Source organism: Ambystoma mexicanum, chromosome 8 (assembly GCF_040938575.1).
Source record: "Ambystoma mexicanum isolate Mex_15411 chromosome 8, UKY_AmexF1_1, whole genome shotgun sequence".
NCBI classification, from domain to species: domain Eukaryota; kingdom Metazoa; phylum Chordata; class Amphibia; order Caudata; family Ambystomatidae; genus Ambystoma; species Ambystoma mexicanum.
The window spans coordinates 264,902,931-264,975,019 of NC_090929.1; positions in this window are offsets into that span (position 1 = coordinate 264,902,931).

Consider the following 72,089-nt stretch of genomic DNA (forward strand, 5'->3'; position numbering starts at 1 on the left):
AGGGTCCCCTCATACTGCAAGGGCACTCACCCCTTACACATGGAATTCAGAGAACTTCACTTCCAATTGGCAGAAGCTCAGTTGAATGGACCTCATCTGCTCACATGAATCAACCTTCTGCTGCTGGTGAATCTTTCAGTTGGCATCTGTGAGGTCTGCTCATCTGCAATCTGATCATTTGAGGTTCTTGTGACTCTTAGGAACTGTTTAAACATCTCGAGGTTTTTCTGGAAGGACTTGCTAATCCCTTTAATCTCTTTCCAGGCATTGTCATTCTAAGGGAAACATTTGATTTGTGAGGTGCAAGTCCAAGACCTCTTCCTCCAGTGTTGTCACCATCTAAATTAGCTGCAGACGGGTGACTGAGCATGCACCCATGTCTTCTGAAGCTCTGCTAGTCGGGCCTGGAGCAAGCGGACTTGTTTCCCTTTCATCATTATTGTCTTCCATGCCTTCTTGAGCAGTATCTACAAACCCTTGTCTTTCTTCTGGTGATCAGTCAGCTCGAGCAGTAGATGCTGGATAAGTGACAGTCACCAAATCATTTGTCATTTTGGATTCAGCAGCATTTATGTATAGACATCAAACGTGTGTTTTCTTTCTTCACGCTCTACAAGAGTTGCTTCTTACATGCTTCTTATAGTCAATCTATTCCACATACAGTGCTTGAGGAGTTTTTGGATTTTCCCAGGTTTGCGGTCAAAGCAATTCCTCTTTTCATTCACCTTGTGCCCCAATCTCTCTTTCTCTGGGATGATAGGTGGAGTGCTATTGATAACAAATGCCTCTTTTATAGCCACCTAATGGATGCTGCCTAGCAGGGTGGAAGGGCAAATACCTTGCTGTTAGCACTTAAAAATGTTGCCATGTAAATAACTCTGTTAGGTAGTCGGGTTGCATCCCTGCGGAAGTGCCATCACCAGATACAGGTGATTGTAAAGCATTTTGCATCTGAGGAAATTATTACCTTTGTTCACCAGCATGGAGTTGGATCTACTCCCAGTTCAATAGATATATTGCACACACGAGTTCGGACGACAAAGTGCTGAACTTCTTAGAATTGCCTGTGCCTTTAGAGTTATGCTAGCACTAAAATAGCTGTGATGCCTGAAACCTGTACTCAGAAGACTGGTAAACCTGATAGGACATGTGTGGCCCCCTCACATGGCTTAGTGGGGCAGCCAAATTGAGAAGAAAAATATCATATTCCCATATTGTTTGCCATTAAAAACCCAAGCCACATTATGGAAACATGTCCAAACTGGCTGTGCCAACATGTCAGTCTAGCAATGTATTAATACATTATGCTTGCGTTATCAAGATGCCCAGCCAAAATTGCCATGTCTCAGAAAACAAATAGACTGGCTGCAGCAAAATACCAATCTAGCCACGTAATACAACTTACCATACTTGCTTTATCATAGATGTCCAGTAAAAAGAATGTCATGCCAAAGAAATAGCTAGACTGGTTGCTCCAGAATGCAGACCCAGCAATATATTAAAACTTACCCTGCTTGTTTTATTATAGATACCAATAAAAAACAATGCCAAAGAAATTGCTAGAAATAACAAGTGACTGTGACACAATGGAATGTGACTACAGGAGTCCCACAAGCATCAACCCACAGGATAGGCAGTGTGACAGTATTGGGAGGGAATCATTTTACGAGTACAGTAATAAATTAATATTCCCTATAGAAAGGCCGACAGAGCGACTTTGTGTGTCCAGTACTATCTGTGACACCAGACCCACAAGAGGAAGCAAGGGTCAGGGTAATAATAGGAGCAAAACATGTTTGTTCCTCGTGGATACAGGAGCAACTCGTTCAAGTTGTTTGGGAGGGGAAATACCCAATGTCTGGGATCACCATGAATGCCCAGGGATTCTCTGGGGCCACAGGTTTGGTTCCTTTTATTGATGAATTACCACTTTCTATAGGTGAACATGACATGTAAATGCCTCTATTTTACTATCGGCGGACAACAGTTAACATATTAGGTTGTGGCTTGATGACCAAAATTAAACATGACAATACCTTTTACTGGCAAAGTGGTAGTGTGCTCAATTCCAGGGATACATTATATACATGTGAGAGAATGTATACTGGCTTTTACAGGCCAAAAGGCATTACAAGGGATCCCTTTAGATCCAAAAATATTTTTGGGGGCATAAATATTTTGTTGACATGGCTTCCTGGACTGACTGGGAAAATATTGAGAATACCTGATGAATTTTTGTTAAGACCAGAAATACTGATGGATGATGTAGAAGGACAGTTCATTCCTATAGAGCTTAAGGCAGCAGTGGTAAATCGAGAAAGGGTGGTTGTTCATGGGGCAGATCATGAGAGAAGAGCCTGGAGAACAGTGCCAGCCCTTAAGGAAGGATATAGACTGACAGATTTGACAGATGGGAACTTGTTCAGAGATGAATAATCAGACGATTAATTAAAATTTTTCATAAGTCTCACATATTGGATGAAAATTGAGACCAAAGAAATACCACAGAGAATGGCATTGATAAAAAAAAACCTTCATTTTTTCAGGAGGATTTAGAAAAGGTGCTAAGCATTTTATAGACCACAGTCCATATGCTATGGGTCTATTGAGTGGAGCATGAGCGGTTAACATCAAGGTTAAACCAGGAGCAATTTTACCATTTGCCAAACAGTACCCCATGTGCAGAGAAGCAGATGAAGGCATATTTGAGACTATTCCTGCGTTGATAAAGCAGGGAATGTTGATGCCATGTAACAAAGCTGTGTACCCAGCTGTGACAAAATCAACTGGGGTTATGGAGATTTATTCTGTGCCTTATAATATTGTTGAAGCAGAGTTTCCTCTGGTTCCAAACCCTGCCATAATATTCTGTAATATTGTGACTAAAGCCAAATATTTTACAGTAATAGGCTTTATACAATGCCTTCTTTTCAATTCCCCTTCAAAAGGACTCACACAATTTGACTTTATTTTGTATATAAACCAGCACCAGAAACATACAAGACTGCCTCAGGGGTGCTGTGAGTCCTCATCAATCTTTAATAGAGTCCTTCAGATGGACCTAGGTAACATTCAACTCAAGAGCACAATAATACAGTATGTAGATGATATATCAGTGTGCAGTGAGATGGCGGAAAGATGCAGGGGAGGCTCAGTTCGACTAATGACAATACTAGCAGAACAAGGATACAAAGTAGACAAAGAAAAGCTACATTTATGTCAGGAAGATGTCCTGTACATAGGACAGCGTATCGCTCAAGAGGGGCAAAAAGTGGCACCTTAGAGAGCAGAAGCAATCTTGAAAATTACAAAACCTGAGACAGTAAAGGAAATGCAACAGTTCTTAGGCGTAAGTAGTTGTTGCAGGGCCTGGGTTTTCGATTACAGTCCGTATATTCAACCACTTTTAAAAGGATTCAAGAAGGCACAGATAGGTAAACGTAAGATAACATGGACAGATGACATGACTGAAGGAATTGAAGAATTGAAAATGGAGATTTGGCCAGCACGTGCTAGGAATACCAGACTATAATGAAGAGTTTTATTTATTCTCACATTTAAATAGAGAAGTGATGACACTAGTAATCACACAGAACATGATACTAGGACATGCACACAAACCATTTGCCTATTATAGTGGGGTTCTAGACCCATTAATAAAAGAGGATTATCCTTGCAAATAGCATTAGCTGCTGCTGCTTTCACGATTGAGAAAGCTACCATTATTAAAATGGGATGCTCAATAACGCTATTTGTCGAGCATTCCCTATTTGCCATTTTGGAGAAACCTAAAAGTACATTGACTACACAAAGAGTGTCTGGATATGAAGTGATTATTTTGAATCCAGCAATCCAAATGTTTAGATGTAGAATAGTGAATCCATCGACATTTATTGCAGAACCAGCAGAAAAGGAGGACTATCGACATGATTGCTCCACGTATACTGAATTCTCTGATGATATTCCCCATGTTAGAGTAGAGAAAATGCTCTAGGAGGAGTGCATGTTCTCTTTATTGATGGTTGTTCAAAAATTGATGACATGACTGGAGAAATGCATACTGGGACAGCAGTAGTGAAGTTAAAAAAGAATGGTGAATTTGAAGTAGTGACAAGTACGAGATTGCTTTCACATTGTTCAGCCCAGGCTGCAGAATATGTGGTGCTCATCGCACCACTTCAGAGATGTGAAGATGAGGAAGTGGCAGGGTATTCTTTCTCCACCTACATGATGACTACCATACTTTTAGCATTGTCACGTTGGAAAAGGAGGGGTTTCCTCTGCGCAGACGGCACTCCAGTGCAACATGCTTCCCTACTGGGCAAGCTCATGAAGTTTCTAAACCTCCCATTGGCTATCACCGTGCTGAGCATACATGATTTCTCATGGTAATGAATCCGCAGACGTAAAAGCCTAAAGAGCACCATATTTTCTCAAATATTTCTGATTTTGAATTAGAGGAGGTTAAGGAAGGGTCAGAATGAATGATGCATGATAATGCAGTACAGTTTTACTATGTTGTCCATTGTACAGTTAATAGAGATACATAGTTGAGATCCACAGGAAGAGCAGGATTTATGGAAAGGATCAGGGTATTCTTCATGCCCCAGTGAGGCTATATGAAGACAGGACAGCACTGAAAAGACCATTATGCCTCCAGCATTATTGAAGGTTGAACTGGAGCAGCTTCAGTACCATGTACACACCATCAGATAGACTCTTGCTGCAATGATTGCCGGAGACTTGTTCACACCAAATTTGTTAGAACATGTTGCACAGTTTTTTCTCTTTCTCCAGTATGCTGCAGATGCGATGAGTTGTGCTGCACTGCCGCCTTAACATTGACAATCTTACTATCCTGCATTGTGTGTTTTAGTAATTTTAACCCTTTAATATCATTGCAAGGATTACGGGGTGGCTGCATTGATAAGTGCACATTTGCTTTTGCTTGGTAGATGCATCACAGCGTGTAGCACTGGCTGACTATGGGCCTCATTACAGGTCGGGCGGTGTGGAATTAATAGTGGCGGTAAACCCGCCGCCACTGTTAATTCTGGACAGCCCGATCCCAAATCCTGCAGGCGGGTGGTGATGCTCCCACCAGGTCTGACCTGGCAGGTTTAACACCGCCCGCCTGCATGCGGACGTGGAAACACCAGCATCATCACGAGATGGTGCCGGTGTTTCCACTTCCCATTCCCATTGAGTCCTACTGGACTCAATGGGAATGGGGATTTACCGAATTCCACCTCCGGAATTCCCGGGACACCAGGGTCGTAATGCCCTGATATTTCCGGGAGTCACGGAGGCGGAATGGTAATATGAGTCTGGCGGTAACCAGGCGGGTTTACCGCCTCGGTTACCGCCGGATTTGTAATGAAGCCCTATATCTTGGTTTCCTAATAAGGGGCAGCCTTCTATTGTTAAAAGCATAATTGCTTTACTTTGAATTGCTGTTGTATCTGCAGCATGATGTGTTTGTGACAGTTTTGTTCCTCCCTTCCTCTTCCTTATTCTGTTTCCCCTCCCACATCCCTCCTTGCCTCTGCTGCCTGATTGGCCTATATCTTGGATGGCAGCCCTCTTCCCATTGCAGCTCCTGCAGTGAAGGGCCCCAAGTCTAAGGGCAGCCCTTCAGAAGAAGCTCCACATGATATTTGCTGGTGTCAGCCGGGGAGGTAAGTAGCCTGAAGCTGTCAACCTGCTGCAACTGACCAGGTAGGTGCAATGCTGTCAGGGGGGCCTCAATCACTGCACCCCACTATACTGACCCACCACTCTAATTAATATATTGTTCATATTGTAGTATAGTGTACTGTATTACCTGGCCATCTCCCTAGGAAATTTCAATTTGCCTTTTGTACATTGCTGTTGTGTTGTAACTAGGCCCCTGCCCCTCTTTTTAGGAAAGTCAAATCTGGGTGTTTTTACAGTGTGCCCCCCTGCCTTCTGTCCACACTGCTCGTTCATTCCACTGTGGTTGCCTGCTTGTTGCCTCATGCATGCCTCCTTATGTGTGAACCTTCCCATCTGTTGCCTCCTGTGGTGCTCGGCTTTGGGCTGTGCTTCTTTCCTCCCTCACGCTCCCTTATTGCTGCCTCACACCCTCTATGGGATCTCAATCCCTCCCATCTTCTCAAACTGCTACTCTATCTCCTATCTTATCCCTCTCACTAAGTCTGGTAGGAAAAAGTTCAAGAGGGATACCATGGTCTCCAACCTTGGCCTCCCTATCACTGACAACCACATCAGTGCTTCCTCCAGATAGACCCTAACCAACATCCTTTTTGTTGTTCCCACTCCAGACCTATGGACCCCTCATATGGTCTCAGCTCTCTCTCCCATCTCTTCCTCACCCATTAATGGTGGCACTCGGTGGGAGATCCTCTTGGCCTCCTTCCACTCCTCCAAGACCATCATTAATGTCTATCTGAATAGCACCATCTTGTTCTAGTGCCCTCAGCCCAAGCTCTGCCTTTTTTATAGGTGTCTCCTGCATATTATCAGCTTCCTTCTCCTGCTACTCCTACTAGCACCTCCATGGCTCCTCCGCCACGTTGTCCTTCCTTCTCCTCTCTGGCTACTGGTCCACCTCCTGCTACCACCTCTGCCCACTCCAAGGCCCCTCTAAAACCTCTGCTGGATGTATCCCACCCTGGAAGTCTTTCAAATGTGGCAACCGGCTACACGTTGCTACTCTTAAATCTCACTCTGCTGTCAAACACTCCTCTTACATCTGCCACCTCCTTCGAAGAACTTGACCTGGATGTTCTTGCTCTGACTGAGACATGATTCACAGCCAGCTCTGTCATGAGTGTTGACACTCTTCTCCCTCATGGCTACAAGATCATCTCAGAACTCTGAACAAACTGACCCAGATGTGGAGTAGCTCTGATCTTTCAGGAGTGGGTCCCTATTTCTGTCATTACTATGCAGGCTTTCTCCTCCTTTGAATGCCTGCTTTTCAGGGCTCTTTATCTCTCCTGACCTCTCTCTGACTGTGCCCACCATCTACAGGCCACCTGCCCAGGGCGCCCTCTTCCTCTCAGAATGGGCTGACCTCTGCTCCTCTCTCCTTGCCTCTACCTCTCCACTTCTCCTCCTCGGAAACCACAACATGCACCTGGATGCTTCTAATCCCTCCTCTGGCCTCTTATGCAACCTCTATGACAATCTCTCTCTCTCCATTCTACGCTCAGTTCCAACACACTGTGCTGGACATACCTTAGATATTATCATCCCCTCAAACATCCCCCCAATAACCCTCTCACCACTCTGCTCTCTTGGACCTCCCCTGAAACTCCCCGTCCCTCAGGCAAATCCCACCAAGCACTGCCACCTACCTTCTTGGTAATTCGGCCCATGAAGTGTGTGCCAGTGGAGGCCTTTGCCTCTACTTTCTCTGTTCCTCCTACTCCTCTGGCTGACTCACACTCTGACACAGCCCTCTCTAACCTGCATCTTTCTATCTCCAACACTCTGGACATCCTTTCCCCTATGATGTGAATCCGTCTGAAGCCTACCTCCAAGTGCAACTCTCTGTATGACTCCGACCATGCTGACCTAAAACACAAGTGTAAGGGGACTGAGAGGAAGTGGAGGGTTTGGGTGCATCCACTGACAAACTGGCCTGCCGGCTGCTCCAAAGGCAATACAGACTCTCTGTCCTGTCCAAAAAGAGAGTCCACATCCAAGCCTGCATCTCTGCACCCTCTAACAAACTGGCTGAACTCTTTAAAATCTGCCTTCCTCTACTTTTCCGCCCTCTATAACTAATCCAGAACAGGACTGCAAGACTTATCCTTGGCCTCAAGACCAGGGACCTTATGTCTCCAGCCCAGAAATCTCTCCTCTGGCTCCTGGTGGCTGCAAGGATCAAGTTCAAGACTCTCTGCATTGCCCACAAGGCTTTCTGGGGCTGGGGCCCGCACAACATCCAACTCTCTCTTCCAAAATACCTTCCTTCTCTAGCCCTTCACTCAGCTACCTCCAACTCCCTGAAGGCCCGAAGCTTCTCCAGGCAGAAAGTGGTGGGTAGATCCCTCTGGAATGGCCTCCCTCCCCCTCTCAAACCTGAGCCGGAACACTTGAAGTTCCAGAAACTGATCAGTACCTTCATTTTCTCTTCTGCTTTCTCTCTGTATCTCCCCTGCTGACTTACTGGTTGCTCGGCTACCCCCTGAGTCTCATGGGGTACCAGTTTCCTCAAGATCAGTCTTCCCTGCACTGCCTTCTGGCCTTCTGTGCACTTAAAGGTTGTAACTGTAACCTCTACAGCCTCCTGCCACCTCGCACTTACACAAAGATGTGCTGTCCTGGCTGCACTCACCTAGAGCAGTGCTGCCCTCATTGCACTTATGCTTTCTCTCTGCCAGGCACTTCCCCCTCTCCCTCCCCCCTTTATTTTTATGCTGTCACTCTTGCAGAATCTGAATGACACAAGGCCTAGTAGAATCATTTGTATTGTCCGCCCTCTGACCCTCCTTGTCTTGTCACACCTAGAAACACTTGTGTACAGGTGTGTTATATAGCCGGTAAGATAGCTCAGCAGGTTGAGCGCTCGCTGCTGTGATCTGAGCGTGATCTGCAGGTCGCAAGGCCAACTCAGCCTTTCATCCTTCCGAGGTTGATAAATGAGTACCAATTTCGGTTGGGTGATATTGTATGTAAATATGTGCTCTGTAAAGCGCTTTGGATTAAGGCACTATATAAATAACACATCATTATCATTATAAATGACATATAGTATAAAATCATATCATTGCATTGAGTGCCAGAAATTCACAGCAGTGCACACCTTGCAAACAGTGTGAGGAGCAATTCCTAGACCCATGGTCCATTTCGGCATCAACATGTAAATTACGTGGATATGCTACAAGTATGTAACCGTTATAGGTACATGCTGATAGTAGTATGTCCTATTTCCAGATGGATTTAGCCAGGTCCATGCACACACCACAATGCCATATGCACTGCCAAGTTCCTCATGCGTAAGGTGTTTCCTAGATGGGGTGTGTGTGAAGTCCTGCAGTTTGATAATGGGCCACAGTGTGTAAACAAATTGTTTGAACAGATAGTTCTTCTATTAGGCATAAAATACAAGTTTACACTCTGCCTATCTCCCACAGGCAAATGGTGTCTGTGAGAGGCTAAACTGACTTGTCAAAGAGGGCATAGCAACAATCAAAATTACTCTGAAGTAGGGATGGCTGCATTGCCTACCATTTGCTTTATTTGCACTGAGAAACCAGCCTGGTTCAGATGACCAACTAACTCCTCATGAGTTGGTAACTGGAAGCTACATGAGACTACCTCTTGCTCCTCCCACTCGAATAGAAACGTATGCCCAAAGTGTAGCAAACACATTAGGGGATGAAATGCAGGAATATGTAACACATATGACCACTAGTGTTTCTTTTGTTTTCCCAACAGATCAAAATTCGGAGGGACAGGTTGAAGAAGTGTGATATAGACAGCCAACCAACTGATTGTACTGATTTACTTAAACAGCTTAGTTTGTACCCAGACGACCAAGTACTAGTGAAGAGCTGTGTATACACTTGGAACAAGCCCCATTTTTAGGGACCGTATCTAGTAGAGAAGGTCACTCCCACTGATGTGAAACTTCCAGGGAGTAGAGCCTGGCTACATTTGAATGACATGAAGCTATACAAATGAGGGACCTGACCGCTCCAGCAACCGCTGACAGTGAAGCAAGAGAAGGAGTAACACACATGCTTACCAGATTGGCTACTAAGGGCTAAAACAAAGAACCAATGTACCAAAAGAAAAGGAAATAAATGGACCTGATACATTTCCAGAACTTTTTCAGTTGAGCGGAAAACAGACTATGCATTGAAAATAAGACACAAAGGGCCTCATTACGACCCAGGCGGTAGAGTGATAATGGCGCCGGTAGAGCTGCCGGCGCTGTTATCACTCTACCGCCGCATTACGAGGTCTGCTCACGGGTGCTTGAATGCACTTTTGGTCTGGACAGATGTGCATACCAGCACCCGCAAGCAGACCAGGATGCTAACAACGGACCCGTCTTTAACGGGTCCGTTGTTAGCATCCTCCCCATTCCCATTGAGCCCTATGGGGGCTTGAATGGGAATGGGGATGTACCGGGTCCGGGTCCCGAGAAAAGGGAATTACCGGGCCCGCAATAGTCGGAATGGCCCAGTAATTCGCTTTTTTCGCGACCTGGTACCCGGTTTTGGGGTAGCCATGCCGGTAAGAACGGCATGGCTACCTCCAAACTCCTAATGAGGCCCAAAGATTGCACTGCACACTTAATGTTGCCTGAAACGTTTGTTTGCATTTCTGCAAGCTGTTTTAGTAAACATACTCTGAACATAATCAGCTCTACTGCGACGAAACATGGATGTTGTTACATTTTTGGGAAATCCTAAAAACAGTCCTGTTATTGGCAGATTTATTATTGCAATCATAATTCAATTACTATGATAAAGTGCAAATTCTAAAAAGTAATTGTAGGTGAACAATTGCATTAAACAATGGTAATTTTCAATTATATAAGACACGCATTGCTAACAAAAAGACTAGCTACTTCAACGGGGATAATGTGGCACCTGAATTATATGGGAATATTTCTTGTAACTACATTTTGCTTCATGTGCTTTATGTATTTTCTTATGCTTATAACATTTTGTGACATATTGTTTAATAATACATCTGACGTTTTTGACAATGAGACATCTCTTTCTATTCCTGATAAAGGCACAAGTCATATTTTCACTGAACTTTTTAAACAAATTGGTTGAGCTAGAACAGATGTTGGTAAGAAAGCCAAGATATCAATACATAAGTGAGGTGGGAAGAAGTATGTCAGGCGAAAGCATCTATTTTCTTTCATCCTTATGTATATAACAGGAAGAGAAAAAGAACAACAAAAACTGTTCTGAAACACTAAATTCTGGTGACTCTACCCCTCTCCATTATTTGTTCATACACACAAGAACTTTCATAGCTATGCATACATTTTTATTGTAAAATGCATGTATTAAAACAAGTGTTGTACAACATGTAACACCATGTAAAACCCATTTCAAACATAAAAACATATGTTATACAATTACACATAGACACGATCCATTAACATTAATAATCCAACCCAAATATGGGCATTAGTATACATCTACAATGGTCCAATTGTGTGGTTATCTGAACAGCCCAACATGTTTCTGTCCTCGAAAGAGGGTAACGCCATGGGGGCCACTATGTCGCCCAATTTAGCCACCCTCTATGTGTAATTTGTTGAGAAACAGGTTGTGTATGAAGATAATAATCCTTTCAAAAGTCATCTTAAACAATGGCTGAGATATATTTAAGACATGTTGGTGATATGGGAGGGTCCCTTTACCGATGCCAACAGATTTGTTACCTGGCTGAATACCCAAAACAGATTCCTGAAATTTACTAATGAGATAAGCAGAGATGAGATCAATTTCATGGATATTACCATCTTCCATCAGGAAGGCAAGCTTTTGGTAAATCCTTTTAGCAAAGCCACTGATCATAATGCTCCCTTGCATTTCTCCATCATCATGCTAAACACATTAAAACAAGCTTACCTTTTGGACAGTTCCTTAGGTTAAAACGTAACATTCATCTGAAAGATAACTATGAGGATAGTGTGAATGTTCTATTTGAGAAGCTGGTAAGTAGAGGTTATCCTAGCTGTCTTGTCAAAGATTCAGCTAAGGGAGCACATAACAACCGTAAGGCCCTACTGGAGGATTTAGCCCCTAAAGTAAAAAGGGAAGTAGGACCAGTCTTTGTCAATATGTTTTCTGATCTCTCTTACAAAATAAAATCAGTTGTTAGGAGAATTTGGAAGAAAGGTGTTTACTGAAAGGCCATCAAGGCCAGTAAAACAATCCATTGTGGCCATTTTGTGATGTGCCAGTGTACCATGAAAACAGAAAAAGTTGACATTGGATTGCAAAATAAATGGGTTATCAAGGATCAGACCAACTGTAATAGTGAGCATATTGTTTATATGATTTCTTGCCCATATGGGTTGCGATACTTTGGGAATACCAACAGAACATGCAAAACCAGACTCATTGAGCGTTGTCATTGTATAAAGAATAATATTATTCAGGCCTCATTGGCCAAACATTTCAAGGAAAAGGGGCATACCCATTATAATATCAGGTGGGGGATCCTTAAGAAGATCAAGGGCCCGAATAGGGAAGTCATTAATCAGAGGCGGCTGGCTTTTGTACAGAAAATGATTTTTAAGACCAACAGTCACATCTGTGGACTGAACAAGGGATTAGAATGGCATCTGTTTTCCCTGACACAATGGGGGTCATTACGAGGTTGGAGGTAAGGGATTACCAGCACCGGTAAGGGTGCCGATGCCGGTAATCCCTTACCTCCATATTCCGAGTTCCCTTTGCGGGTCCTTCCTTACCTCCTGCTTTTACCACGAGTTAAGTACGGGACCCGCAAAGGTACCTCAGAGGTAATTACGGTACCGTAATTTACAGTGCCGTAACTACCTCCTTCCCCATTCAAATTGAGCCCTATGGGGCAGAAATGGGAATGGGGAAGGGCAAAAGGTGAATGGGGAATTACCGGTCCCTCCAACCCTGGAATGGACCGGTAATTACTCCATTAACCATGCCGGATTTGGGACGGTTTCGGAGGCAACCATGGAGCTAATTACTCCATGGTTAGCTCCAAACCCGGAATGAGGCCCAATGTCCCAATAAAAAAGGAAGGATCTTTCCAGAGCCCCAAGGGATAGGCATATGTCTCAATTACACCATTAGGAGTTTAACTTGATTGCCACATGAGATGGACAGCTAGTGAGCATCACTCTGGATGAATAAATGGTTCCAAGTGTTTTAGGAGTATGGAGCGATAAGCAGGTCCATAACAATGGAATGCTACATTAGTGTTTGCCTGGGTGTCATTCATGTTAGAATATCAACAATGCCATTTAATGTTTGCAAAGACGTTCATTGTGATGGGCCACTTAGTGTAATATTATTTGTACTAACTTCTGTAACCCATGACATGCTGATCTTCTGTTGATGATGTATTGAAATCTTATTATTTGATTTTACATGTGTACAGCAATGGTCTTCTTTTAAAAATATTGTGTTATTCCATGCCACACATCTTACCTGTTATTTTGAACTGGGGGTGTTATCAGGACACTCCTGGCATTACGCACAAACAAGGGGGTCCTGGGAGCGTCTCTCTACCATTCTATATCCCAGGTTAGAGTCTCAACCAGAGTCTTTAGCTCACCATCCTTTCACAGAAGAGAAATGTCCACTACATATCAGTCTTTGTCCTGCCCAAGGGCAGTCCAGCACCGAAATGCCAAGCAATTCTCTTCTGAACAAGAGTACCAACAGCAACCCCAAAGATTTGTTTCGGCCTGATTGTGCCTTGTCAGTGAAGTGGAGCTGTGCCTCTCTAAGAACAGTGAGCACAGCTTCCACGTCTGGATTACCCCAGTGATTTAGGGTGAGAACCCAAAGCGACTTAATATGCACAAACAAGGGGGGTCCTGGAAGTGTCTCTCTACCAGCCTATACCCCGGGTTAGAGTCTCAACCGGAGTCTTTAGCTCAGCATCCTTTCACAGAAGAGACATTTCCAATACATAACAGTCTTTGTCCTGCCCAAGGGCAGTCCAGCACCGAAATGTCAGGCATTTCTCTTCGGAACAAGAATACCAACAGCAGCCCAAGACATATGTTTTGGCCTGGTTGGACCTCGCCAGTGAGGTGGAGATGTGCCTCTCAAAGAACAGTGAGCAAGGGTTCCACATCTGGATTACACTAGTAACTTAGGGTGAGAACCCAAAGCACCTTAATATGCACAAACAAAGGGGGGTCCTGGTAGTATCCCTCTAACAGTCTATATCCCAGGTTAGAGTCTCACCCATACATTTTAGCTCACCATCCTCTCACAGAAGAGAAATGTCGAATACATATCAGTCTTTGTCCTTCCAAGGGGCAGTCAAGCACCAAAATGCCTGGCAATTCTCTTTGGAACATGAGTATCAACAGCAACCCCAGAGACGTGTTTGGGCCTCGTCAATGAGGTGGGGCTGTGCTTCTCTAAGAACAGTGAGCAAGGGTTCCACATCTGGATTACCCTACTAACATAGGGTGAGAACCCAAAGCTACTTAATATGCACAAACAAGGGGGGTCCTGGGAGTGTCTCTCTACTGGCCTGTTTCCCGGGTTAGAGTCACAACCAGAGTCTTTAGCTCACCATCCTTTCACAGAAGAGAATTTCCACCATATATCAGTCTGCTAAAATGGTGTGAGGACCACAAAAACACAGGGAAATGTAGTTCTCTGACGCAAACAGTCGTGAGGGGGTACCTGGATGATTATTAAGGGTGCAAGAGGCGTCTAGTACAAGGAGCAACTCTGTCAGTAAGTTCCCATGGTTTAAAACACTTTCAAATGATGCAAAAATAATTAATGGCATTAAAAAGCAAATAGTGCAAGAATACTAAAAGTTGAATCTAGGTATTAAAACGAAGAAATTATTGTGTAAAATGTACTGGCCTAAGCACACTTAATACAATAAAAGCTATAACAAGGCAACAACAAGGCAATGTGTGGCGTGAGCGTAAAGGACAGGGTTAATATCGTCGCCGACTAGCAAGACCCTGATGCGCCAGCGCTGATGCACCTGATAATTTTCTAAAAGGGCGCGAGGATTACAAAAACACAGGGAACTGCAGTTCTCTGACATGAAACCATTGTGAGGGGGCACCTGGATGATTATTAAGGGTGCAAGAGGTATCTGGGTACAAGGAGCAACTCTATGTCAGTACAGTTAAGTTCTCGTGGTTTAAAAAACTTTCAAATGATGCTAAAATAATTAATGGTATTAAAAAGCAAATAGTGCAAGAATACTAAAAGTCAAATCTAGGTATTAAAAAGAAAAATGTTTGTGTAAAATGTACTGGCCTAAGCACAATTAATACAATAAGAGCTAAATCAAGGCAACAACAAGTCAATGGGCCTCATTACACGGTAGGTGGTAAGGGTTTAACGGTACCGGTATTTTACCGGTACCGGTAAATCCTTACCGCCTTACTACGAGGTCCCTTTGCGGGTTGGGGAATTTAACGCCTGCTTTTTGCAGGCGTTAAAAACCAACCCGCAAAGGGACCAGTGGAGCTAATTACGGTACCGCAATTTGCAGTACCGTAATTAGCGCCTTCCCCATTTCCATAGAGCCCTATGGGGCAAAAATGGGAATGGGGAAGGGCAATGGTGGAAGGGGGAATTACCGCCCCGCCAACCTTGGAATGGGGTGGTAATTCCCCTTTCCACCAAGGCGGTGCCGGTATTTTACCGGCATGAACCATGGCGCTAATAGCACCATGGTTCTCCGCCTACCGTGTAATGAGGCCCAATATGTGGCATGAGCGTGAAGGACAGGGTTTATATGCTCGCCGACTAGCAAGACCCTGACTCGCCAGCGCTGATGCGCCTGATAATTTTCCAGAAGGGCACGAGGACTACAAAAACACAGGGAACTGTAGTTCTCTGACATGAAACCGTTGTGAGGGGGTACCCGTATGATTATTAAGGGTGCAAGAGGTATCTAGGTACAAGGAGCAACTCTATGTCAGTACAGTTAAATTCCCAAGATTTAAAACACTTTCAAATGATGCTAAAACAATTAATGGTATTAAAAAGCAAATAGTGCAAGAATACTAAAAGTTAAATCTAGGTATTAAAACTAGTGATTCTTGTGGAAAATATACTGCCCTGAGTACAAATAATACAATAAAAGCTAAATCAAGGCAACAGCAAGTCAATATGTGGTGTGAGCGTGAAGGACAGGGTTTATATGCTAGCAGACTAGCGAATCCCCGATGCGCTGGTGCTGATGCGTCTGATAATTTTCTAAAAGGGCACAAGGACTACAAAAACACAGGGAATTGGGATTCCTACCTAATGGCGCAAGAGTCTCACTAGATAAATTTGTATCTGGGTGTACGTGCATGTGCTCTACCGTGCCTTGGAATTGAAATGTAATAATCAAACAAGAGAAGGGGTCTCGTTGATCTGTGTTTCCAAAATGGCCTCCAAGGATTCAGACCTACTCTTAAATGCAGTGGTCTTTCATGTTATGTATATCATGCGCATGCAATGCATTGTACATAACACTGCTGCAAAGCAAATGGTTAGTTTGCCTTATGTAAATTTCCACAACACGTGTGTCTCCCAACAGTCACCTCCACCCATGAGGCTCCACCTTGCACCACCCTTTACACTTTCCCCATATATTAGTATATTTTCTGCAATCTAAATAATCAGGGGAGGGGCTGTGATTTGAACGTGCACCTCAACATTCTCCCACTCAGTAAATCTTCCATTGACTAAATGTTTCCTTTGCCTCTTCATCCTTGGGGACCCATGCCCTACATCCATATTGCCCTCCTCTTGAGCATACTTCTCTGGGGTACAGGTAAGAATATATACAATCCCCATGACCCGCTAAGTCAAGCAAATGTTCAGTGTAGTTTACCTGTTCTGGTGATGGAGAGTTCAATGTCCGTGGGGGGGTGGGTATATGAGCCTTTCAATTCTAACCAGGCATGGCTTATTTGGGTCTTCGGTTTGAGCGTGTCCATCCTTTGTAACTTGGAGAGCCATTCCTGCACCAATGGTGATCATCATAAGTGCGCTGTTTGGGGTGGTCTTTGCACAGCATCAAAGCAGCATCTGGCACATACAAAACAACAACAGCAGGAGCACCGTGATCGGAACTGATACCTTCACCTCCACCCTGAGCAAGAGTGGCATCCATGAGAACAATGTGTCAAACCAATCTTCAGCCTGCACTCCTGCTTCACGGTCCATGCCAGTCTTTAACACTTGCAAGCCCCTTTAATATTCATCAGGGACCCATTCTCCGCGTCATTTCGGAGAATTTACGTGCAACAGGACAATCCTATTTTTTTCAGTCACCCCCCTCCTTTGCAGTCAGAAGATCTAGAACATACCAGTGTCATAAACCGGATCTCCCTCAGCTCACTCTTGTTGGCATTTAGGCCTTGTCCGGTATCATTTGCCAACTGGATAACCTCTCACCGAACATTCTGTAGCCATTTTGCATTTGCTGCAGCCTGGTCCCCCTGGAATTAAGAGAGATGCAAAGAACACCTCCGTCTTGGTATACTGACAATATTTGTCTGGAATTGCTTTGAGCAGTTTAGATGAATCTTCGACAAATAATTCAATCTCTTCCTCCGCAAATTCAACAATTGTTTCTTCTTTCTCATTCAAGGGGTTGGATTTAATCTGGGATGTATTGTGATGCACTATGCGTAGATGCTGCGGTCAAATGAGCTTCAGGCACCACAAGGATGGCTGAGTGCAATGTTTTTAAGGCACATATTCCTCGCCAGTAAAGAGGGAGATGCAGGTATCATGGGGGACATTAACCTATGGTTGGATCACAAGGATGATCCCATTGCACGTGAGCTACGCGTAGCACTAAATGAACTTGGCTTTGAACAACTTGTTCACAATCTGACTCACAACTTAGGTCATACCCTTGACTGGGTCGCCAGTCCTAAAGTAGAAACCAGTGACCTATTAGTTTCCCCATACCCCTGTTCTGACCACTTCTTTGTGGAATTTACCATTACTTCTAGCTTTACTGTTAAAAAGATAACTTATACGAATAAAAGTTTTTTCTGGCCCCAACCTAAACAATATTAAAGCAACCAAGCTGGATCCTTTAATTACATAGCTAAACAAACTTTCTAAAAGGGATACGGCTTAGGCACTTGCCAAAGCCATATCAGACACTTTCAGGCTGATTCTCCAGGACCGTATCTCTCCAGGACTGAAATCTCTTCACTGGCTCCCAGTGGCTGCGAGGATTAAGTTCAAAACCCTCTGCATTGTCCACAAGGCCTTCTGGGGCCTGGGGCCTAAATACCTTCAACTCTCTCTTCCTAAATATCTGCCTTCACGAGCCCTTCGCTCATCCGTCTCCAACTCCCTCATGGTCAGCCGCTTCTCGAAGCAACGAGCTGGGGGTAGATCTCTCTCCGCAGCAGGGGCCTCCCTCTGGAACAGCCTTCCTGCCTCCCTGAAACTTGAGGAGAACCATCTCCGGTTCCGGAAGCACCTCAAAACCTTCCTCTTCGCTTCTGCCTTCTCTCTCCCTCTCCCTTGCTAAACCTGCTAAACTCCCCACTGAAGTCTGCACTAAACCTGCATCTGGGCCACTCTGTGACCTCGGTCCAGGGCCCAGCCACTCTCCACTTGCACTGCCTCCCTGGCTCCTCCTGCACTGTGGGACTGTCACTGCATCCCTACAGCCCCCTTCCCAGCACTTGCTCTGCACTTACCTCGCACTTGCCACCAGCTGGCCCTTTTATTTATTATTTATTATTTATTATTTTATTACGCTACTTACCTTGTACTGCACTTTCCCCCCCCACCTCCTCCCCCTGCACTTTCTCCTTTTCCCCTTACCTCTGCACTTGCACGATCTGAATGACACCTGGCCTAGTAGGATCGTTTGTCTGTCTTCCCCTTGTTTCCCTCCCTCCCTGCCTCGTCGCGCCTTGAAACACTTGTGTATAGGCGCGTTACAAATACCATATCATATCATATCATATCATATTCATGGAATAATTAGCGCGGCACAAGTGGCCAAAAACATGCGATTCGCAGTGGAATAGCGAAAATCGCAGTGCAAGTGCGAAATTCGCACGAAAAGCAGCGCACATCAATTCATGGAAAGCCGTGCGCGAGAAAACCATTGGATGTGCGCTAAAAAAGTGCGCGGCGCACGTTGGTGCACAGGCCATCTAACGGCGTGCGCCAGGTCACAGCGAAAAATCGCACAGGCCACAGCGAAAATCGCACATAGCGCGGCGCACACAACAAAAGTAGGCGGAACACGGGGCGTAACACTCAGAATGGGCAACAACTTGCTAAAATGTGGGCGTCACGGGGGAAGTACAGGGTGCAAGTGCGCGGAACGCCCACACGCTCGCCTACAACACGTATTCATGGAATCGAATAGGGCAAAACAGCGCACGGTCAAACCAGTGCACAGGCACAAACACGACTGCCACAAGAAAGCAGGCGGTAGCGTCTCTGCGCCTGTAATAAATGTGCGCCAAAAGGTGCGCCAACAAATAGCACCTATATACAGCTATGATGAATGTCCTATACTGTGGCCCTCCAGGACAAATGACGTGCAAAGGGGTACCCACAAACACGGACACCCGCTGACTGAAAAATAACGTGTGCGTGTATTTCGGGGGTGCGCAGGAAGTTTCACACGCGATTTGGCAGGGTTCGTGGATTTCAGGGGTGCGCGGGAAGTTCCACACACGATTTTGCTGGGTACGTGCACAGGAATTTCCACACGCGATTTGGCTGGGTACGTGGATTTCAGGGGTGCGCGGGAAGTTTCACACGCGATTTGGCTGGGTACGTGGATTACAGGGGTGCGTGGGAAGTTTCACACGCGATTTGGCAGGGTACGTGGATTTCAGGGGTGCGCGGGAAGTTCCACACGCGATTTGGCCGGGTACGTGCGCGGGAATTTCCACACGCGATTTGGCTGGGTACGTGTATTTCAGGGGTACGCGGGAAATTCTACACGCGATTTGGCTGGGTGCTCCCAGGTATTCCCTGTACACCCTCCAGGGGCCCCTTCAGGCAGCCGACACCACAGGGGACTACCATGCACACCTGCTCATGTCACCCAGCACCCCAACCCCCCAGCACTGTGGGGCACCCTCCACCAGGCCCCCACTCATGTCTCCCTGCACCCCCACCCCCCAGCAGTGCAGGGGCAGCCTCCACCAGGCCCCCACTCATGTCTCCCATCACCCCCACCCCCCAGCAGTGCAGGGGCAGCCTCCACCAGGCCCCCACTCATGTCTCCCACCACCCCCATCCCCCAGCAGTGCAGGGGCAGCCTCCACCAGGCCCCCACTCCTGTCTCCCATCACCCCCACCCCCCAGCCACCAGGAGCAGCCTCCACCAGGCCCCCACTCATGTCTCCCACCACCCCCACCCACCAGCCACCAGGGGCAGCCTCCACCAGGCCCCCAATCATGTCTCCCACCACCCCCACCCCCCAGCCACCATGGGCAGCCCCCACCAGGCTCCCACCCATGTCTACCAGCCCCCCACCGCCTAGCAGTGCAGGGGCAGCCTCCACCAGGCCCCCACTCATGTCTCCCATCACCCCCACCCCCCAGCAGTGCAGGGGCAGCCTCCACCAGGCCCCCACTCATGTCTCCCACCACCCCCACCCCCCAGCCACCAGGGGCAGCCTCCACCAGGCCCCCACTCATGTCCAACTCATGTCTCCCTGCACCCCCACCCCCCAGCAGTGCAGGGGCAGCCTCCACCAGGCCCCCACTCATGTCACCCACCCACCCCACCCCCCAGCACTGTGGGGCACCCTCCACCAGGCTCCCACTCATGTCTCCCACCCACCCCCACCCCCAGCAGTGCAGGGGCAGCCTCCACCAGGCCCCCACTCATGTCCCCTATCACCCCCACCCCCCAGCAGTGCAGGGGCAGCCTCCACCAGGCCCCCACTCATGTCTCCCACCACCCCCACCCCCAGCCACCATGGGCAGCCCCCACCAGGCTCCTACCCATGTCTGCCACCACCCCCACGCCCCAGCAGTGCAGGGGCAGCCTCCACCAGGCCCCCACTCATGTCTCCCACCCCCCCCAGCACTGAGGGGCACCCTCCACCAGGCCCCCATTCATGTCTCCCACCCACCCCACCCCCCAGCACTGTGGGGCACCCTCCACCAGGCCCCCACTCATGTCTCCCACCCACCCCACCCCCCAGCACTGTGGGGCACCCTCCACCAGGCCCCCACTCATGTCTCCCACCCACCCCACCCCCCAGCACTGTGGGGCACCCTCCACCAGGCCCCCACTCATGTCTCCCACCCCCCACCCCCCCTCAGCACTGAGGGGCACCCTCCACCAGGCCCCCACTCATGTCCCCTATCACCCCCACCCCCCAGCAGTGCAGGTACAGCCTCCACCAGGCCCCCACTCATGTCTCCCACCCACCCCACCCCCCAGCACTGTGGGGCACCCTCCACCAGGCCCCCACTCATGTCTCCCACCCACCCCACCCCCCAGCACTGTGGGGCAGCCTCCACCAGGCCCCCACTCATGTCTCCCACCCACCCCACCCCCCAGCACTGTGGGGCACCCTCCACCAGGCCCCCACTCATGTCTCCCACCACCCCCACCCCCCAGCCACCATGGGCAGCCCCCACCAGGCTCCCACCCATGTCTCCCACCACCCCCATCCCCCAGCAGTGCAGGGGCAGCCTCCACCAGGCCCCCACTCATGTCTCCCACCACCACCACCCCCCAGCCACCATGGGCAGCCCCCACCAGGCTCCCACCCATGTCAACCCAGCACTGAGGGGCACCCTCCACCAGGCCCCCACTCGTGTCTCCCACCCCCCACCCCCCAGCACTGAGGGGCACCCTCCACCAGGCCCCCACTCATGTCCCCTATCACCCCCACCCCCCAGCAGTGCAGGGGCAGCCTCAACCAGGCCCCCACGCATGTCTCCCACCCACCCCACCCCCCAGCACTGTGGGGCACCCTCCACCAGGCCCCCACTCATGTCCCCTATCAACCCCACACCCAGCAGTGCAGGGGCAGCCTCCACCAGGCCCCCACTCATGTCTCCCACCACCCCCACCCCCCAGCCACCAGGGGCAGCCTCCACCAGGCACCCACTCATGTCTCCCACCCACCCCTGCACTGAGGGGCACCCTCCACCAGGCCCCCACTCATGTCCCCTATCACCCCCACCCCCCAGCAGTGCAGGGGCAGCCTCCACCAGGCCCCCACTCATGTCTCCCACCCACCCCACCCCCCAGCACTGTGGGGCATCCTCCACCAGGCCCAAACTCATGTCTCCCACCCACCCCACCCCCCAGCACTGTGGGGCAGCCTCCACCAGGCCCCCACTCATGTCTCCCACCCCCACGCCCCCCCAGCACTGATGGGCACCCTCCACCAGGCCCCACTCATGTCCCATATCACCCCCACCCCCCAGCAGTGCAGGGGCACCCTCCACCAGGCCCCCACTCATGTCTCCCACCACCCCCACCCCCAGCCACCAGGGGCAGCCTCCACCAGGCCCCCACTCATGTCCAAACCATGTCTCCCTGCACCCCCACCCCCCAGCAGTGCAGGGGCAGCCTCCACCAGGCCCCCACTCATGTCTCCCACCCACCCCACCCCCCCAGCACTGTGGGGCACCCTCCACCAGGCCCCCACTCATGTCTCCCACCACCCCCACCCCCCAGCCACCACGGGCAGCCTCCACCAGGCCCCCACTCATGTCCAACTCATGTCTCCCTGCACCCCCACCCCCCAGCAGTGCAGGGGCAGCCTCCACCAGGCACCCACTCATGTCCCCCTGCACCCAGGTCCTCACAATCCCCAATCATGTGCGTTATGGTCAGCCTCCACAGCCAAAAGGCCCTACCAAGTAACCCATTCACCCACATGGAAATGGAAATTACATGTCACACCCCCAATGTTCATAAAGCAAATGAACCCATGTCCGTCACACACAATGGTTGCAATTGAATGGGAAAACACCCAACATGACATTCATGAAACCAATGAGATGATACCACACAGTGAAGTATGAAAACAAAATTGTATTAAAAAAAATTGAATGCAAATGAAATGAAACAAACTACAATGGCAAAAAAAAAGATAAGCTGCATGTCCGTCAAAAAAAATTAAAACTACAAATCCAAATTCAAAAAAATGTTGTCCAAAGTCCCATTAAAAATAAAATCAATCCAAGAGAGAAAAATAAATACAAAGACCATTGCTCCATGGTGAATAAATAAAAACAAAAAAAATAAAACAATCCAATGAAGAACTATGTACAAAACATCCAAGGGTCCATGAGCCCAACTGAACAAAGGAAACCTAAAAAAAACCCTAACTAAAATGCAACTATATACAAAAAGTGGAGCAGTGTCCGTTCACTCCAAATCATAAGAAGAAACAAAGGAAACCTAAAACTAAAGAACTATATACAAAGGCGGCGGGCAAGTCCAGCGGCTCACTTCGTGGTGTTCCGGGCCAGGGCATCATCAAACTCCTCTTCGATGTCCTGGAGGCGGTCCTGTTCCATGGCCCCGAGGGTCCGCAGGGACGACGCCATCTGCTCCTCCAACCCCCTGCGGATAGCCTCGAGGCACTCGGCCCGCCTCAGGGCCCTCCGCATGGAGTTCTCCGCCCTGACCATCGTGAGCCGCGCCTCTTCTGCCCGCCGCCGCTCCGCACCTATCTGCTGGCCCAACCGCAGCCACACGGAAGTCACTTCCCGTCCTGGGTCCTCCTGCCCTCCGGCCGATGCCTGCCCCTCCGATGTTGATGGCCCCGAGCCATGATGCCTCCCACGTTGACTCTGCTGCTGCCTCCGACGCAACTGCCTTTGCCAGCACGACGGCATCCAGGCTTATGGAATCCACCGACGCCGTCGTGCACGTGCCCTGCCTGATGATGCCGGCACATCCTCCATCTGCTGGGGTACAGTTGCTGTGGTGTCCACCCCTGCTGGACCTCCGACTCCCGACTGTGGCAGGGATGGGATCCCCACCGAGCTGGCTGCATTGGTCAGGGCAGGTCCACAGGGGGCCCTGGTGGCATCTGGGCCAGAAGACGGCAAGGAGAACGACCGGCGTTTAGCCTCCACAGAGGAGGAGAGGGCCGCCAGATTGGCCGACACATGCAGGAAACCCCCGAACATGGAAGATCCCAATTGGGCCACGTCGGCACGGTGCTCTTCGTGATGACGTGCGTGCTCCTCCCGGGAAGCACGCACGTCATCACGAATTGCTCCCGCACGCATCGCGACCCCAATCAGGACCTTCTCCATACGGCCACGGGTCCCCTCGTCCACAGGTGGAGGGGAGTCAGGTGACATGGACATCCCCTCTACCTGCGGACAGGCCTGGGACGGGCATCCCTGCTGGTGCATGGTGGTGCACTCACAGGGTCAGGGACAGCGACATGCACAGGCCCCTCCACGGTGACCTGTGCTGCCTCCTGCCACTGCCCCTGGACTGCACCACTTGCACCAGCAGGGATGCCCCCACCAGGCCCCATGTGCGCCTCAGTGGCGGCCTCCTCCTCCTCTGTGGAAACCACCAACCTGGATGGCTCCTCACCGTCTTCCGCCGTAGCAGGCCCCTGTGGGGGCTCACCCACCCCTTCCGTTGCAGCCGTGGGGGCATCCCCGCCGGCTTGCTCCACAGCGCCGTCTCCGCCCTCTTCTTCACTAGCCGCTGCGTAGAGGGAGACATAGAACACAAGCATCAGGGTACTGTACAATGGTCCCCTAGACAGGAAGCAATAGCAGATGAATACCACTGTCAAAGTACACTTCCATCATGTCCCTCCACAACACATGGGTCAGTTCAGGCAAAACACACACAGTAACAGGCATGGTGCATGCCATGGACATTTCCATACATGTCCAATGGACTCCTGAAACATACAATGATATGGAACTCACATGCATCATGGGTCATGCCTATCACATGTACACACTTCACCTCAGTCACATCCATCTGGCCTCATACACCCCAAACACAGCGGATACAAGGATAACTAGGCTGCATCAGTGAATCTGTGCATTGTCACAGACATGTGTCATGCATCCATGGCATTCACAAGTCACAGACACAGACAAGTCGCAGGAGAGGCACACAGACATGGCTACCATATATGTACCTGGCATCAGCACCCATCCCTCACCCCCACCCATGTCCAGGAACAGAGATTGGCATGCTCTCATTTGTAAAATCTGCATAGGGCTCCCCATGTCGCATTTAAACACATGCAACGACCATGTGGTTCACACAACACTGGTCGCACATGCATTACCATGATGTCCCTGCACACATACATGCGTACATGGCCTATGTCACACATACAGGCAAGTATCAGACAACCAGCACACCGCAACATGCCCTGTCTCACACAGCAATGCTTGGCCACTTACCGCTCAACTCCAGACGGGTCTCCCTCTCAAGGATCTGGGCGTGGAGCGCTGGGCGTACGCGTTCCAGGACCCTCATCTGGATGGAACTCATGCGGCCCCGGCCCCCCTCCACGAGGCGCCGGGCCTTCACAAGGGTCCTGGACCTCAAGTCCTCCCAGCGCTTCTTGATCTTCTGGACGTTGCGGGTTGCCACCCCCTCCGCGTTGATGGCAACCACACAGTCGGCCCAGATCCTCTCCCGTCCTTCCTTGCTGGCGCGGGACGATCCAAAGAGGGCATCATACTGCCCCAGGACATGCTCCACCAGGACACCAACTTCGGTGGCAGTGAAGCTGGTGCCCCTCTGGCCTGGGGTTGCCACTGGTGCCAGATGTCGAAGTGCCCGACATGGCAACCCCAGAGGCAGGAGTGGGTGGGCAACTGGGTCCTGGGGCTGGGCTGTGGAGCGATGTTATCCCAGTCGGGAGTCTTCTGTTCCAGCAGGGGTGGACACAGCAACTGGACCCCTGCAGATGGCTGATGTGAAGGAACCAAATGGCAGGGCACGGTGGCAGCAGGAAGGCAGGCAGCAGCAGATGGCACGTGGGAGGCTGCTCGGGGGACTGGGGGGCAGTAATTCGATTTGGCACGTGAAAATCCTGCACGTCAGCGTGAAATTCGAGGAAAGGCCCTTAGCGCGGAAGCGCGTCAGCACGCATACGCGATTCTATTGGACCAAAGGCCCTCAGGGCGTAAGCGCGTCTGTGACGTGACCCGCACGGGTGTTTCCCTCATAGCACGTGATGACGGAGCACACGTGGAAAGACTGCACGTCAGAGTGTCATCACGTGTAATTGGACAAAAGTGTGCGTACACGCGATTGGCCTATGTACGTGTATTTTCAGGGGTGCGCGGGCACTTACACACGCGAGTACATCAGCGCACGTGTATTCCGGGGTGCGCGGGAATTTCCACACGCTATTGGCCTGGGTACGTGGATTTCAGGGGTGCGCGGGAAGTTTCACACGCTTGCCTACAACACGCGCAAAGAAACACGTACGCCAGTAGGAAGCAGGCATACGTCGACCCGCGACGCATAAATTTGCGCGCAAAAAACTAACAAGCTCAGACGCCAGGATGAATATACCGTTCCTAGCAGCAGTGGCCGTGGGCTACCAAAGGAGGAGGAGGAGGATAGTCAGGGCCAGAATTTTCACACCCAGAACCAGCCTTTTTCCACCACAAATAATACTGGACCTGGTGAGTGAGTGGGAGGATGACCTCACATCACCCACCCTGTGCTCCCAAGCACTCAGCCCCCTGGAGAAGGTCCTCAATGTACTGCACTTCTTAGCCACTGGATCATTTCAGCGGACAAGTGCCATAGTGGGTGGGGTGTCACAGGCCACGCAGTCACGCTGCCTACACCAGATCTTGAACATCATCACTGCACGCCCATCAGTCCGCAGGCACATATACCTGCCCAGAACACCTGCAGAAAGGCATGCTGCTGCCCTGGATTTTTACAGTGTGGCACGATTCCCCAAAGTGCTAGGTGCCATCGATTGCACCCATGTGGCTCTACGTCCCCCCAGGGCATCTGAGCACATCTATAGGAACCGCAAGCACTGGCATTCCATCAACGTGCAGGTAGTATGTAATGCCAAGGGAATCATCACCTCAGTATATGCCAACTATCCCGGGTCCACCCACGACAGCTTCATTTACCGAATGTCCACCCTAAGCCGGGACCTAGAAGCTGGGCGGCATGGCGATACATGGCTGCTTGGTGAGTATGAATGCCACTGCACATGCATGCATGTCAGATACTGAGCAAGGTCACAACCCCACCAATGATACCCATCACCACCTCCACAGTGGACAGTGCCTACCCTCTCAGCCCCCACATGATGATGCCAATTTGGAACCCCACCACGCCACCCGAGGTAAGATATAACACAGCCCACATTGCAACCCGGGGCATAGTGGAACGCACATTCGGAGTGCTTAAGTCACGCTTTCGCTCCCTTGACCGTTCTGGCGGGCAGCTGTTATACGCTCCCCCAGTAGTGTGCAGGATCATAGTGGCAGCATGTGTCCTGTACAACGTTGCAACACGCCGGGGCCTGGCCGTGGACATGGTGGTGCCCCCACATCCCCAACCACATGCACGCCCGCTGCGCATGGGAGGGGAAAGGGCACGGGGGAGGCAGCCCGTACACAGCTAGTGGCTAATTACTTCACATAGAAATCACACCCCTGTGGAGTGCACACTGCCCTGGCACATACCATCTGACATTCAATGATGACTCAACCTGACAATGATCGTGAATGTCTGGAGAATCAACCGTCAAAACCATATCAGCCTGAGATTGTTCACCTAGAAGTGTTACAATGTGTGCATCCCTACCTACACAGACACCACCAATGCAGTTTCGTGAAAAAACACATTAATGCAGCTAAAATGAATACCCACTTTCAAAATGCAACATGAGGACAGTGCCATGTCACCCAACCCATCCCCAGCACAGCCACACGACACACCATGCCATGTCATGCTATGTGCGGGTAAACAAAGTAATCCCCACAACATGACACAAGTGTCACAAAGTACAATGTCCATAATTGAAACTCGCGACACCTGAAATGCTCACAGTAATGCAGGACCAACAACACACTTGAGCAGGTATTTAGCAATAACACTTATATATAGAGGGCCTTGTGTAGACATGAGGAAAGGACCTGCAAATTAGGAGGTAGACATGGATGATGAGTTACACATCAATGCAACATGCAGTGTACAACACAACAGCAATATGCACTAGGAATGTATACACAGTATTGACTAGACTACCCACACATGTAGTGGGAGTCCAATGTCACCATGTACGTCAATGTCACTTGGGCACACCCTTTGCAAGCCCATGGAAACGGGAAGCAGGAGGGGTGTGTGTGACAAAAACCCAAGCATCTAAACCAAATACATGACAAGCCTGCATGTGCCCAGCCACAATGCAGCGTATGCCCACGGGAGCCACACAAGGCAACACACTGTCCCAAAAAAAATAAAAATAAAATAAAATGGCCATTAATGGGCCCGGGGGGTTGGGGAGGCCACCCAGGAGGTCCGAGGACAGGGTGCACACCAAAACCCACCTGTGTGGATCTTGCAAAAAAAAACACCTCCATGGGCTCATGGCCCACACGGCTACCCTATTGTGGGAGTATCACTGCTGTCGCTATTATCACCCTGTGCAGCTGCATCCGGAGGTGGTGGCACTATGGGAGGCAGCCCACGCAAGGCCCTAGTCTGTTCCTCCATGGCTGCAAGCATGCGGGTGTGGTAGGTCTCGTTCTGGAGGATGAGTGTGCGGAGGTCCCCATGCAACAACTCACGGGATGCCCGGACCTCCGCCCTAGTTGCCTGCATCTCAGCTGAGAGCGTACGGGTGAGACGCTCCAGCTGCTGTTCTGTCCTTCGGTTTGTTGAAGCCTCAAGCTCAACAAGAGTCGTCCTGAGGTGAAGGAGTTCCAGCCTCAGGGCTTCTCTGTGGCCCTGGGACTCTATGGAGATGGCTTCCTGCAGAGTCGCCAGTGCCGCCCGCCTGTCCCTGTTGGACGCCAACATGTCCTCCCTGTGTGACTGGCAGATGGAGTCGGTTGCCTGCTGTAGTCGCTCCATCAGCCTTTCGGGGGGGACAATGGAAGTGGCCACCCTATCCATGGCCTGAGCCATCATCTCTGATGATGCTGCCTGTTGGGTTGCCATACCGTAAATGGATTGCTCCCATGCGTTATTGCCAGGTGGCGTACGGCCACCACGTCGGCGGGCCCACACCTGTCTGGGGCAAGGCGAACTGCGCCTTGCTGTGCCGGCACTGCCTGAGGCTGCAGGACTGCATTCCCCCTCTGATCTGCTGGCCCAGGAACAGGATCAGATGTCGCGGAGTGTGACCATGCATCCGTAACCACCAAAGGCGTACCTGCCAACACTGACATCCCCATTGAGGGTTCTAACCCTGGTGCAGGTGGGTCGGACAGAACAGAATCCCTCCCAGGAACACTCACCTGCGACGGCACGTAGGTCTCATCATCCGAATCAACACCTGAGTACAGCTCGGGGGAGGTGCAGCCAGAGACACCCATTGAGAGCACGACCGGCAGCAGTTGTGGGTTCTCACCCACCACCACACCACGTCCCTCACTGGTGGTCGGTCGGCCCTCAGACCCCTCCTGGGTCTGCACCATCTCCACAACCCCAGCAGCATCAGGTGCGTCTTCCCCTGCAAAGACATAAAAGAAAACAAATGGAAACAGGCATTAGCACCATGGCACACAATGAGGGCTGAGAAGCAACAGAACCAGAACTTGATTGACACATGTCCCACATGACTAAAACCCTCCCATGCATGCACCCTCACTGCGTATGAAGGGGAGGCAAATGGCACACATTGATGACACCAAGATGGAAGATCAACACATTTGCTGCATGCTGCCTAGCAGTGGCATCACACATTGGCCTGTGATTGCCAGGTGAAATACACATGCCATCACACAGATGGCATGTACCATTGCTATTGAGTGAAGATGGAAAGGAGGGCAGCACTTATTCATTCAGTCCAGTTCCCTCATGTAATAGCTTTTCTAATTCAAACAGGTCTGATTTTTCACCTGGAGCTGCCAGTCCAAAATGGTCCGATTGCACAGGGACATGTCTAAACAAATGATATCCAGGTAACAAAGTCACTCCACTTTACCATAGCCATGTCAGACATGTGACTAGAGGACTGAGAAATGCCTAGTAAAAGTGGTGGAATGCAAACAATCTGCCTGAATGAACAGAAAAAATAAGCAACAATGTTGTGGCAAGGTGACACTTCAAGGGCAACTGGCGTGCTGTTGGGCTAGATGTCTACTGTTGGCAGAAGGGGTACTGCTATGGCCAAATGCTGCTGCGCAGAATGTATTGGATGAAGCACATGGGTGACCCAAACAACTCAGGCGCACACACCCTCACCTGGCACACAAACAGAAGCCCTCACACACACACCATGCACATGGATGACACACACATGCATGTGCACTCACCGGACAATGCCTCATAATCTGGCAGATCTCCCACGCCTTGGATCTGTTCCTCCGTGACGTAGGTCCCAGCGACTGACTCATGTGGAGTGAGTTCCATGTCTTCTACTGGAGACCCACCTCCAGTCACTAGAGTTGCGGCATGGCTTGAGGCCAGCTTAATCTTTGCCCTGCGCTTTAGGTCATTCCAGCGCTTATAGCAATCATTGGCTGTGCGCCTCACGATTCCAAGGGCACTTACGATGTCCGCAACGGTCTGCCAGTGTGCCTGGCGTTGTGCAAGTGTGGTCTTGGATCCTGCAACAATGACCATTTCGTTATCATGTGCGGACACATACTCGACAAGTGAATTCAGTTCGGCATCCGTGAAGCTGGGCTTCCTCGACGGGCCGGACTGTGTATCCGTGTCTGGGGCATCAGCCTGTGCCGGACGAGCACTCTTCCTCTTCCGCTTGGAAGGTGGTGGGGATCCTGAGTGTCCTATGCCCCTCTGGACACTAGGGGCAGGAGCCCTGGTGGACTCTGTATCAGGAGTGTGGGATTGCACACTCAGCATGGGAGTTGGTGCAGGCATTGGCTCAAGTGTAATGGTGTCAGGGGGAATGTCAGCAGGATGGACTAGGACCGACACTGTCCTGGCTGGGTGTGTGAGAGCTGGGGTGGATGGAGCCGCAGCTGCCCCTGCAGCCTCTCCACCCTGCCTACTTGGAGCAGCAGATGACCTTGCTGCCCCTGATCCACGTGGCCTGATGACATCAACGTGCACCAGCGCACGTGTCATAGGCCTGCTGACCTGGAAGTCAGCCATGGAGTCAGCCAGGTCTGGTGCCACAATAGGCTGGTCCAACAAGGGCTGAGCATGGATGGTGTCAGCCACATCACCCTCAACCAGGGGGGGCGGGGGGGATTATGGGTGCCCTTGACTGGTCCTCCACACATGGGGGGACAGGGTCACCCTGCAAGTAACGACCACGTCCCCTACCGGATCCACCACGGCCACCACTTGTGGCTCGTCCACCTTTGCCACCCTTACGGATTCCTCGCCTCCCAACCATGGCACTGATGTTAATGTGCGTATGGGAGTGGCTGTAAACTATTGTCCTGGGCAATTGGGGGTCAAAGGGGTTGGGTACCAGATGGTAATCGTACCCTAATGCTCTTGCAAGGCTGAATGTGACCCCTGGGGAAAGATGACTGGTCACGCAACGCACAGGAAGCCCAAAAAAGGGAGATAATGTGCACGCAACCCCTCCTAGACCACGTGTGCGGAAAAATAAACCTGCACTACGCTGTGGCACCCAGTAACACAAGAATGAACGTATGCATGTCACACGCAGCCTAGAATGACCTCTGAAGGGGTAGGCTACACACGGGGCAAGCACAGATGTTAGATACGTGCATGACTCACCGTCTGCCAGGAAAAAGAGCGTGAAAAAGAAGCGCGTGTGCGCGTTGGCAACACCCCCGCCAAAAGAAGAATTGTACGCTGTCTGAGGAGACAGGACAACAGTAGAATGGAACGCTGTTTGAGGGAACAGGCCCAGGAAAACCAGAAAAAGAGAAAAAAGAGAAAAAGCTGTCAGAGGTAACAGGGAGTACGAACTTGAAACGCTGTGAAGTAAATCGCGTGTGAAACGACAAGAAGTACAGATTTCACCCACTCGCTCTCCACGAAAAGCACGTACAAGGAAATGGTGTTCTACACGTACCTTTTATGCAGGCCCACACGTCCAGCGTCACTTCCGCGTGTACGCGCTAGGGCCATTTCCACCAATTACACGCTTTGTCACTTCCGCGTGTACGCGCTAAGGCCATTTCCACCAATTACACGCTTTGTCACTTCCGCGTGTACGCGCTAAGGCCATTTCCACCAATTACACGATTTGACACTTGGACGTGTCTTTCATTTTTTTAACACGCAACATTTCAAACGTGTGCCATATTCAACGTGCACGTGACTTCATAGACACGCATACGCTGGTGGCCTTTGGGCCAATGAATGTACAGACGTGTGCTGACGCGCTTACGCGCTAAGGGCCTTTCCTCGAATTACACGCAGATGTGCTGGATTTTCATGTGCAAAACCACTCCGTATCAAGCTGGCCACGCGTTCACACACGGAAGACCACGCTCCTGCCCAGAAGGCCGAATTACTGCCCCCCAGAGCCCTGAGCACGCTCCCACCTGCCATCTGCTTCTGCCTGACTGCCTGCTGCCCACGTGCCCTGCTATTTGCTGCCTGCACATCAGCCAGGGGTGCTGTTGCTGTGACCACCCCTGCTGGAACCGAAGACTCCCGACTGCTTTTCCATCGCCCCACAGCCCAGCCCCAGGACCCAGTTGCCCACCCACTCCTTCCTCTGGGGTTGCCATGTCGGGCACTGCAACATCTGGCACCAGTGGCAACTCCCGGCAAAGGAGGCAGAGGGGCACCAGCTTCACTGCCACCAAAGTTGGTGTCCTGGTGGAGCATGTCCTGGGGCAGTATGATGCCTGTTAGGGAGAATTCTCTGTTTAGGCTGAATTTCCTAACCTAGTGAGTCCCCCAGCAGCTTTGCTGGATTTCTGGAGTCGTTTTTTTTCCATCCTGCCAAGAGTGAGACTCTTTTCTCCCACTCTTGGACATGTATGTGTGTAATTCCTTTGAAATGTCAATGTGTTCGATGGGCTATGGGGTCTTTTACTCCATAGGGTCTCATATGTTTTTCTATGTGTGTTACACCGCACCCTACATGTCGTAACACGGGGGTGCCCTAGCGGGTCCCCCACCATAAACTCCATACCCGGGGACTGACTACTGTCTCCCCGGGCATGTAAAGTCACCATTGGCTTTACTAGACCTAAATTTACTAACAGAACTAGTACCAACCATCTTATTGTGGACGTACTAGTAGGGGTAATTTGATTACTCCTGGATCTGTTACTCGAGGGGGCACTGTCCCGTCCCCCCGCGTCGAGTTTTGGCTGGTGGCAGTGGAAACTACTTGTTATGTTCGATCCCGAACATAACCCTATGGGATTCGTCCCATTGTTGGAGATTGATACTTTTTCTCATTTATCTCTGACGTACCACCGATCTACTTATCTTACATAAGTTTATCGAGTGGTATTTTCTGCCAGAACTCGGTTTTAAAATGGCGTCTGTGTTCGTCTCTGTGACTCCTAAACCAAAGGTTGAGCCCTTTGTTCCACTTTTGGCGGGCCTCTGTACAGAGACCCTCCAAAGTGGTGCCATTCTGTCTGGATTACCTCAGGGGTGCGGGAGGGGGTTTAGGCACCCTGGACCGAGTTGCCTTGCCAACTCAGGTCGCACTCTGGAGTGATTGGCCCAGGTGGTGAGCCTTCCCGCTCACCACTTAGCATGTGTTGATTGACAGCTAGGCTGAATGAATGGGGGTCTTCTGCATAAAAGCAGGGCTTTTGGGACTGGATCTTCAGAAGTCGCCACAGGACCTAAGAATCCGACGAGGGTAACGGTGAGCCGACCTGCAACGACGACACCTCCGGTGGAGCCCTGCTGAGCCGACTCACCACTTCCTGACAACAGAGGAGATCTCCCTGCCGGAGAGTCTCTTCCCCTGACTGGTGGGAACAACTAGTCCCCTTCGCTTTTTATTCGCTTCAGGACGCAGTGGTCAAATTGCCTGTGCAGAGCACCTCGGCAACCGGATAGCCACTACCCCTGTACCGCGACCAAAAGGTGGTGCCTTGTGACGGAGCACTCCACGGCTGGTCTCTTCCCTGGTGGTGCACCGGATTTCACTTTCCTTCGACGACGAGATCATCTCTACTCTTGGCCAAGACCCGACGTGCATCCACCACCAGGAACAACTGCCCCCGCCGGAGCTGCCCTCCACAACAAGGTACCGTGTCCGCCTGGCTTCCCTTTCGTTCAGTTCGAGTGAGGTGTCTTAATCCTCTCCGTTCCGCTGGGTCGCCTCCAAGCTTTGCTCATTCTTTGTTCTGAACTGGTTCAATCTGCCAATAACAATTTGCTATAAAGACTTGAATGCATCTCCACTAGAGACTTTTTGGGACATCGCGCCTTGCCTCTCTCCGAGTGGGCCTGGCCTCTGAACTTTACGATCTATTGTGATCCTTGCCTTCCTGCCTTGCATTTTATCCGCATAGGATTGAACTGTGTTGATTTCATAACTTGCCTATCTTTTTCTCTCCCGTCCTAACTAATATTCGAGTGTCATCTAGGTTGAGGTATACACCTCTGACTGAAAATAAGTGGTACCGGTAGAACCTAGAGTTGTCGATATTTTGCTAGGGGGATTGATCGTTTTCTACTTCGTAGATTAATTGTGTTTGATTTGTTTGCCGTGATTTGCTTTAGTGTTTTCCATAGATGTTGTGTTATAAATAAATACCTTACTATCTTTACACTAAGCCTCGTTGCGTGTTTGCTTGCCTTACTGTGAAGAATTGCCCTATGTTGTATACTCCACACACTGCTCAACTTTTCTTGAGAGAAGTCTGACTGCTCAGCCACAGCTACCAAGTGAATCTGTGTGGTACAGACTGCTACCAAGTGTGTTCACCGCCAACGCCTGTAGTCCTAAATCTTTTGCAGTGGTCCCAGAGGGAACTGCACAGGTTTCCGCCTAACAATGCCCTCTTCGGAAGGTTGCGCGCCGACAAGGAAGGACGGACTCGGATCTGGATGGACATCGTGACTGCCATCAACGCGGAGGAGGTGGCAGTCCGTGACTACGAAGGTGTCAGGAAGCGCTGGGAGGACTTCAGGTCCAGGACCCTCAACAAGGCCCAGCGCCTCCTGAAGGCAGCGGATGCTAAGGGGCGCTGGGGCCACTTGTCGGAAGATCAGATGAGGGTCCTGGAATGCATATCCCCAGCGCTCCACGTCCAGGTCCTTGAGAGGCAGACCCGTCTGGAGTCGAGCGGTAAGTGTACATGCATATTAATTGTAAGCTGTGCGTGTGGTGGTGTGCCAGGAGTGTGCAGGTTGAACATGTATTTTTATGTGGGCAAGTAGGGGGGGTGTACAGGGCCGTGAGGGTGACACATGCAAGGGGTCTCATGTGTGACACATGGATGGTGCTTGTGTGTGTGGGCTTGTATGGCACAGGATGTGGAGGAATGATTGTCAGGTGTGACATGGATGTCGATCGGAACACTGTGACAGTTGGCGGAGGTGTACACATGCATGCAAGTTTGGTGGTGTGTGTGCATGTGTAGTGTACTCCCTATGTTGCATGTGATGTGTGGATGACCTTTGGCTGCTCATGCTGTTGTATGTGAATGGATGATGCTGGCTGTTGCAATATGGCTGTGGTATGGCTCATGTGTGCAAGTTGAAATGACATGTGTGTTGGGGATTGTGATGCCATGTCTGAGGTTTACCAATGCCACTCATGTATAACTGTCATGTGTGTATGAGTCCATTGTACAGTGCCCTGATGCCTGTGTTTTCTTTCTCCCTGTCTGCAGCGTCAACTGATGAAGTGGGCGGAGAAGGTGCTGTGGAGCACAGCGGCAGGGGTCGCACCACCAGCCGGAGACACAAGGCCCGGATCCCCTCCCAGGTTCTGATCTCGTCGGGGAGTGAGGGGTCCGGTGCCGTGTCCCAGGCCGCAGCTGCCGAGGGGAGGTCCAAGAGGCGGAGGTTGGAGTTGGACTCCTCGGCAGCAGAAGGGGCGGCTGGGACCCCACAGGGCCCAACGGAGGAAGATGGCACGGAGTCATCCAGGTTGGTGGGGGGTTTGGAGGAGGAGGAGGCCGTGCAAGCAACAGAGGCAGGGTCTGGAGGTGGGGATTCCACTGGTGATAGTGGTGCAGTGCAGGATCAGGGACAGGAGGCAGCACAGGCCGCCGCGGAGGTGCCTGTGTGCAATCCTGTCCCTGCTCCTGTCACTGCATCATTTTGCACCAGCGGGGATGCCTACCTCCAGACCCGTTCTCAGGGAGGGGATTGGCTTACAACACATGGCCTTCCTCTCCCTGCGGATGTGGCTATCCTGCACCAGGTTGAGCCTGTCCAGGGTGGGGTGGCGTTGCGTCAACGGGCCATGCGAGCTGACCTGCAGTCTTTTCATGATGAGTCTGCACGTCTTCTCGCATGGCTCGTTGACCGCGTTGACCCACTGGGACAGCTCACCAGGGCTGGATTCCTCAGTTTCCTGGACCTTGTTCCGACCCCCTCCTCCACAGAACCCCCTATGCCCCAGTCGTCCTCCATGCCATCTTCCCACCCATGTGTCACCTGGGTGCCCTGTGGAGCTGCCTCCGACCGTGCGTCCAGGCTGGTGGACAACAGATCCCTGCCACAGTCGGGAGTCGGACGTCCAGCAGGGGTGGCCACATCAACTACTGCACCCCAGCTGGAGGAGGATGTGCAGGCACCATCGGACAGGGCACATGGACAGCAGCAGCTGCAGCAGCAGGAGGCTGTAGGTGGGAGCCACGATAGCTCGAGGCCTTCGACATCGGAGGGGCAGGCATCGGCCGGAAGGCAGGAGGACCCTGGACGGGAAGTATCTTCCGTGTGGCAGCGGTTGGGCCACGCCATAGATGCGGAGCGGCGGCGGGCGGAAGAGGTGCGGCTCACGATGGTCAGGGCGGAGAACTCCATGCAGAGGGCCCTGAGGCGGGCCGAGTGCCTCGAGGCAATCCGCAGGTAGTTGGAGGTGAACATGTCGGCGTCCCTGCGGACCCTCGGGGCCATGGAACAGGACCGCCTCTGGGACGTAGACGAGGAGTTCCATGATGCCCTGGCCCGGAACACCACTGAGTGAGCCGCTGGACTGGCCCGCCGCCATTGTATATAGTTATTTAGTGATAGGTTTCCTTTATTGTTTATTTTTATTTAAAGTCGACGGACACTGCTCCACCTTTTGTATATAGTTCCATTTTTTTGTAGGTTTAATTTCTTCTGTTGGGATGATGGACCCTGAATACTTTGCACATAGTTGGACTTTGCATTTGGATATTTTTTTTACTATGAATATTTTTTTCCATGGAGCAATGGTTTTCTATTTCTTTTTTCCCTTCATTTCCTTTTTATGGACTTGAACTTTGGAAGACATTTTTTTGGATTATCATTTATTGATTTTAATTTGAAAAGGGACAGCCAGCTTAATTTTTTTTTTTTTACTTGTGTATTTTGTTTAATTTTGATTGCCATTACTGTTGTTTTTAATACATTATTTTGATTTTTTCATTCTTCAATGTGTGGTTTCATCTCATTGTTTTCATGCATGTCATGATATGGGTTTTCAGGTTCACTTGCAACCATTGTGTGTGTGTGAGACACATGTGTTCATTTACATTGTTTCCATTGGAGTAGTATCATGGGCGCATGTAATACTTGGTTTTGTCTTTGGGCTGTGGTGGCTGGCCATGAGGCCCATGCTTGAGGATTGTCAGGGCCTGTGGGCAGGGGGACATGAGTGGGGGCCTGGTGGAGGCTGCCCCTGCACTGCTGGGGGGTGGGGGTGGGTGGGAGACATGAGTGGGGGCCTGGTGGAGGCTGCCCCTGCACTGCTGGGGGGTGGGGGTGGTGGTAGACATGGGTGGGAGCATGGTGGAGGCTGCCCATGGTGGCTGGGGGGTGGGGGTGGTGGGAGACATGAGTGGGGGCCTGGTGGAGGCTGCCCCTGCACTGCTGGGGGGTGGGGATGGTGGTAGACATGGGTGGGAGCCTGGTGGAGGCTGCCCATGGTGGCTGTGGGGTGGGGGTGGTGGGAGACATGAGTGGGGGCCTGGTGGAGGCTGCCCCTGCACTGCTTGGGGGTGGGGGTGGGTGGGAGACATGAGTGGGGGCCTGGTGGAGGCTGCCCCTGCACTGCTTGGGGGTGGGGGTGGGTGGGAGACATGAGTCGGGGCCTGGTGGAGGCTGCCCCTGCACTGCTGGGGGGTGGGGGTGATAGGGGACATGAGTGGGGGCCTGGTGGAGGTTGCCCCTGCACTGCTGGGGGGTGGGGGTGGGTGTGAGACATGAGTGGCGGCCTGGTGGAGACTGCCCCTGCACTGCTGGGGGGTGGGGGTGGTGGTAGACATGGGTGGGAGCCTGGTGGAGGCTGCCCATGGTGGCTGGGGGGTGGGGGTGGTGGGAGACATGAGTGGGGGCCTGGTGGAGGCTGCCCCTGCACTGCTGGGGGGTGGGGGTGGTGGTAGACATGGGTGGGAGCCTGGTGGAGGCTGCCCATGGTGGATGTGGGGTGGGGGTGGTGGGAGACATGAGTGGGGGCCTGGTGGAGGCTGCCCCTGCACTGCTTGGGGGTGGGGGTGGGTGGGAGACATGAGTGGGGGCCTGGTGGAGGCTGCCCCTGCACTGCTTGGGGGTGGGGGTGGGTGGGAGACATGAGTCGGGGCCTGGTGGAGGCTGCCCCTGCACTGCTGGGGGGTGGGGGTGATAGAGGACATGAGTGGGGGCCTGGTGGAGGCTGCCCCTGCACTGCTGGGGGGTGGGGGTGGGTGTGAGACATGAGTGGGGGCCTGGTGGAGACTGCCCCGGCACTGCTGGGGGGTGGGGGTGGTGGTAGACATGGGTGGGAGCCTGGTGGGGGCTGCCCATGGTGGCTGGGGGGTGGGGGTGGTGGGAGACATGAGTGGGGGCCTGGTGGAGGGTGCCCCACAGTGCTGGGGGGTGGTGTGGGTGGGAGACATGAGTGGGGGCCTGGTGGAGGGTGCCCCACAGTGCTGGGGGGTGGGGTGGTGGGAGACATGAGTGGGGGCCTGGTGGAGGCTGCCCCTGCACTGCTGGGGGGTGAGGGTGGTGGGAGACATGAGTGGGGGCCTGGTGGAGGCTGCCCCTGCACTGCTGGGTGTGGGGGTGATAGGGGACATGAGTGGGGGCCTGGTGGAGGGTGCCCCACACTGCTGGGGGGGTGGGAGAAATGAGTGGGGGCCTGGTGGAGGCTGCCCCTGCACTGCTGGGGGGTGGGGGTGGGTGGGAGACATGAGTGGGGGCCTGGTGGAGGCTGCCCCTGCACTGCTGGGGGGTGTGGGTGGTGGTAGACATGGGTGGGAGCCTGGTGGGGGCTGCACATGGTGGCTGGGGGGTGGGGTGGTGGGAGACATGAGTGGGGGCCTGGTGGAGGGTGCCCCACAGTGCTGGGGGGTGGGGTGGGTGGGAGACATGAGTGGGGGCCTGGTGGAGGCTGCCCCTGCACTGCTGGGGGGTGGGAGTGGTGGTAGACATGGGTGGGAGCCTGGTGGAGGCTGCCCCTGCACTGCTGGGGGGTGGGGGTGGTGGTAGACATGGGTGGGAGCCTGGTGGGGGCTGCCCATGGTGGCTGGGGGGTGGGGGTGGTGGGAGACATGAGTGGGGGCCTGGTGGAGACTGCCCCTGCACTGCTGGGGGGTGGGTTTGGTGGTAGACATGGGTGGGAGCCTGGTGCGGGCAGCCCATGGTGGCTGGGGGTGGGGGTGGTGGGAGACATGAGTGGGGGCCTGGTGGAGGCTGCCCCTGCACTGCTGGGGGGTGGGGGTGGTGGTAGACATGGGTGGGAGCCTGGTGGGAGCTGCCCATGGTGGCTGGGGGGTGGGGGTGATAGGGGACATGAGTGGGGGCCTGGTGGAGGCTGCCCCTGGTGGCTGGGGGGTGGGGGTGGTGGGAGACATGAGTGGGGGCCTGGTGGAGGCTGCCCCTGGTGGCTGGGGGGTGGGGGTGGTGGGAGTCATGAGTGGGGGCCTGGTGGAGGCTGCCCCTGCACTGCTGTGGGGTGGGGGTGATAGGGGACATGAGTGGGGGCCTGGTGGAGACTGCCCCTGGTGGCTGGGGGATGGGGTGGTGGGAGACATGAGTGGGGGCCTGGTGGAGGCTGCCCCTGCACTGCTGGGGGGTGGGGGTGGTGGTAGACATGGGTGGGAGCCTGGTTGAGGCTGCCCCTGCACTGCTGGGGGGTGGGGGTGGGTGGGAGACAAGGGTGGGAGCCTGGTGGAGGCTGCCACTGCACTGCTGGGGGGTGGGGGTGGTGGTAGACATGGGTGGGAGCCTGGTGGATGCTGCCCCTGCACTGCTGGGGGGTGGGGGTGGTGGTAGACATGGGTGGGAGCCTGGTGGAGGATGCCCCACAGTGCTGGGGGGTGGGTGGGAGACATGAGTGGGGGCCTGGTGGAGGCTGCCCCTGCACTGCTGGGGGGAGGGGTGGTGGTAGACATGGGTGGGAGCCTGGTGGAGGCTGCCCCTGCACTGCTGGGGGTGGGGGTGGTGGGAGACATGAGTGGGGGCCTGGTGGAGGCTGCCCCTGCACTGTTGGGGGGTGGGGGTGGTGGTAGACATGGGTGGGAGCCTGGTAGGGGCTGCCCATGGTGGCTGGGGGGTGGGGGTGGTGGGAGACATGAGTGGGGGCCTGGTGGAGGCTGCCCCTGCACTGCTGGGGGGTGGGGGTGGGTGGGAGACATGAGTGGGGGCCTGGTGGAGGCTGCCCCTGCACTTCTGGGGGGTGGGGGTGATAGGGGAAATGAGTGGGGGCCTGGTGGAGGGTGCCCCTCAGTGCTGGGGGGGTGGGGGGTGGTAGACATGAGTGGGGGCCTGGTGGAGGCTGCCCCTGCACTGCTGGGGGGTGGGGGTGGTGGTAGACATGGGTGGGAGCCTGGTGGGGGCTGCCCATGGTGGCTGGGGGGTGGGGGTGGTGGTAGACATGGGTGGGAGCCTGGTGGAGGGTGCCCCTGCACTGCTGGGGGGTGGGGGTGGTGGTAGACATGGGTGGGAGCCTGTTGGAGGGTGCCCCACAGTGTTGGGGGGTGGGGTGGGTGGGAGACATGAGTGGGGGCCTGGTGGAGGCTGCCCCTGCACTGCTGGGGGTGGGGGTGATAGAGGACATGAGTGGGGGCCTGGTGGAGGGTGCCCCACACTGCTGGGGGGGGTGGGAGACATGAGCAGGTGTGCAGGGTAGTCCCCTGTTTTGTGGGCTGCCTGCAGGGGCCGTGGAGGGTGTACAGGGAACACCTGTGAGGACCCACCCAGCCTAATCGCGTGTGTAACTTCCCGCGCACCCCTGTAATACACGTACCCAGCCAAATCGCGTGTGATAATTCCCGCGCACCCCTGTAATACACGTACCCAGCCAAATCGCGTGTGATAATTCACGCGCACCCCTGTAATACACGTACCCAGCCAAATCGCGTGTGATCATTCCCGCGTACCCCTGTAATACACGTACCCTGGCTAATCACGTGTAAAACTTCACGCGTACCCCTGTAATACACGTACCCTGGCTAATCACGTGTAAAACTTCACGCGTACCCCTGTAATACACGTACCCAGCCAAATCGCGTGTGATAATTCCCGCGCACCCCTGTAATACACGTACCCAGCCAAATCGCGTGTGATAATTCCCGCGCACCCCTGTAATACACGTACCCAGCCAAATCGCGTGTGATAATTCCCGCATACCCCTGTGTACCCTGGCTAATCGCGTGTAAAACTTCACGCGTACCCCTGTAATACACGTACCCAGCCAAATCGCGTGTGATAATTCCCGCGTACCCCTGTAATACACATACCCTGGCTAATCGCGTGTAAAACTTCACGCGTACCCCTGTAATACACGTACCATGGCTAATCGCGTGTAAAACTTCCCGCGTACCCCTGTAATACACTTACCCTGGCTAATCGCATGTAAAACTTCCCGCGTACCCCTGATATAAACGTTACCCGCTTTGCGTTCCTTGTTTGGCAGCCCTGTAAACTGGTCCAGGGTTAGCGCAGCTCTTTGCGATGATTTAGCGATTTTGATGGCTTTTCCTTGCGCGAGGGCGTTCTTGGGGGCGTTACTGGCGCTGCTGCAGGGTCGCTGCGATACTCTGCGCCACGGCTGGTTTGGGAGCCTAAAATCCATGAATACGCTGTGCGCGGAAATCGGTTTTGGCGCACGCGCCTGGCGCAGACAATCGCACGCGGACACTCTGCGCCAGCCGCTTGCGACACTTTTCTGCGAAATTCTATGAATTACCCTGTCAGTTTGTGCGCAGCTGGCAATATTTTAGTACCATCAAACATAAAACAAAAATGGAAGGAAGGAAGGCACCAAATATAATTTATGGTTTTCCCTTGAACTCAAAAGCCTAAAATCATATACTCTCAAAAATGTTCATATATGGAAATCTATTTGAACCCAAGATTCTCTAATAGATTCTAAAACAGCAGCTAAAAAGTACAGAACTGCAATCATTGAGGCAAAAAAGATTCATTTAATAATAGAATAACACAGGTCCAATCAGATTCTAAAGAACTTTTTAAAATATTGAAGGAGCAGGAATGCACTGGCAGTATGAATGAAGATCGGGTCAACAATGATAGCACCTGGTGTAACACCACGCAAAAAGCCATGCAAGATAAACTTGATAACATCCTTAAGGACATAAATATGAAAAAATCCAACCTAGACGATAAGACCATAGGAATCCAGGAGTCCTTTATAAGATGCCCTGATATTCCCGCTTTCGACTTCTCACCAATTACCATAACTGAATTGGCTAGAATAATTAATCATCTCAAAACTAATAAATGTAAAAATGATATTCACACAGCCATGAGGGTTAAAACATGCCCACACACACTGCTTAATGCGATATGCATGTTCATCAACGCCTCCCTGATTACTGGGAGCGTCCTTCACGAATTGAAAGATTCCTGGGTTATGCCGATCATAAAAAAACCTGGCCTTGATGTGAACCTCGCAAAAAATTATAGGCCAATTACTAACACCTGTTTTCTTTAGAACATGTTGGATCATGTAGCCTATGAGCAAATAGCCATGCATCGATAAATAATCAATCCTACATGACCATCAGTTGGGCTTTCGAGGGGCTTCGGCACAGAGACAGCTCTCTTAGAACTTAAATCCAAGCTCCTTGCGCGCTTGGATAAAAAGGAAGCCTCCCTGCTGATGCTACTCGATCTCTCAGCTGCCTTCGACCTGGTGGACCATACCATCATGTCCACCAGGCTGAGGGAAGTAGCAAACTTCTCACCTCTAGCCGTCAACTGGATCTCCTCTTTTCTTAGCAATCGAGAAAGCAGGGTATTCTTTAAGGAAGCTGAATCAGCCTCCATCCATCAATGTTACCATGGGAGTACCAGAGGGTGCTTGTACATCACCATGCTTATACAACATATTTACCACTCCCTTATTTACTATGTTGACTCAAGAGGGAGTGATATTTACGAAGTATGCGGATGACACACAATGTGTTATCCTATTAACTGGCAACTATTGTGCAGACATTCTCCTGATCAATAAGATCTACTCCCTAGTGGAGTCTTGGATGATTGCTAATAAGCTAGCACTTAATAGAGAGAAGACCGAATTATTGGTCATCGGCTCCCCTCATACTATACAGAAACTGGCCCCTAACTATGAGAACTTTGCATTAGGAGCTACAATAATCGCCCCTCTGAAAAAAAGCACAAACCTTGGGAGTAGTGTTTGACCAACACCTACCTGACCATGAAACCACATGTAAGCAGTTTGATATCATCTTGTGCCTACTATATAAAATTACTTGCTCATTTTAGACCATTCAGATTGCAAAAGAGTGCAGAAACAATTGCACGAGCAATTGTAAGCGCAAAGATTGCTTATTTCTCTAGCCTTTTGATAGGCATTGATAAAACCACATGCAATAAACTGCAAGTAGTCCAAAATGGTGCGGTGAGAGTGGTAAAGAGGCTTGACCGGAGAGATCATGTCACTGATGCTAGGCGGAGCCTGCATTGGTTACCCATCCAATCACAAATACTCTTTCGTATCCTCACCATTACGCAGACGTGTCTTCAGGGAAAAATGCCCCTCTACCTGCGAGAACCTCTTACCAATAAAACTCAAACTAGACCACTTAGATCCTGCCAGCAGAACTATCTGGCTATTCCAAGATGTAGGACGATGAAGGCAGCCAATGCTGCCTTCTATGCTACTGCACCGAAGGCCTGGAATGACCTTCCCCTAGAAATACGCTGTATCGAGTTCCTTCATATTTTCAAAGGGAAACGCAAGACCCACTTGTTTGCTTATCTAGTTGCATGAATGACTCTTATCTCCTCGCATATTACTTATGCCTATCTGTTACTTATTGTTTCTGTCTTGTTGTGCCCTTAAGCCTAAGGGTCAATGGCCGCACAATATAAATCTAATAAAGTAAAGTAAAGTAAAGGTATGCTTGCAGAACACACACCCGTACAGATCCATCAGAGTTGTTGTTTCTTTTTCAAAATCTGGAATGAACATTGTCTTGTTGCACTTAGTGATGGTGCTGCCCACAGGGATAGTCCCATGCCCTAAGAAACAGAACTGATATTCTTCTGCTCATTGAACCTTTACTGGAGTATCAAGTGCTTCAATCCATGTCAATTTTGATAAGTTTGCGTCCATATTGTGAGACAGTTCTTATCGATATTCCATAATAATTTTTCTCCATATCCTGCCAACCCCCTCTGCTGCACAGCTCACCACCACTTTCTTTCATCTGTTCGACACCATCCAACTTTAGCATGGGCCGTGGCTTACATTGAGTTGTACTGTCTTCTTTGGCACATTTTTCTCCATCTCTAACCATTAGCACAACTTGTACTTTGTGCCCCTTGAACAAACTGCTGACCAGACACAGCGATAAATGCACCAATGGCAACATTTCCTGGAACACTAACATTTTGGGTGCACCTGACACGTGGAGGATGAGGGAGCAGACATAACAGCTCCAATTATACCTCTGTTTCCCTAACAAGCTCATATGACTGTCCAACATGTTACTGGATTTTGCATGGTGCACATCAGACATTGGGGGTCATTCCGACCCTGGCGGTAGGGGGTTAACGGCACCGGTAAGGATGACGGTGCTGTTAACCCCCTACCGCCCTATTACGAGGTCCCTTAGCGGGTCCAACCAGGGCCGGACGGTTTTACCAGCCGGCCTTAGCGGGACCCGTTAAGGGACCATGGAGCTAATAACGGGCCCGCAATTTGCGGGCCCGTTATTAGCTCCTTCCCCATTCCCATTGAGCCCTATGGGGGCTCTAATGGGGAATGGTTTTCAAAATGGGGACTTACTGGGTCCGCATAGGTCGGAATGTCCCGGTAAGTCCCCATTCCGACACCACGGACCCGGACCCCAGTTTGGAGGCAGCCATGGTGCTAATAGCACCATGGCTGCCTCCAAACTTGGAATGACCCCCATTGTGTCAAAAACCACTCCATTAAACTCATCATGTTCATTTTTATCATATAATCACCGCTTAATTTGCCATATTAATCTGTCATGAATTATTTTTTTATGTTCTCATCCTCTTACACCTCTACCCCCTTTATATGACCTAACCATATAAGCTCACTAGACAAATATACAAATAAACCAAAGAAAAATCCACACATAAGAGGAACGAAAACATAAAAAACTAGTACCAGAAAAGTGTAAAAAAATTACACAAATAGACATTCAGAAAATTAATTTTAAGGTTAACATAAAAATAAACACAATGTGAAAATGTCCAAAGGGACAATCACTGCTAAAGCCCTCTTCAAAAATGCTGGAAAGTTTATTTGCATAAAAAGAGTACCGAATCAAAAACATTCTGATAAAATACTTATTGCAGGAGGCAATGTTTGTGACACCTTTTTTAACATCACAGGTGCAACCAATATCGTAATTCCTTCACTTTTCACAAGCGGAGTAGCATACAGTATCATGTAAGGTCCATTTTAATGCAGCTCGCTCTACCTGCAGACAACGTTTTTGACTTAAACCCTATACCCAAGATAAAGTTGTAATGGTGGTGACTTCACAGATTCTGTTGCAGTGCTGTTTTCACTTTCTTCAGTTCAACATGCAGCAATCTGACACCCGAGGATCTGGGCATGTAACAAATAAATAAAATTAATAAATCTATTGAGAAAGGTATTTTATACACTTTGTTAACTGAGTCAAATACAAATGAAATTCATCCCCCAAAATTGAGGCAGTCCTGCGAGCATCAGATGCACTACGCACAGGAGACAATCATGTGTGCATGTGTCTTCCCATTACTATTGCATACAGTGAGAGGTGATGGTCCTTACAGAACTGAGTCCTCAAACTGAATAATGTGAGGGGGAAACAGTAGAGACAATTCTTCTTTAATGTCACACACTATTTAGAAAGCTTAGTTTTTAAAAGCTGTTCATCCTTTCCACAATACCATTTGCTTGAGGGTGATAAATGGAGCACATCTTGTGTTTTAATCCTAAAAGAGCGACAATTTCTATAAACAGGTCATTGAAGAAGAGAGGGTCATTATCACTTTTAAGTGTTTTGCAAACCCCCCATCAGGGCACTACATCTCTCAACAAAAACCCGGTGACTGATTTGGCATCAGGATGTGCACATGGATCAGCCTCAATCCAACAGGAGAAAGGACACACCACAACTATGAATTAAAGAAAAGTATTGCATTTTTCACCAATGTCTTCAAAATCTATATGGAAATCTCAAAAGGGACCTTGTGGGCAGAGCGATGTACCTAAGTTTGCCCACTTCTCTATGTCTGACAGTGAAGATATCCCACACACTGGTTTATTGTGTGGAAAGCACATAAAATAGCAAATTGTACTCTGTCATTGCTTGCCACAAGTTTTGCCAGTTGCATGCTGGCGAAATATTATTTTTCTCAACCCCCCTTCTCTCATTATCAGTAGAATGGCTTTCAGCACTGGGTGGTGCTAAACACTGCCCTATGCATCAAAACAAATGAGACTTGAAGTAAATTCACCTTTCTCTCTGAAGATAAGCATACCTTTAACTGTCGGGATAGAAGGGAACCAAGACATGTCATGTAAAATAATCACCTGAGCCATTGTACCCCTAATGTTTCTTTATTTGCTTCGACTGTACTGTCTTTCATATTGACTGATCATGTGGAACCCTGTTTCCAATGTCCAATGTTTATCGATACAATATTGTTTAATTGCAGATTGGCCTGTTGTAGAGAACAATCAGCATGCATGACCAGCACCCTGCCTCCACCCCGTCCCCCTGCCCAGATACAGGAACATCTGCAAAGTTCTACATACTTTGAGTCCTTACAAAAGCAGCAAGGATGTATCTTGCAACTATCATGGTTGAAATGCAGTACAAATACCATGTTTTTAAAATGTTATGGGCTTCCCTACAAGTAGGCCGTTGTGGGTCCAAATGCTGTTAATACAGTGGTAATTGATTTACCGCCACGTTGCACCACAACTATAATACAAGTGTGGTGGTAAGGTGGAGAATTTACCTCCAGCAAAAATCTGGAGGTAAATCCTCCACCGTAATGCCAAAAATCACCAACATAAGCAGAATTACTGCCAGTGGAATTATTGTCGGCTGTATTTCCACTGAAATCCCCACGGAGTCCTATGGACTGTGAACATATGAATCAACAGCACCCTCCCATTACTTGTAATCCTGTGGTAAATCTGCAGGACCAAATGGCGGTAACAGTAATTGACTTTTGCAGTGATTTGGCCAATTTACTGCTACAACTCATAATGAGGGACTATAAACTTTTGTCATCTGTATTAAGTTGTGCAGGTCAAGATGTTGATCCAAATCAGACTAAGGGAATCAGAGTATGTGTTTTGTAGTGTGTACGGCCCGATCAATTTTACCAGATTACCATTCTGAAGGGTTCCATTTCTATTCCTCACCGGGTTGACAGGTAGCAGGAGTCAACACACAAAGACGTACTACTGCTCTATGTGCTACTGCTCTGAGTGAACATTTGTGGTTAGAGCACTAACCATCGGCCAATATGCTAAGACTTGAACCTACTTAAGTTACAGTTATAAGCTACTTAATTTAATGTTAAGCTATCTCTCCACTATGAAACACTTTTGAATAACATCTTTGAAGAGCATTTTGGGAGTATGCTGCTTTCCTACCAGGCTCGACAAAGCATCTTTTCAACGATCCATCTGTACTGTTCAATGCCATAATGATTTTGTTAAATTAGGTTCCTTATTAACACGTGTGTATGAGCACATTATAAGTACCTAATAAATAAAATAAAAACAATATTTGTTACGGCTAGTTGGTGGTGTTAATACACCACATATAAGCCAAAATGATTGGATTTGAGTATGGCTAAAGACAAGATGGAAGACGACCAGTGACACGCAGCTTGTGGGTATTGTTTGGCTCAATACCCACCCTTTGAATGTCCATGGCCATGCCCTATGACAATGTCCACCCATTTACTGCACTTCCCCGCTCAAAACACATACACATACACTCAAATGAGTCTTCTGGATGTTAATGGCTTAATCAGAGCCGTAAATGCACTATGAGCGTAAGAAAATGTCTTAGCCAAGTGTGCCTTCAGCACTTGATTTATAAGGAGCATGCATATCTTTGCATTGAAGTCTTGTTAAATAAAATGTATTGACAAAGCCGACAGTGAATTCCTGAATTCCTACTTCTGAGCAACAACACGAAACACCCTGACATCCAGACCTGGCTTTCTGCTATGAACCTTTAGGGATTCACACCCCAGCTGGCCCTCTGTGCCAAGTCCCTTGGGTTCAACATCGACAGACACCTCACGTTCAAACAGCACATAGCTAGGAAGATGCAAGTGGCCTGGTACCAACTTTCTGTCCTGTGGAAAATCAAGCCCTCCATCCCAGAAAACAACTTCAGATCTGCTGCCCAAACCTCAATTCTTTCCCACCTGAATGGTGGCAATGCCCTTTTGGAAGGCCTTTTAGTGCCTACCATGGCACCCCTGAATTGTGTCCTGCATGTGGCAGTATGCCTCATTAAAGAACTCTCCAAATTCGACCACATCAACCCGGCCTTCATTGAACTGTACTGGCTCCCACTGCCCAGCCTGTATCATCTTCAAAACCTTCAAAACATGTTGCATCATCTACAAGACTGTCACTCTGAAGTCCCCAAGCTACCTCACTGAGAAACTCGGCCTGCAATCCACCAGAAGTAAGGAAATGTGCAGACTTTAATTACAACATTTCAGGAAGGAAGGAACCAGGCGACAGGCCTTCTGTGTCTATGCTCCAAGTTTCTGGAACCTCCTCCCCGTCAATGTCAGAGGTGCCCCATTATTTCTACAGTGCAGGAAAGAGCTCAATACTTCCCTTTTCAAGGAATGTCTCCTTAACACCTACGTCCACACACAATGTACTCTCTTTCCTAGTGGAGACTCTGTGATCTGCTCCCCAATGTCTACCGACCATTCTGCCAATTGACCACTCTCCCCTGTTCACTGCCGACTCCTCTTTTTCTTTTTTTCCCTCACTGTGTTCTCCCCCCTCTGACTGTAAAGCGCTCTATTGCTTCCCAAAGCTAGGTCTGCACTCAATAAATATAACAATAATAATAACAGTGTTTGCTTATGCATTGATATTATATAGGCGTTTGCTATCACATGGCTAGGTATTCACACCATTGTGCAGCTGCTACCATTAATGGGCAGGTACTACCATTATAGCAGTGCCTGGCAAATGCCTAGGCAATTCCTACACAAAAGCCAAAAATGTAGGTGTTACCAATGCTTGTTTACCATGAATGTGATCTTGTGCCAATGTTATTTTTTGTCTGTCTCATCTAAGAATGTGTGCAGAAGTCCCACAAAGCTCAATTTAAGAGGATACTGAATAATGTAACAAGAGGCATTGCTGTTTTATTTCCGTGTACTGGTAATCATTTAATCGTTTATGCAGGTGTCTATTTTTCAGTAAGCCAAGGCTATCTTAAACCATGACCCGGCTGTAGTGTAATTATAACAACCCTTTAAGTGGAATGAAATGAAATGAAATGAATGAATGAAACAAGGACAACCTCTGCCCTTACTTGCATGTCCCTGAATTATCACCCCCTTCTCCAATGACCCTAACATCCAAGCAGACATCTATAAAGACATCCTCACTAAAGCCATCAACTGCATAGCCCCACTTGTATGTAAAAAGGAAAACTGTAAACTCCTGGTTCACAGAAGAACTTCAAGCCCTACGCTCCAGCAAACGGAAAGCCCTGAAAACGTGGCAGGCCAACCCTTGTGACAGTGCCAAGGAAACCTTTAACAACATCTCCCACCAGTACAGAAATGCCATGTCCAAAGCCAAATCTAACTCCTTCAACACCCGTATCACCAATGCTAACTCCCAATCCGAGGAAATCTTCACCATCTTCAATGAACTCACCTCTCCACCCTCCAGACCGGATGAGATCATGAAAGATGAGGCCTGGTCTGCAAGTATAAATCTGCCATGCTTAATAAAATGGCCTCTTACAAAAGAAAATCCAGGATCATTACAAAGCCCTGCCCTATCAACATGTGCCTCTACAAACAGTCCCTACTCAATCAAGCCCAGTCAACCTATTCTCATTCAGAGACATCACTGAAACTGAAGTCATCAACCTCCTTAAACACCTTAAACCATCCATGTGTAAAGGAGACACATGCTCACCTAAAATCATCAAGGACTGCTCTGATTCCCTCGGCCCTCTTTGGATGGCATTCATTAATGTATCGTTGAAATCTGGCATCGTTCCTGCTAGCCTCAAAGAAGCTTGGACATGCCCCCTCTTTAAAAAACCTACTCTAGACCCTGCCCAGCCCAATAGCTATCTCCCCGTAACCACTGTCCCTTTCCTCCTCAAAATTCTGGCAAAGCAGCCCACTCCCAGATCTAACACTTTCTTGAAACCAACTCCATTTTAGGGAAAAGACAATCAGGCTTCCGCAAAGGGCATGGCACCGACACTGCCTTGCTTGATCTCAAAAACCAAATCACCCAAATCATTGACAAAGGCAAGCCAGCAGTCCTTTTATTACTGGACATCTCAGCTGCCTTCGATCTTGTAGATCATAAAACTCTCACCGCTCACCTCACCCACTGAACTAAATTCTCCAATGAAACAGCATCCTGGATCACATCCTTCCTTGAAGGAAGATCAATGAAAGTTTTCTCTGTCATAGCCAATGCAGCCCCCACCACTAACCATTGCAGAGTCCATCAAGGACCTTGCACAGCACCCAGGCTGGACAACTTGTTTACGAAGCCTCTCTTTGACAAACTGGATGCACTAGGTATAACATATACCAACTACGCTGATGGCACGCAAGTACTCCTACCACTATCTGGCTCATACAACCAAGATGACATTGCACTAAACCTAATCTACTCCACTATCCAAGCGTGGATGGTGGAAAATGGCCTTTGCCTCAACGGAGACAAGACAGAGATCATCATCCTAGATGAAAAAGCCACACTAGCCAAACTACATAATCTATACTCTAATTTCTGTATTGATAACACCATCATACCCGTCTCCATGTTGTAAAGACTCTAGGGATCCAGATTGACTCTACACTGTCCATGACAAAACAGGTCAGCTCCATTGCCTCAGCTTCACACCACATCACTAAGCTCATCAAAGCCATAAAACCCTACCTCTCCAAGAAAAATTGTTTCTCAATAGCCAGAGCTACTATTGGAGCCAAACTCGACTACTGCAACGCCCTACTTGCCGGTCCTTCAGCAAAAAACATAAACAGACTCCAAATCACCCAAAACAATGCCCTGAGAGCAGCACTGAGCATTCCAAAAAGGGACCATATCTCTCATGCTAGACAAGGAGCCCACTGTCTCCCTATAAAAGACTGCATCACATTCAAAATCCTTACTCTCACACACAAATGCCTATCCCTCACAGCCCCCTCTTACCTGTCAGAGACCATCACAAGAGTGACTTCCGTACGTCCCACATGTACTCACTACACTAATCACCTGGTCATCCCCCACACTAAATGGGCCAAAGCAGGTGGCTAGGCTTCCCTTACATAGCAGCCAAACTCTGGAACAGGCTCCCTTCAGCCCTCAGAGAGGAAACCTCCCTACCTGCATTACGCAAAAACTTAAAGACCTCCCTCTTTAACTAGCACACCCCCACCCTCCTCGGCAGAGCTTGCATATCACTGCCTTGTACATACTCTACCACTGAAATTATGTCATTGTATATCTGTTTATCTGTAACTATGACCATTCCTGTAACTAGTACCACCTTTCCCCCACCTCATCACTGTATTTCGTATCTCTGCCTGTATGTACTTGTCACTGTAAAAATGCTTTGTCTGTCCTGGAACTAAGTCCTTTCCTGTAACAAGAGCCACGATGCCTCCGGGCTGTTGCACGCTATCAAAAATGAATAAATAAATAAATAAATAAATACATGTAAATGGGTTAACTCCCCAGCACGGTGTAGAGGTTACATAAGCTGTTGTAACCATGATAACCAGATTAATAGAAAGTTGGTAGGGAGGGACTTCCTACATTAATAGCGCAGACTGTAGCTACTTCAGCTCCAGAGAAGCACATGCCTACCTAAGGACTTCCATCTACTGCAATAACTGCTTGGACCCCAGGGTCTATATGAAGTCATGGAATCCCTTTCAGACTTTGCCTTCAAGAAACCTGTATTGGAGTGGTCTTGGCTGCATAGTTTCGACCATGACCCAAGGTAACTTACATCATTGAGCCAAAGTTGACCTTAAGACTGCCTGGTTATTGTTATGTTTTTATGAGTATTTATAGAGTGACACTATCACCTCGAAGGCCTATTTTGGTGCTATATTCGTGACCCCAGTTCTTATTAAAAGGTTTTGATCTTGTCTGCCAATTTTTTTCAGTATTTATCTGCATCTACTGGGAGATCTAGGGATAAGTAATGAGATCCCACTTCACCAACATGCTGATGACGCACAACTTTATCGTAGGGTGTCTTCGCTAACAGATGTCCTTCATCTGCCTCTCAGTGCCAAAGAAGATTGGATGTCGTGTCACTCTCATAAGTTTAATCTGTCTAAAACCGAAGGTTTTCTATCCATTTCTCACATGTTCACTCCCAGTCCAATACTGGATATTTTCTATGTCTTCCGTGCTATTTATACTATGCCTACACACGAAGCCCTCTCTCCTGGCTTCACGTTTGACTGTGCTCTAAGTTTCAAATCTCACATGGCCAAGTTGGGGCAATCCTGTCCTAAAGATAGTGTTTCTTTTTATTTTCGTTTATCATACAAGCCCTTGAGTAGTACAAACTAGATAGCAATGACGCTGTTTTTGTGGTTTTTCCTGCATCTAGGCTGCCAAGGTAAACCATTTTTACATTTAGCCTCTTGACTAATAACTGTGGCAAGGAGGTTTTTCCAATAAGACACCATTCTAGTTTATTTTCACTGGCTTCTTTTACACTCGAGATGCCAATTTAAACTGCCTTGCATTACTTTTAAGGGCCTCATGGAATACTAGACAATGGGCCTCATTACACGGTAGGCGGTAGCCATGGCGCTATTAGCTATTATAGCCATGGCTAACCCCTTACCGCATTCCGGGTCCGTGTTCCCGGAATAGGGACTTACCGGGTCATTCCGACCTTGGAGGACCTGGTAAATCCCCATTCCGGGAACCATTCCCCATTCCCATTTGAGCCCGCATAGGCCTCAATGGGAATGGGGAAGTAGCTAATAACGGTACCGCAATTTGCGGTACCGTTATTAGCTCTGAAGTCCCTTAACAGGTCCCGTCCTTAACACCAGGTCAGACCTGGTGTTAAAAAAGGGACCCGCAAAGGGACCTCATAGTAGGGCAGTAAGGGATTACCGGCACCGGTGCCCTTACCGGTGCCGGTAATCCCTTACCGCCTACCGTGTAATGAGGCCCAATGTTTTAGTTTGACCTTTCACCACTGCTATGCCACGATGGATGAATGTTTTACCTCCTGGTGTCCGTTGTGCTATTTTCTAGGCTAGCCTATCCTGTTTTATTGTTCTGTTTTTCCTCCTCTTATTTGGTTCCGTTTTTTTTTAAATATATTGTGTTTGTATTCGTTGTGTTTCTTATTAATAAGTTGTGATTCTAGAAATATAACTTTTATTATTTTTGTTTGAACTCATGTTCAGCTTCCCTTTACCCCCTGAGATTAGTGCACACTTCACACATTTTATAAATAAGTAGTAAGAACTCTGGATGAGTATTAACATATTTGTGAGTCTTTTCTTATCTTGTGTATACTTGCATGACAACACGTTGAAACCAAGGTTATTGAGTACCCTGTTGACTATAAGCATATAAAGATCTCATCTATTTGAAACATATTCTCTTCAGTTTATACACGCACAGCATTTTGTAGATAGCAGTTATTTCTTCATCCAAATTCACGAAAATACTCATATTTGACCTTATGTTCTCAATTTCTGCACTTCATTGAAATTGTGAGTCTGAATTGTGCATCTAGCCTAGTTGCCAACACGACCCATTCCAATCTGTAGGGGCTTATCCAGTCCTGGATTTGTCTTTCCATTCTGGGACTTGTAGTTCTAATTTTCCCATTATAAAGCTCAGACTTCAAGTCCCAGAGTACAAAGAACATTCCAGGGCTGGATAAGCACCTTCAGATTGGACTGGGTCATGTTGGCAACTATGTCTCTGGCAGAGGTAAGACTTAAGCTGGCACAATTTACAAATGAGAAAAAAGAGCTTCAAGGAATATTTTATTGTGCCAATTATTGCCAGGGGGTAGACTGGGTGTTGTGGGATCGTATCTCAAGAGTACTAAGCGTTTTGCAGCTCCTACCCTCTTACGTTGGTCCTCAAAAACCTGATTTATGTTTACATATTGAGGTGAAGATATCCTTCCAGTACTTGAGAGAGAAACCAATTCTTAACTGTCCACAGGGTAGAGGAACACCTTTGCACGGATTTATCTCTAAAGGCGGTTACAAATGGCTGTTCAGCCTTTTTTCTAAAAGGCCCTCTTCCTGTCCCTTTCAGGGGGTCATCATCCTAATTCCTCACTGTTTGGTGGCACCTTTTGCCCCCTCAACCCGCTATCAGCTCCCTCCCCCACTTAGCTGCTTAGGCATTCGGTCTCTGGCTTCCTCCTTCTCGCGGGTCTATGTACTGCCTCCCCGGAAGCCCAATGCATATCATTCTACACTTTTGTGTGCAACCGTTGTGCCTCTTGCTTCTGGGGCTGTAGTTTATAGACCTCAAACGCATTTGCACATCTGCTGCAAACACTAAATCTGCTTTTCTGAAATGTGATCAAGTGCTTGGAAGTCCTGTGAAGAGTGCCTCACACATTGTGATTACCCATCAAAGAAGACAATGTGTGAGGGAAGCATTTGTTAGGTCGAGAAATAAGCTCACTAGGAGAGCTCAGCAAAAGACTGCATAGAGGTTGAGGGCAGTGGCAATTAACAATTGTAGCTAGACAAAGGCTGGAGCAGGACATCAGCAAAGTTGTTGCTGGACATTTGTCACATTGAAAACCCAGCCACATCACAGAAGGGTCTAAAAGCAAACTCTAACGAATGAAAGCTTCCCACCTATCAACAAGAACACCTGAATCACCAGTCGGCGTATGCAGAGCTGCAGATAACAAACTGCACAATAAAATTTGCCGACAACTTTCAAGATAATACTCAAAGGGTCAGGACAGGCCTGAGCATAGATCTGAGTAACCTGCACCACCATCAGCCTCTGAATGTCTTTGTTTCGCTTTTTTTTTAAAGCGCTCACACAGCCTGGGGGTATCCAGGCATGGGTACAGGAATATGTCTCTTAGTTGCATATTTATAACACAAGAGCACGGACCTGGGGATCGAACCTGTGTTGCTTTGTGTCATCTTGTTTCTAAGGCGAGCACGTTGCCGCTGAGCTATCCTCCAGGGGCATGAATGTTCTTGCTTCTGCTCCAGGCTTTTCATTCAATAGGGTACCCTTGAAAATGGCCTCCTAGCAACTGCCCCACACCGTGTGGAGTCCATATCCACTCTGCGACCAGTGACAAGTGTAGTCAGACCCTCACTTTGTGGAATGTGGAGCCTCACCTACTCCATAGGCATCAACTTTTTACTATGTGTCACACAGCACTTTTAGTGCAGTGACACAGGGTTGTCTTTTTCAGACTTTGCAATTTAAACTCCATTTTCTGGGACTAACTACTGTCTCCCAGAACATGTAAAGTTGCCATTGACTTTATTTGTCTTTTTTAAATTCACAGACTTAGTACAAACTATCTTACATAGAGTACTGGAAAGGGTTAATAGTTATCCCTTTTTGTCTGTCTCTCATAGAACATTATTTTGCTCCCCTTTCTTTAAGATTTGGCTGGTAGCAGTGGTATCTACTATATTTTTCCTATTGCGGTCTATGAAAATAGCCTTGGTACTCTTTTAGACTATGTTAGTAGCCTCAAACTTAAATCCGCTGGACCCCATTTACTTTTACTTGGTTCCGGCTGGGTTTACTTGCCATTTCTTTTTCTTGTGCTTTACTCTGCGCACCAAACCAGGTTTGGTTCCTTTGTTCGCCGTCCTTTGGCGGGCTTCTGCCTTTTAACCACACAGCTTTAAATTCCCTCACCTAAACACCTAGACCTCTGACTTTTGCATTTAGTTCATTACCCCCCCTTACAACATAGCTCTGTCCATTTTCCTTCGCAATCAATCCTTTTGACTCTTGCCCTATAACCTCTTTTCTTTAGCCTGAACGTTAATCCAAACCTCTCCCACCACCCCTCAAGCCTCCCTAATCACTTATTTTTGTTGTCCCCTAAAAAGCTCTCCCTTGAGCATCCAGTAATTTTTATGGATCGCACAACCCCTCCCACCATCCCTCAAGCCTCCCTAATGCAACTTCTAGTTCTCTGTCTTCCATGCCTTAGTTCACTACACTTTATTTCCCTCTCCCTTCGGTGTCTTAACTTTGAATATTCTCTGCCTCATTTTCCAGTCCTCTATGGCTACTTTACTTTTCGCCCCACTTTGCAGCTGTCCTTTCTCCTCCACCTACCAGCCTCTTCCTCTACAACGTCCAGCCCTTTCCTTTTGCAGGTCACAATCTTATCTCGTAATCCACTCATGACTGCCCTATCAATTTACCAGTCATCTGTGCTGGTCTTCAAGGAATTCTTCTTTGAGCCCCACATTTTACTCCCTCAGGCTTACAGCTGACTGCCAACAGCCCCCATGTGTACCTCCATTGCCAACAAAAGTATACCATTAGCCTCCTCTTCTTACACATTGAACCCTCAAGACGTTGATATTGATATTGATATTTTATTTCTATCGTGCTCATACACATGTGTTTCAGAGCGCGACAAGGCAAGTGAGGGGAAAGAGGGGCGAAAGAAAACAATGATCTTACTAGTCCCAGTGACATTGATAATGTGCAAGTGCATGGGAGAGAGGGAGGGGAAAAGTGCAGGGAAGGGGGAAGAAGTGGACAGTGCAGAGCAAAAGGAGAACAGAAATAAATATAAATAAATAAATAATAAAAGCAAACAAAAAAGTAGTGCAGCCAGTAAGTGGCAAGTGCTGAGTTTAGGGCAGCAGACAGGGTAGGTCAGATACGTGCGAGGAAGGAAGAGGGGGAATGTATGGGTACAGATACAGACCCCAGTGCAAGGGGTGGTCAGGAAGCAGTGTGGCAGGGTGGCATGGTTAGCAGGTACCTGTGCCTGGAGGACAGAGGGTGGCCAGGTGCACGGTGCCAAGAGAGAACAGATCAGCAGGGGACAGGAGGTGCAAAGGCAGAAGCAAAGAGGAAGGTCTTGAGGTGTTTCCGGAACCAGAGATGGTTCTCCTCAAGTTCCTTTCCCCCTCCTCCCATCAGACCATCAGTCTTCACCTTTTATCCCATGCGCTTTCCCACAGCCTTTCCTAGTTCTTGTTTTGTTCCATAGTAACCCAGATTTAATTCTTGCCATCCAGGTCTCCTTCTTCAGCATTCGGATATCTCCAGTCAGATTACAATCTTCTGCCCATAGCCCTGAACATTCTTCATACCATCCTTCCACCATTCCTTCCTACCCACTTTGATCCAATCATCCTCCCTCCACTTTTGATGAAGTCCTTGTTTCCCTTACTTTCCGTCCCAATGTCTTAAATACGCCTAATTTGGGAACATATACCTTCCTGCTGGTTTACCACCTCAAACTCCATGGTCTTGTGACCTCACTACAAGGGAAGACCAGCTTATTGGAGAAAATAATGATAATGTTCTTTGGTCTTTTATAAATGCTTAGTCTAGCTCTCGTCTTTGCAATGCGTGCTCATCAAGGGTTCCTACACAAACAGTCTTAAAGACACTTGAAATTGCAAACCACGAGGGAGCATAGGGAGGAAAATGAAGGCCTGAACAATGGGAAATTGTGTTCAAACGGGGCAAGAGCTCATTGCGGGATACACTCCACACACTTTGACACCTTTGCTCATTTTAATGATGGGGCAAAGGAGGATTGTTTGGAATAACCAGGTATATAACACAAGTGTTGTCCAACTCCATGCTCAAGTTGACAATAATGGTCTTTATGACATTGACTGGGAAACCTGGGATAGTGGTTTTAAAGTATCTAGTGTTTATAGAGTATGCCATTAATTGGACACCTTGCATTACTGGGTTTTGTTTGTTGGCTTCTCAGCAGTAGCAGAGGTCTTTGACCCCTCCCTATTCTGATTTGCCTCTTTCAAAAAAATGTGGGTGCGTGGGTGTTCAGGCACAAAACAGTACTGACTCTGAAACTGGGTAGATGTAATAACTGTCAGGGATTGAAGCCTTTGGATATTTGGTATTAAACATATACTCTATTTGAAAAAGTACCAGGCATAATGACAGAGTGTTCGTGCATGGATACATCTGTACATGGCGAGGTGAATACCTTCAGTGATGTTTTCTGGACCCAGTTATGAACTCTCTGGTTAGTACCCCCATACAATGGATAATCACATTTTACTTAAGGTGAGCAGCGGGATCCTCCCACAGGGGGCAACATGCATATGGAACAGTCTTATAGTGTTCTTATGACAAAGGCAAATGCAGTCTCTGGTGCAGGAGTCCCAAAGTGGGTTCCCTGTGGTGATGGAGCTGCAGGCTGACAGAGTTCCTCCTGAGGTGGGAGACAAGGGTACCAAGGCACTCCTATTAGAGAGAGGGGCAATAGTTTCCCTTGCCACCCCTAAGGTAATCGTCTGGATTTAGGCTGGTCACAGTGCCTCTGTATAGATGATTTAAAGACTCCCCCTTGTCAACTCCATGCTCAAGTTGACAATAGATACAGGACTCTGAACTGTTCACTTAGCTTCGTTATGACTCTACCCCATTCCCTTCCGTTTCCTTTCCTTCCCTTCTGCTACACTGCCCATCCCCTTCCCTTCCAAACCTCACCCACTCGGATGATAGTCAACCGGATACTCTCAGACCACCAAACCTGACTGGCCAGTCATCACAGTACCTATCAACGTTCCTGGTAAAGTAAACTACTTATCTCTGTCTGCCAGTAAATCAACTGGGCTGAGACCCTAGATTAACCCAAGGACTGTAACTCATCCAGTTGTCCAGCTGGTTTGGGAGTGTGTTGTTCCACCAAGACTGGACGTACAGACACTTAGGATCTTTCACTGGATTTCCATGTATGCCCTGAGTGAGCAAAGTGAACAATTACACTGTTCATAAGGGGGTCTGTGGTGGGGTGGGTGCCCAGTTGAAGAGTTGCAAAGCCAACAAGGCACATCATTTGCTACCCACTTACCTGCTATGGTCCAGGGGGTAAACCCCACCATCATTGCCTAGGAGTGGACAGTGGCACCATTCATCTTACCATGGCAATGGCAAATTGTCCACCCAAACCCAGTTCTAGAGAGCAGCCATTATGCAGCTGCCCCTCAATATTGGCAGGACGTGCGGACTATGCAGCAAAAATGAAAAAAACTTTGCCCTCTAGTCACGCCCAGGCAGAAAATGCTCATGAGTTGGCGCGAATGTAAAAGGTTCTGTGTACTCTGCCTTTCTCCCGCTATGCAAGCAATGCCCAGAAGACACAGACTCATGGGCTGCTACTGCTGCCTGGATGCTTGGTCTCCATTAGTGAGGGAGAATGGGGTAGACAAGGGAGAGCAGAGAATAATGCAGCATCAGAAGTACTCTATATCACTAGTTCTACTCTTCACTTCACAAGAGGTTGGATTATGGAATTCCCTACCTTTGGCCATTGGCAATGAAGTCACTTGCTTTAATTTTAGAAGAATAATAACTATTCCCATATGCTGGATACTCAGTAACCCTCGCTCAACTTACAAGCAGGTATGGTGCAGGGATTTGTGCTACATTAGACGAAGATCCATGTTGACAACGGCCCCACTTACAAGGGAGACCATTTTCGTTTTAGGGCTAACGTTGAGTGCCTTCATGGTATTCTGCTCCTGGCATCCTTGGCAGCCACCTAAATGTTTTCTTATATGTGCCTTAGATTTGCAGCTCTGATTGTAAAGATGTGCTGTGCAGATATCTTAAAATCACTTCCTCCTATTCTAGATTCCTTCTGTTCTACTTTGGTGATGCCTGCTCCCTTCTATTGTCCTTCTCAACTGGTGATTTCTGCATTATATATTATCACTGTAAGTGCATTTTGTTATTCAATCGTTCACACTACAGTTTTAAAATTCATACAATACATATCTAAAAGTTGTACACTTCATGACAAAGATTATTTAAAAAACGATTTCCTTCTAAATACATTTCATGTTAAAAAGGAATAACATATGTGCCCTTTCAATCCAACGATCTATCTTTAACAATTTTCCTAATGTGGTAAGCACCTGACACTACAACAAGTGATTCAGCCCCATAAAGCATGCTCCAGAATTGATCTTGTTTAGATATATTATTGCATAACGAACAAATACATAAATCTCAGTTTATGTAGCCCTGGCCTTGATCTAGATCAGAGTGGCTGTAAACTGTAGTGTGACTTCTGCAATACCTATCAGCAACAACCTCATATAAACTGCTATACCTGGCTTTGGAAGGAGCTATAAACATACAATGATTCTACAGGTCTCAATGCACACATACAAACAATTGAACATTCATACCAGGCCACAACCGATCTTTGGTGGTGCAACTGTTATCCCTTTTTTATGCAAACACAATGGGTTGGTGACGAATTGCGGAAGAGCAGAAAGGTGATAACAAATACTAGTGTCATGGGGGAGACAGATAAGAGATCTAAGGACATTCCTGTTTACTCACTGGTATCTTTATTACACTAAGTCCTATTCTTATGTATCACTGTTCTAATTGCATTGTAATGATGCACCCCTAGCCGCGTGCTTCTTGTTGACTGAAAAAAAGAGCAATGCCTAATCACCTCCCTCCCAGGCACAGGGGTACATACTGCTGCCCTCCTTATCGTCATCCTGTCCCCACAAGTTGATTAACACAACTATCACCAACAATATCAACACTGTAGGTAAGGAAGCGGGAAGTAGGACAGTGAAAAGGAAATCTTAGGACTCAGGGTCATGTAGTAATATATATAGCGCTTCATAATATTTATAGCACTTTAGAATATATAGCGCTTCACTAAATGTGATGGCAAATGTTTTTGTTGCCAGCAATAATGTGGCACACACATATAGTTATTTTATGTTGCCAGGATAACATGTGAATATATTGCTGGTGGCATGCAAGGTACAGAATTCATAACACAGCAAAAGCCCAATGTGAATCTGCAGAGAGAGTAAAGTGCACCATTGTTTTTCTTCTCTTGAATACCTCATACATAGCAGACTACATTATTTATCTATAACTAACTAACTTTAATTAGCATTTACTAAAGCACTAATTCTAACTTCCTTAACATTATCATGTAGTCTTATGTACAAAATGGGGTGAAAAGATAATTTGTTTTTAAAAGTGCACTGGCATTTTTTTTTCTCTCTCTTCTGTTTTCAGTTTGCAGAAAGCAGAAAGTATGGATAGCAGGAAATAAGAATGGGTACAGTTGCCCAGTGAGAAAGGATTCCTTGGTTAGAAAAGTAAAGAGTGCTGTTGAAAAAATCCTTTTTTAATATGATTGGAGGAAAGTGTCGTCAGATGAAACTACGTTAAAAGGGGCTGGGAAAAAAGTCTCTTGATGACAAGGGAGGAAAAAGAAAGTTAGTTTGAGATGACTGGGCTCTGAAGACAGATGTGCCTTGTATCACTGAACGCTGGCTGGAGAATTTCTCGCCGCACATTCCAAGCACCCAAGATTACAGGAGCAGTTCGTTGGCTGGACCTGTTTTTCTGACGCGAGCAAAGCAAGATAGTGTCTTGGGGAGCTTCAAACAGATACTTCTGGTAAGCAGATAGTTAAGTGAGGTCATTGGGTGCAGTCGGATGGATGACTGAATTAGAATGACATGTAGGCAGGATAGCAAAGGAAATCCCCTGCATTTTACTTTGTCATGTTTAGAATGTTAAAAGGTAACTCATGTTTTAAAAAGGCTTGTTTGCTCTGTTTCCGTTTCTTTTTCTTTTGTTACAGATAATGGTGAAATGTTCATGGTAAGCACTGAATTGTGAATTGTACTTGTATACAATATAATCAGAATATAAAAACAAATTGTTTAGAGTCATTATTGCATTTGGGATTTTATATGTGGACACAGGGGAGATTCATTCTCTTTGGTAATACATTTGTCAATTTGCCCATGCAGATAGAATAACAACCAGAATAAGCAGTGATAAAATAGGTGTGTGTGTGTGTGTCCTCCTTGCATGTTGTTTGGAGGAAATCTAATATAACATATAGATTACTGGAGGTCTATGAGCCAGTAATGCCTACGGGCGCATAGATCATTGGTGTAGATAAGCCAGTGATACCGGCCACAGACTGTAGGTGGCACTCTACATAAAAGTGTTGGGTTTTCTAGTGTGTATAGGTCCAAGGCTCTCTATAGATCACTAGGAGGTATTCTAATAGAAAGGAAGGTTTTGTTTATGATGGGGTTATGATGTAGAGAAGGAAACTGTTCTCACCGCTAAATACAGCAAACAACATACTACCGCAAAATACCACATGATTTTCCAATATAATATAACAAGGTATGGTAACTAGAATGATATGAGGACAAACCCAATCTAAATGCAAGGATAATTTACAACCAAACTACCGCTCATAGTTTGGCGGTAAGAAAAGTACCACCAAAACCCAAATTTACACAAAATATCCTACAGGCAAGACAATTTCCCATACGCGATCAGGGTCATACCACTTCATCCCTCCATCCTGTCCCAATACTAAATAAATTGGGGACATAGATAGCAGTCCTATTAATATTGATATAGAATGAAAAACCACAAAAACCAGCATGCCGCAAACGCAGTGAACCTTTATTCTATACATTATTAAACTTGAGATTGATGCAATATTCAAAACTGCATCACCCATGGAGATTGCCAGATTGCCCAAAAATGGGTTGTAATTTGATCCAGAAGTGATGTGGAAGGCCAGGTGACAGTCCTGCGGATAGCTGACTTGGAAATGCCCTTCAATGTGGCCCAGGAGTTAGTCATGCGTCCACTACTTTGTCCATGGATACCTAAGGGAAGTGACCTAGGTAATTTCATAAGCAGCTGAGATATTGTATCTGTGGGGAAAGAAGAGCTCCTACGCTTGATTAGAGAAAGTAATAGAACAAAGTGGTTGACAGATGTGATGTGTTCATTATAAATCTTCATTCTCTTCCCCACAAATCATGGGTTCATGGACAGAATTTGTCCAGGTAGCTCAGGAAGGAGGAGCGCTGGACATACAATCCGCTGATTGAGGTGCAAATCAGAAAGGACTTTAAGGTGAATGTCATGTGAAGAATGGCAAGTCAAGTTCGATGAGAGTAAACTGGGACTCAGAGAGGTACAGATAATGTCACCCAACTGATCTGTCCATCTGGTTGTGGTGATAGACAACATGAACAGGTATTTAAAGGACAGTATATTTAATGCCTTGCACTCCATAGTTTCTAAAGACAATTTGAAATCAGTGGCAGGTCACATAGAGGACACAGAGAGAGCAATGTAGACCTTGAGTTTTCAAAGCTCATTAAGAAATGAGCTGCATTGTTCACCAGAGAGAATGAATACCAGAGATCACTGTTAAACTGGCAATGAAGAAAATAAATTGAGAGCCCCAAAACAACCCCCCTAATGGCAAATCCAGCAACATTAGTAGCACTCATGAAAGAGAATCAAGCCCATTATACCATATGATGTACAAAAATACTTCAAGTGCCTGGAGTAAGCTTCCAGCGTGGAGAGTATTTTAGAGTTCTTTACAGCCTAACGCAAATTCTTGCACAGACCCTTCATTTGTATGACTCTTATATTGATATACCAGGCAGTCAATTCCATGTGGTCTAAAGAGTAGGTTGAGGGAGATGGGACATAAAATGTATAGAGGGAGAGTTAAAAGACCCATTATGGGCAAATAGTCATATTAACAAGAAGAGGGAACAACAAATTCCGCCACCAACCTGGAACAAACCGAATTATTGAGACACCCTCCCTTTTCATCTATAGGAAAAGCATGGGCAAAAGGGTAGAGAGCGGAAAGTAAACAGGAGCCACTTTGAGACGGGTAAGTCAACAGTGTCCATCCCGCAAACCAGCTGATTCCTGACTCTTGAAAAGAAGCTGGGCAGAAAAGCAATGGCCCTTTATGTAGACAATGTCAAAAGAGAAATCCAATGAGTATGGGACTATCCTGCTCAATTTATCTGCAGCAACATTCTCCACTCCTTGGTTGGAGGAGGCTTCAATGAAGAGAAGGTTTAGCTCCGCCCATCTCAGTAGATCTTGAATCACTGCTAAGAGGGATTGAGACCTCATATCTCTTTGGGTGCTGTTTTAGATCTTGGTCACAACATAGTTTGTGCAGACCAGAGTGCAAGGCACTTTAGCTCAATCACACAATGTCTGACTTTCTTTAGGACTGCAGAGCGTTCCCTACACTTGGAGGATAGAGTCAGAACTTTCAGAGGCCACACCATGAACATGGAGAGGGGATACAGTATTGCATCCCATTAGGCAGGCAATGGAAGTCACTAGCAGATCATGTGTATTCACATCCACTCCCACTGACAGGTTGAATAGTGATAGCTAACACTACAGGTGCAGATGTAGCTGGTCTGAGACAGAAATCCTGAAAGAGTACACATCCTTGCCCATGGTCCGCACACATTTTTGGACCACTGGGTCTTATCCTGATTGATCCAATGTCATGGACATTTATCTGAAAAACAAACCAGAACAACCATTACAGTCCATATTTACCAATGAAACTACAAGAGTTTATCATGAGGGTAGGAATGAAGAGTCACCTTGGTGAAAGACAGGGAAGCAAGCTGTCTCTCAAGCAGCGGAAAGGGCTTATACAGTTCTTTTTTGGGGAGGCAACAAGGAGGTATGTCACTCTCAACCTAATTAGTAATGGGGTGAGGAGGAGAGAAGAATTGATAATAAGTAATACCTGCAAACCCCCGTTAAGTGACCCACACATATTTGCGGGTTACAGATTTGAAAGTACTGTAACCCACACATATTCACTGTTCACTTTTGGGGTATGGGGGAAAACCTAGCCAACCCCACCTCACAGCATCCTATTTCCCTTCATTCCACTGCACTCAAAGTGCTTTCAGACCCACAGCACCACACCAAATAAAAATGCATATGTTTATGGTAAATAGAAAAAAGCTTTGACATGATCCACTGCCTTTTAGGGGCCTCTCAAGTCCCAGGAGGCCAGTGGGGAATCGGATAGGGACCGGTTAGAGTTGAGAGAGGTTTGGATTCATTATGTTCATGTGGTGTGCAGGCAATGACATTCCCTGTGTTCTAATTGGAGCTGCATCGTGCACGCACCCACGTTCCAATACTTGAAAGGTGGAAGCTTTCCCTCAGCACAGCTGTGTTAGGGTCTTCTATTTTAGAATAATCTTCTCTTTATATGCTACATTATATGACTGGTTGTTCAAAGTTTGTCTGATACAGCATTTTTCTGGTGACGATTGAGGGATGGAAATGTTTCGCGGCTGCAAAGGAAGTTGAAGACCCCAACCCTGGTGAGGGGATAGGAGTGGACATCTGATGAACACTCCATATATGAGGTAGATGGTGACGTCACATTGTTAGGTGGGTGATCGGTCAGCACATCCATTGTTCAATGACTCGTAGCATCAGAGACAGGCGGGGATTGTGTGGAGGATAATCTTCCCTATCTGGGCTCATATCAGGGCTCGGGATAGTCCGCGTACATCTGTTGGGGCCTGTCACTTGTTATTATTTGCAGTGACTCAATGAGTGGGAGGTAGACAGGATTGTGATGTGAGCACCCTTCCTTATCGGGGCTCATATCGGAGTTTGGGACATCCATACGCACTCAATATAGCAGTCAATGGCTGGCTACACCTGGTCCACATCCAGAGCTGTGTTTGTGTAGTGATGCCAAACACCTCCCATATCATTTTCAATGCTTGCGGCACCGACAACATTTCACCATCTGTTGCTTATCTCAAAGAGGTATTTTTGCAGGCACTCTGACTGAATGAGGTGCTCCTCGCATATAATGAGCAGCTGACTACAATATTGGAAGGCAATACATCACTGGTTGAGGCACATGTAATATCAGAGCTCACGTTGGAGCGTAAACTCACCACACACCAACGCTATTGTGATTATTACTCACTGGGGCAGACCGGATACGATTGGTGGTCGATTCTGGCAGAGCAAACAGGGAGGTTGAGAAAGGTCTACAGTGGTGTCGTCTGAAGGAAGAAACAATTGGCTTATCCCTCCCATGCATGTAGTCATCTTGGTAAATACAGGCAACAGAACGATTTGGTTTGTGATTGGCACTGTTGGATCAAACTTCTGGTTCACAGGAGGACAGCACCATCTAATGGCTGGTAACTGTACACAGATCTTGCTATACATGTGGAACACGGTGCTTTATACAATTTTTAGAGAACAGTGTGGTGGGAGGTTGATCCTGCACTGTTTCAAAAGTGACCATTTTGTGGAAAATTGGAGAATTAGCCCATTGAATTACTGTTTTTTTTTCTTCTTTTTCATCATTAATTAATATATCACTTGGTGAAAAGAATGCAGAGTTTAGATACACCACCCTCCTGTGAAACCTCCAATTCCTTGATAGGATTGTCAAGATATGTTCAAATTTTACTTTGATGCATCTGGATTTGAAAGATTTTTAGATGAGAGGACATTTTCTCCTCTCATGTGTTGTATTGGGGCAGAGGCTTAAAAAGTGATTACAAAATTACCAAATGTTGAAGTGAATGATGGGCAGGTGGAGGGACAAGGGCCAGGTATGTATGGCAAAGCCATGTGAAAATTGAAAGCACAATATGTTATGATATGATATGATATGATATGGCATTTATAACGTGCCTATACACAAGTGTTTCAAGGCGCGACGAGGCAGGGGGGTGGCAAGGGGAGACAGACAACGATCCTACTAGGCAGGTGTCATACAGATCGCGCAAGTGCAAGGGTAGGAGGACTGGGAAAAGTGCAAGGGGAAGGGGAGAGGGGAAAGTGCAGTAAATGGTTAGTAGAATACAAGATAAATAATAGGGCCAGCTGGTGGCAAGTGCAAGGAAAGTGCAGTACATGGTTAAAGAATACAAGATAAATAATAGGGCCAGCTGGTGGCAAGTGCAAGGTAAGTGCCGGGAGAAGGGGCTGTAGGATACAGAGACAGTCCCGTAGTGCAGGTGGGCAGTGCAGGGAAGAGTGGCTGGGCCAAGAACCGAGATCGGTGAGTGGCCCAGTTGCAGATTCAGTGCAGGTTCAGTGATTTTAGCAGGGGAGAGAGGGAGAGAAAGCGGAGGCAAAGAGGAAGGATTTGAGGTGCTTCCGGAACCGGAGATGGTTCTCCTCAAGTTTCAGGGAGGCAGGAAGGCTGTTCCAGTGGGAGGCCCCTGCTGCGGAGAGAGATCTACCCCCAGCTCGTTGCTTGGAGAAGCGGCTGACCCTGAGGTAGTTGGAGGTGGATGAGCGATGAGCTCGAGAAGGAAGGTATTTAAGGAGAGAGAGTTGCAGGTATTTTGGCCCAAGGCCTCAGAAGGCCTTGTGGACAATGCAGAGGGTTTTGAACTTAATCCTCACAGCCACTGGAAGCCAGTGTAGTGATTTCAGTCCTGGAGTGATACAGTCCCTGGGCTTGAGGCCAAGGACAAGTCTCGCAGTCCTGTTCTGGATGAGTTGCAAAAGGCGGAGAGTAGAGGCAGGAAGATTTAGATAGAGGCTGTTGCAGTAGTCCAGCCTAGAGAGAACCAGTGATCTGGAGACAGTGAGCTTCTGGGGGAAGGAGAGGAAAGGAAGGATACCTCTGAGGAGGTGTAGCTGGTAGTGTGACTTCTTAGTTAAGCATGTTAATGTGGTATCTGAGAGAAACAAGGTGTTGGGGAATCAGTAGATGGTTTTCTAGCTGATCAAAGGGGGTTACTAACCTCATGTGAATTCACTGGAATGTAGATGGATACATTAGCGATCAACTCATGATGTACACATCACATTATAAAATGCAGGAGAGACTCTGGCAAGCAAAGAATCCTCCTTTGCAAGAGGATTTGGCTATTGCAAAGGGTATTGAACTGACTAGTAATGGTCTTAAGGAAAATGAGAAAGGAAAACGTCCAGTTGGTGACCGGTGAGGAAATAGAAGGGCAACTTATGGAGGAAACTTCCAAGGTTTGCACTTTAAAAAAAGTCTAATAGATGCAGTGGGAACAATTACAATACCCAACAAGGTTGGATAAAGGGACATTGTCCTCGTTGTTGTTTCGAAAAACTCAGTTTGAATCCTAAAGAATGTCCATCAATGAGTGGAAAGTGCAGGAAGTTTGGGGTTGTAGGATACTTTGCCAGGTTTTGCAAAAATAGCATACATGCCAGAGTTGGGGAAACTGGTGTGAATGCTGTAATGGAAGATAGACAGGAATGGGCAATCAAGGTTGCTCACATAGAAGGAAAGGTGGGAGACGATGATGACAGAGAATATATCCCACCTGAAATTGACATATTATTGTCAAGAAATGTCATAAGAATATTAGCAGATTCTGGATCACCATATACTACTATATCGGAGGACAAATACAGAGAAATATGGGGAGAAATGAAACATTCATTACTTAACAAAGACATCAGACTTAGAGCATATAGAGGAGGAAACATAGATTTTAATGGTTTTGTGTGGTGTGATATTGCACATGGTGGCAGACACATACATGCTAAAGTATATTTAGCTACCAAAGAAGACTGTTAGGTTGGAACACTAGGAACAATTGGTATTGGAACTGTATTCTTGTAAAGATTGGCAAGTAAGGGCAATTACAAGGCAAATGTCAGAGATATTCAGTGATGACATGGCTAGTGAATTTGGAAACGTTTTTTGCAGTGGCATTGAGAGAATAAGAGGTTATGAACACAAGATTCAGTTGGTGAAAAATGCGACTACCAAGGTACACAAGGTGAGGTATCTTCCTCTTAGTGTGAGGAGAAAAGTATCCTGCAACTGAGAAACCTCTGCGAGCAGGGGGTTATTGAACCCATAGAGCGTAGTGCATGGCTTTCACCAGTGTTTGTCACACAATGTCCAGATGGCAGGATTAGGCTATTTGTAGATTAGCGTGATTTAAATAAGAATATCCTTGTCAACAGGCATCCATTACCTAGAGTGAGTGAAATGCTTTCCACTATGGAGGATGCTGAATGGTACTATTCATTGGACATATCCTTATCACACCCCTTTTATCCTAATTTCTGGAATCGTCTCAAATCTTCAACCCTGCCCAGGCTGGTTTTAGGCCTGGGAGGGGCACGGAAAGTGTGCTCGTTTCTGTACAAGATGATATGTCCAGACTAGTCGATGCAGGTGGAAATGGTGCCTTGATCCTGTTGGATCTGTCAGCCGCATTTGACACGGTTGACCACCCCATCCTCGGTGCACGCCTGGCGCAGATTGGGATATCTGGTTCTGTTCTCACATGGTTCACTTCCTTTCTCTCTTGCCATGCCTCCTTTTTTTTCCTCTTCCTGCTCCCTCACTTGTGGTGTCCCCCAGGGTTCTTCTATTTCCCTGATCCTGTTTAATATCTATATTTTGGCACTAGTCTGCCTCATCCGCTCCTACAGATTTAATTGTTACTCTTATGCTGACGACACTCAAATCCTGATCCGTTTGTATCAGGATCAGGCTGAGATCTCGTCCTGCCTCCATGACTGCCTGAGGGCAGTCGGTACTTGGATGGACCAAAACTGGCTCAAGCTTAATGGCGATAAGACGGAGGTAATGTTGGTGGGTTGTCCTCCCGATCCTTCATTGTGGACCTCTGCCTTTTGGCCCACCTCTCTAGGTCCTTTTCCTAGCCCAGTTAGTAAGGTGAAAAATCTGGGTGTTTTCCTCTCCCCGTCTCTTTCCATGTCGAACCAGGTTACGGCCGCATGCCAGTCTGCTCACCATCAGATCAGGGTCCTTAAGAAAGTTCTTCCGCTGATACTAGAAGCCATCTGCCCCCCTGTGGTGGCGGCACTAGTCCTTCCGTGGTTGGACTACTGCAATTCTCTATATCTATCACAGCCGACCAGCCTTATACAACGGTTTCAGCGCATGCAAACCTGGCGGCCAGGCTAACCACCGGCTCTCCCTATGGTGCTCACATTTCACCAGTGCTTTGACGACTTCACTGGCTTCCGGTGGCCCAGCGTGTCCTTTTCAAGTCGCTATGTATTGTTCACTGGGAAATCCACGGCCAAGGATCCGAGTTTTTGCAGTCCACATTTTTTTCGATGTATTCAGGAACGTGACTTACGCTCCTCCACCTCTAATCTATTTATGGTCCTCGATTTAACCGCAAAAGGATCGGTGGAAGGGCCTTTTCTATTGCAGCTGCCAAACTCTGGAACAGCCTTCCATTGCTACTCAGAGGCACCTCTAACCATCTTGGGTTTAGGAAAGCTCTTAAAACCACCTTATTCTAGCTCCTCTTTTCCATTGGTCTTTCTTTTTAGCAGGCAGCTCGCCTCTCTAGCGCCATGATGCCCTTGGGCGACCGTGCACTCTATAACTGTAAGTAACATAAGATAACATAACATACCACAAGGTAGATTTACATGAATACTCCAAAGTTCTCACTGCTTTTCGTACACCTTGGATGCATTTCAGTATAAGCGATTGCCATTTAGGTTATCCTCTCCGGCATCAGTGTTTCAGAAAATCATGGAGGAGATTTTTGAAGGGTTGGAGGGTGTCCGATGTTTCCAGCATGATATTTTGGTGGGGGCGAAGAGTATACTACAACAAGATGCCAAATAGTGGAGGTATTCAGGAGACTGGAAAAGGCTGGGTTAACTATTAAGAGGTAGAATTGTCAATCCAAGGTTCATTTAGTCACGTTTTTGGGACACACTCTGACAAACAGTGGAGTAGAGACTCGCCCTGAAATGGTGGATGCTATTTTGAAAATCAATTCCCCTATGAGCAGAGATGAGTTAAGGTCATTTCTGGGCATTGAGGAGTTTTATTCAAAGTTTGTTGAGAATGCGTCCTTGAAATGTGCAACTTGGAGAGATCTATTGAAGGGTAGGATATAATTAGTGTGGGGTAGTAGGGAGAAGGTTACCTTCAAGAAGATAAAAATAGAATTATCAAATGCTCCCACACTTTATAAGTTTGATCCAGTGTATGAGACCACAATCACGGTAGACGCTTGTAAAAGAGGAATTGGTGCAGTGTTTTCTCAGTGCAGGCGAGGTGTGGAAGTGCCTGTAGCTTTTGCTTCTAGGACCTTATCCCCAGTAGAACCACGGTACTCATCTGTAGAATGGAAGAGCCTAGTGTTTTACAGGGCATATGTTTGGGCCATGCCATAAATTAGTAAAAGTGATCACAAACCATTGACACATTTGTTTACTATCAGAGGCTCTGGGGTTAGCTACCCCTAGGTTAACTACATTACGAGGTTTACATTGTGTTGTTAATTTTATTCCAGAATGGTGTAATCCCATAGCAGATTGCTTATCTAGATCTCCAAGTGAAGGGTTGAAGGGAAATTATGACATTGGTGATAAATAGGTAGCTGAAATTGGG